This window comes from Castor canadensis, chromosome 5, assembly GCF_047511655.1.
Source record: "Castor canadensis chromosome 5, mCasCan1.hap1v2, whole genome shotgun sequence".
In the NCBI taxonomy this organism is placed as follows: domain Eukaryota; kingdom Metazoa; phylum Chordata; class Mammalia; order Rodentia; family Castoridae; genus Castor; species Castor canadensis.
The window spans coordinates 176,130,510-176,201,258 of NC_133390.1; the positions used below are offsets into that span (position 1 = coordinate 176,130,510).

The 70,749-nt window shown below is 46.3% G+C and overlaps 3 protein-coding genes across 3 annotated transcripts; 2 read left to right on the forward strand and 1 right to left on the reverse strand.

Moving 5' to 3' along the window:
• The first annotated feature begins 4,699 nt into the window (after positions 1-4,699).
• On the forward strand, positions 4,700-44,373 carry Rtf2 (replication termination factor 2). The gene is made up of 9 exons (XM_020170139.2): positions 4,700-4,845; positions 8,254-8,348; positions 9,342-9,435; positions 12,094-12,233; positions 15,319-15,397; positions 39,743-39,856; positions 42,715-42,784; positions 42,872-42,967; positions 43,687-44,373. Exons 1-9 carry the CDS (start codon positions 4,777-4,779, stop codon positions 43,863-43,865), a joined length of 936 nt encoding a protein of 311 aa, XP_020025728.1. The 5' UTR covers positions 4,700-4,776; the 3' UTR covers positions 43,866-44,373.
• Positions 23,709-30,294, reverse strand: LOC109690676 (beta-1,3-galactosyl-O-glycosyl-glycoprotein beta-1,6-N-acetylglucosaminyltransferase 7). The gene is given in 4 exon segments (XM_020170138.2): positions 23,709-23,935; positions 27,997-28,092; positions 29,215-29,614; positions 29,616-30,294. Coding segments are annotated over 4 exon segments (1,374 nt in total). The 5' UTR covers positions 30,267-30,294.
• A 131-nt stretch (positions 44,374-44,504) lies between the features above and the next one.
• LOC109690663 (protein FAM209-like) lies at positions 44,505-50,327 on the forward strand. The gene is made up of 2 exons (XM_020170127.2): positions 44,505-46,942; positions 48,581-50,327. The coding sequence occupies exons 1-2, from the start codon at positions 46,694-46,696 to the stop codon at positions 48,842-48,844; spliced, it is 513 nt and encodes a 170-aa protein (XP_020025716.1). The 5' UTR covers positions 44,505-46,693; the 3' UTR covers positions 48,845-50,327.
• The last annotated feature ends 20,422 nt before the right edge of the window (positions 50,328-70,749 follow it).

The following is a 70,749-nucleotide window of genomic DNA, read 5'->3' on the forward strand; positions in this document are numbered from 1 at the left end:
ACAGCCTCTGATCCACTGTTGCGATCATGGAAGCATCCCCTGCCTGGCACATACCAGATTCCCAGACTTCCAGAAGGAGAGCTGTGTTCAATGACAATCCTACTGTTTGACCAGTTTAGGAGCAAAAGCCATTCTTATCCACTCTGGGATGGTGAAAGTCCTCCCAAATTCCAAGTTCCCATGCACCAAGCAAAGGCCAGGCCTGCAGGCTGGCACAGAATTTAATTGGCATGGAGATGAGGGCCTCTCGGTGTGGCAAGCAGCGTACACCTCACCTTCACATCATTTGCCCACGCCCCTCATATCCCACAGGGCCGCAGAGGTGGGCTCAGGTGGAAGCTGTGCACACATGGCTCCTGTCAAAGGAGTCGTGCCATCTCCTCAGCATGGGATCCCCATCCTTTTGTACTGGGTTCTGAACAGAGCTGAGCCAGTCTCACTTCCAAGAGAGCCATCATTATTGCTTCTTGGACTTTTGGCCAAGATCAAGTGCAGAGGGAGTCATCTTTATTACATTGTCAGCAAACCAAGCCTGCCCCCTTCCTTGGGAGAGCACTGTCTCTGTCTTCTGAGACTGTTTGCTACCACCTCCTTGGAAAGACGGTCCAGAGCAAAATGTCACGTGCTCTACTCAGAGATGTGCGAAAGTGAGACTCATGCAGAACTGTCTTCCAGCAGGGTTCTCTAACAAAAGGAGAGGGTTGTTGGAAGAAGGAGGATTGTTCAGGGAGGCAAGTAAAATGTTGTTGTTGCCGTGGCAAAAGTACTTTCCCCTTGATTATAACTGCAGCATGTATTTATTGAATGATTATTACCGAAGCTTTTAAAGCACCATTCTGATGCCTGTAAGCTCTAACTCAATCCTGCCTAAGCGACAGACTCTTGAGTGGACAGTGAACTTGCCCTTGCTTTTTTTTTTGAGATGAGTTCAAACCAAGGAACCAAGCACAAAACCTTTGGGTACAAAATGATAACAAATGCTGTTCTTAGCAAAAAGGAAGCTTCCTCCCTTTTTCTGAAAGAGCATGGTTATGGGGTGAACTTCCACTGATTCGTTTAATAGATGATAATTTCTGGAAATTTTTCCAATAAAATTCAACACTTTTTTTTTTTTAGCTTTTAGCAACTTTTTGCTAAATATTTGCATCTGATGCCCAGAGTGTGTACCATTTCCTCCCAAGGAAGGAAGAGGAAATGGTAGGTGGGGGGGCGGTGGTAGCAACCTGACCTCAATTAAGTTAAATTCATCAAGAGGATGGAAGTGGTAAGGAGTCACTTAGATATTTCAGTGTGACAAGCACAGGGAGTCGTGCTTCTGGTTTGGTGACATTTTTCTTTTTTTTGGTGCTGGTGATTGAACTCTAGGCCTCGTGCATGGTAGGCAAATGTTCTACCCCTTGCCATATGTATATGTGTGTGTGTATATATATATATATATATATATATATACATATATATATATATATATATATGTATATCTTTTAGACAGGGTGTTGCTAGGAAGCCCAGGCTGGCCTCAGACTTGAGATCCTTCAGCCCTGAGTGCTGGGATTATAGGCACGTGCTATCATGCCCAGAGTGAGTAATTTTTTATAAAATATCTCCCCCTCTTACCCCCAGTACTGGGGATTGAACCCAAGACCTTATGCATTGTAAGCAAGCACTCTACCACTTGAGTCATAACTCCAGCTCTTTTTTTTTTTTTGTATTGTTTTTGAGATAGAATCTCTCTAACTTTGCCCAGGCTGGCCTTGAACTTGAGGTCCTCCTGCCTCTGCTTCCCAAGTATCTGGTATTACAGGAGTGAAACACCACAACTGACTTTATAAAACATCTCTTAAAATTTTTTTTGTGGTACTGGGGTTTGAACTCAGGACCTTGAGCCACTCCACCAGTCCTTTTTTGTGATGGATTTTTTTTGAGATAGGATCTCGTGAATTATTTGCCTGGACTGGCTTCAAACCTTGATCCTCCTGATCGCTGCCTCCTGAATAGCAAAGATTATAGGTGTGGGCCACTGGTGCCCAGCTCTTAAAAATTTTTATATTTTCTCCAACTGTGTACCCCAGGTTTCTGGAAGTGCCCATTTGTATATGCACGGAAGCTATTTGCTAATGCTGTTTTCTTCTCATTCATTTGTCATTTAAGCATGTATTGAGCACCTCTTATTCACCCAGACTCTGCTGATCACTAGAGATACTGAGGGGAACAAAACAAAGGCTGGGCAACACGGCACTTTTACTCCAACTGGGGAATGGGTACCAGGGCCTAGGCACTCTCCTGGAACACAGTATGTAATACTCAGCGATCAAAATACATAGCATGGGCACGATTTTTTTTCAGTGTCGGGGATGAACCCACCACAGCCTTGCACATATTAGGTGAGTGCTCTACCACTAAACTACACCCCAGCCCTAATATAATATTTTGTAAAAAACCAAAATCAATGTAAAACATCCATGGGAGTAAGATATCAAATTTTAAATGGATAGCCAGGCATGATGGAACTCACCTGTAATCCCAGCATTTGGGAGGTTGAGCCAGAAACGAGTTTGAGGCTAAGCTGGGCTATGTAGTGAGACCCTGTCTAAAAAACAGGGGACCCTGGAGCAGGATGCTGAATCCCTTGAGGGAGTTGGGCAAACACCTTGGGAAGGAGGGGATCCCCAAGAATAACCACAAGTCCTGAATGCTCAGGGGTGGGAGATGGGGGACCCACCTAGCTGGGGCCCAGTAAATGAAAGAAAAGCAGCCAACATGAACTTGACATACAAATCTGGAATACTTTAAATATTTCCCTAAAGCTGAAATTTTAAAGGAATTTTTGTCTTGAGTTACCTCAGTAATCACCCAATTTTCCACTTTTGAAACTTCATTAGGACTCTCTCCCAAGCATGACCTTAAATAATGGTTGTAAAATTCTTTAAAAATCCTGAATACACCTCAAGTTCAAACTCTGGTACTGCCAAAAAAATTCTAATATATATAAATGCTCAGTCTTGAAATGAGATCTTGCAGGTCATATTTTTCCAGACAGAATGTTAAAGCAGTGCACATAAGCAGAACTGTCAGGAAATCAAATCTTTTATGGTTTAGAAGGACTTAAATATTTGGGAACTATTGCAACTGTCTTTAAAGGACTGGTTCCAGCTGGGCATGGTGGAGCACACAAGTGAACACGGGCCCACCTGGCATGGCAGCCAGCCCTTGACCAAAAAAGTTGCTCCTGACGATAATGAACCACATGCAAGTTTTCAACTGGGTGTAGTCTGAGGCGCAAAGTAGCTCGGAGAACCATATTGTAAAAGAAGAACCAAGGAGGAAGAGAGAACTCCAGCTGCCAAAGCTTTACCCCAGCACAGCTGACAGGGCACTGCTGAGTTTTCTCCAAGCAGTCACGTAATGCAGGCTGGGGTCTTGCGAGGGACACAGCTTCAGTGGCTAGAAGCCATGCTAGAGTCTGGTCAAGTCTCTTAGTGCAATAGATTGGAGAGTGTTGTCATGTGCCAAGCTTTTTGCAGTTCTCACACTTTCAGGGTCTGCCAAATCTTGGCTGCTCACCTCTCTCTGAATGAGTCTGTGCGTTTAGTTTATTCGGTATGCCAAAGAATCTTCTAGGCACTGAGATATGGGGGGAGTGACACGAAGATCCTATCTTCATGGGGATTACAGTTCTTGTCATTACCACTAAAATAAATCACAAACCAGTAAGAGATCAACTGATGATTTATTTCCCTTTAATTCCTATTAATTACAATAACAGACACCTTGAGCCTATAGACTTTGAAGTTTTTAGAAATCCACATATTTTCTACATGGCAACTTGTTCCCAAGTTGGGACTATTTTAAACTTTTTTTATATTTCACTTAGGCCAATGTGGTAAACTTGCATTGTGAAGGTCGGCCTCATTAGCAATTTACAGCCTGACCCTAATATTTGAACAGAGGTGATCAAGAGCCTGCCTCCTGGGAAGGGCACGTAGGCATCAGTGTATCTTTTATGAGAACAAATACATAATTTGTTAATTGAACCTGCTTCTCAATAAATAAAAAAAAAACCTGAGCATGGGCTTTAGGAGGCTGTGAGTGAAAGGTATGCACTTACCAAGTGCATGCAAAATGTCATACAGATGCAGAACATACGGCAACATTAGAAGGTCCCTGGCCTCAGAAAGGGGCTCTGATGCCCCCAGAATCTGCGGCAACACCGCAGGGTTTCTCAGGGCGTTTAGGTCAGATCTGGAGCACAACAATTCATGTGTTCTTTTAAACACATAAATGCTAGCTGAAATGACAGGTTCCGTCCATCTGCATCCTTAGTTGCAGTAGCCAGGCGCGACCCGGCTCCGCAGGGCGCTCACTGCCGCAAACACACGAGGCTGGGGACCGGCCAAGAGCGGTGGGTGCTCCAGAGTCACCCTCGCCGTCGTCACCCTCCTGGGGCGGGGACGAGCGACTCAAGCAGAAGTCCGGGGACGCTCTAGAAAGAGGAAGACGCGCCTGGTTGGGAGAGGAGCGAGCGCTCGGGAATACCAGCCAGCGCTCCGGCTGCCCACGCCCCCGGGCCACGCCCAACTCCCCGGAAACGCTCTCCATGGCAACGGGCCCTTGGCAACAGCCTCGCCCCGCCTAGAGCAACGGCCACTCACCGCCGCGTTGAGACGCGATTGACGTTCTGCGTCATCACGGCGCGCCGGAAGTTACTTAATCTTTTGCTTGAGATTCCCGGAAGTAGCTGGTTGGGTTTTTGCTCCTGTCTCTGACTCCGGCCTTACGATGGGTTGCGACGGAGGAACAATCCCCAAGAGACACGAATTGGTGAAGGGGCCGAAGAAGGTTGAGAAGGTCAGCAGTGTGGGCCCCGGGGGTGGGAAGACCGACGTCCTCAGGGAGCAACGGGAGGTAGAAAGTGGGAGCCGGTAGGTTCCAGACCTGCCTAACCGCGCTCTTTATTCCATTCGGAGGACTGGAAATTAACAATATTGATGGACCGATGGCTCAAACGGTAGAGCCTAGCAAGAGGAAGGCCCTGAGTTCAAGCTTCCGTACCGCAAAACAAAACAAAATCAAGATAATATATAGTGGGTCTTTATGCAGTGCTTACTGTTTGCATTCATCGGACAGTACCCTTAACATGGGATATCTCGTGTGATCCTCCTAACAGCCGTATCGATACGTACTGTCATCTGCATTTTCACACATGGAAACTGAGGCTCAAGAGGAGAAAGTTGCAGAATTAGAAGTGTCAGGACCAGAATTTGAACCTTATCTGCAGTTAGTAACGGCGATATAAATAGGTAGCGTTTATTGAGCTTTGTGCATATTAACTTCATTTCCTCAGTGAAGTTCCTCCAAACCGTTCCCTTATGCCACGAAATCAGGGCCCTAAAATCTATTTTACTACCCCACACACCGCGTTCGTGGCTGATTTGTCAGTGTCCCCCACCAGACGGTAATTTTTTTTTTTTTTGGTGGGACTGAGGTTTGAACTCAGGGCTTCGCGCTTGCAAAGCAGCCCCCCGTCCATTTTGAGCTACTCCTCCAGTCCATTTTGCTCTGGTTATTTTGGAGATGGGGTCTTGTGAACTGTTTGCCTAGGTTGGCCTCAAACCAACCTAGTAGCTAGGATTATGGGCATGAGCTCCTAGTGTTTGACCAGACAGTAAGCTTTTGATGACCCATACTGCATGCACCCTTTTCTTTCACAATTCTCACACTTTCTGGCACAGTGAATTTTTTTTTTTTAACTGAGGGTTGAACTCAGGGCCTTCACCTGGAGTCACTCCACTGGCCATTTTTTTGTGATAGGGTTTTTCGAGATAGGGTCTCTTGAACTGTTTGCCCATGCTGGCTTCTGATCCTTCTGATCTCTGCCTCCTGAGTAGCTAGGATTACAGGCATGAGCCACCAGGGCCTGGCTCACAGTGAATATTTTGAATGAGTGAGTGAATAATCTCTAATCCTTAAAGGTCACCGAGCAGGAGAAAATTATGTATAATAATTTCCATGCTAATGGCAGGGAAGTTAATTAATGTGACTGAAGTCACAGAGCTGGTAGGTAGTGAAGCCAAGGTTCCTGTGCAGTTATCTGGGATTTCAAAATTAGCACTAACAATGATTTTTTATTTGCAACTAGTACAGTTCCTGGCACATGTGGGTACTTCATATATTTAGATCCAGCGGTCAGCGAAATCTTTGTTAAAAGTAAATGTCATCTGTCATTGTTGCGTTTGGAACACTCCAGTGACTTCCCATCACACTCAGAATAAAATGGTACAGGCCTGTGTGAACAGACCCCTGCCTGTATTTTGCTCTCATCTTCTGCCCCTGTCCACCTCTTTTTTTCTATTCTAGCTACACAGGCTTTGTTCCTCAGCCTGGAGTGCCCATCACCTGAATGTTCTTCACTGAGATGGGGACATTGTCAGCTTGTCATTCAGTTCTTTACTCAGCAGTCTTCTCCGTTTACTATAGCTGAAATACTCTTCACTTCCAGTCTCTACCCTCTGCTAACTTACTGTTCTTTACAGTGCCTGTCACTGTAGTTATTTGTTTGCTGTCTGTCTCTCTCCTATGTGGGTAGGGTCCTTGCATGTCATGTCTTGTAACCTCTGTGATATGCCTGTACATAATATATGCCAATAATTATGTGTTCGCTTTTTTTATTTGTTTATTTACTTATTGGCCGTACTGGGTTTTGAACTCAGCTTCGAGCTTGCTGGGCAGGTGCTCTACCATTTGAGCCACTCTTGTAGCCCTTTTTGCTTTGGTTATTTTTGCAATAGGATCTTGCATTTATGCCAGGTTTGGCCTGAATTATGATCCTCCTAGCTTCCCTTGTAACTGCGATGACAGGGGTATACCACCATGCCCCGCTTTTATTGGTTGAGATGGGGGTCTCACAAACTTTTTGCCTGGGCTGGTCTCAAACTGCTATTCTCCTGATCACTGCCTCCCAGGTAGCTAGGACTTAAGTCACTGTGCTTGGCTAAATATGAGAATAAATGAATACCCAAGAGGATAAAGAGTGTCCTGGCCATACTCACATACTCCCAGGCTAATGCCCGATAGTTAGCACTTGTGGGAGTTTTTGCAAAAAGATAAGTATTTAACTCATTTCTGTTATCTTGTGCACAGGGCTGAAAAGAAGTAGTTTAATGAAAGGTTTGATGCCAGAAAGCAGTAGGAGAGAGGGTGATCTGGAATGTTTAGAGGAAAGTTTTTATTAACCCCATTCACACAATAATTATTTATTAAGTGCTTGCTGTGTACACTTGTTCTAGGCCCTGGAGATATAGTAAAGAGCAAGACACTCCTTGTAGAGCTTATAGTTCAAATCCATATTGTGAAATAACAAGAAATACAGAAATACATGTTTGCATGTGTGTGTAGATAGATAGGTTGGATGGATAAATGGATGGATGGATAAATAGATAGATAACTATCCCTGGTGTCTGACACAGAACTCCTGAATCCCTTGGAATTTTCTGGGTGAAAGGAGTGTCATTTATTCTAATAAGGTGATTTTTTGGTGGACTCCTGGTTGGAGGCTAGTCACCAGAAAGACCACCTCATGATTAGAAGCTTGGAACTGTCAGCATGCCCTCCAGTATATGACCTCCCTAATTTATTGTTAAAATACAAGCATTAATATATGTATGTAGCTTGCATAGCTTAATGATACAATGTAAACTATTTCTTTGTATGTGTAACATATAGATTTATATTGTATTAAGACTTTTTTTCTTTTATTTTTTGGATCCAACCCAGGATGCATGCTAGGCAAGCCCTCTACCACTGAGCTGCATTCTGTCCCAGTATACCAACCTCAGGTGTCAATATCCTTTTTTTCCCCTTGCCTTATTTTGGTGGTACTGGAGATGGAATCCAGGGCCTTGTGCATGCTGGGCAAGTGGTCTGCCACAGAGCTCTATCCTCTACATCCTCGGCTCTTTTTTCTTTCTTTCTTTTTATTGTTTTGTCTTTTTTCTTTTTCTTTTTTATTTTTTTTAATAATGAGATAGGGTCTTGCTAAGTAGCCCAGGCTGACCTCAAACTTGGGATCCTCCTATTTCGTTCTTCAAGTGCTGGGATTATAGGTATACACCAGCACACTGGCTTGTGTCACTATGTTTGATTTAAAAAGTGAAAACATCACAGTGTGGTATTAAACTTTTATATGCAGAATCGTGCGCCATGTGTTTTTCAATGATGAGATTAATTGAAAGGAGTTTTTTTGTCTTCTTTTATTAGGTTGACAAAGATGCTGAACTAGTGGCCCAATGGAACTATTGTACTCTAAGTCAGGAAATATTAAGACGACCAATAGTTGCTTGTGAACTTGGCAGGTATGGTTCTTTTATTTAATCAAGATGAGTTCATTCATTGATTTTGAAGAGAAATTTTTCTTTTCTTTCTTTTATCATTTTTACATTTACTTGCATGTGTATTGAAGAGAATTTTCATGTGAAAACAGTTCTTGGCATCCTGAGTGAATGTGTTTCTTTCCCATCTCTGAGCCTAATTCTTCACTCTTATGGTCAGTCTGACTATTTAACCCATGGTTTGAGAACTCAAAAACCAAGCTAGAGCTCTGCTAAGTTACAAAGATAAAGCATGAAGGAACCATGTGAGGTAGGGTAGAGAATGGTGGGGAGTGTGGAAAGCCCTGTGCTGTTTAAAGGGGGAGCTGTTACTCATTCTAGCCAGTTCTCACAGTTCCAGAATGTGGATCTACACTTCTAAATCTGATTTTTATCTTTGAAGAAGGATAAAAAATATGTATGCTTACATTAAAAATTTCAAGTTTGGGAGTTTTTGGGGTTTTTTTATTGTTGTTTGAACTCAGGGCTTTGCACTAGTCAGGCAGGCACTCTATCATTTGAGCCTTGCCCCTAGTCCTTTTTGCTTTTATGTCGGGGCTGGCCTGGACCTTGAGATGGCAGACATGTGTCACCATACTCAGCTTTTATTGAGTTGAGATGGGATTTCTCAGACTTTTTGCTGGGGCTAGCCTGAATCACAATCCTTCTGATTTTTACCTCCCAAGTAGCTAGGATTACAGACATGAGCCACTATGCCAAGCAAAGTTTCCCAAGTTTTAAATCCTTGTTCAGGTTATATTAAGCCCTTAGACTGCTGGTTTACCACCCTTGATTTAAATTCTTTCTTTGTATGCTCTGGTAATAGTTGAAATAGGGTTATATATACTATTTAGAAAGGCAGAGCATTTATTTTTATCAAATGTAAATGACTTTGGGATCATGTTCAATTTCTTTTTCCCTTGGTTATTTGAAAGTTGATCGTTGCCATCATGTTTTGACTAATCCTTACTCTTGCAGGCTTTACAACAAAGACGCTGTCATTGAGTTTTTATTGGACAAATCTGCCGAGAAGGCTCTTGGGAAGGCAGCGTCTCACATTAAGAGCATTAAGGTAAGATGTGGGATGTCAGTGCCCCAAGAGCGTTGAGGTTGTTTTACAGAGGTCATGTATATTAAAGACTGAGTTCAGAAGTTTGAGAGTCCGGTCCCATCCGGCTACCTGATATAGCTGTGATGCCCACAGGTGTGCCTTCTGCATCAAGTCTGTTTTGATTTCAGAGTGTGAGCGTGCTTTGAATTTTCCTCAGGTGCTGTATAAGCTTCCCAGGTTCTGACCTGAGGGCTGGAGACAGCGCTCAGCATTAGAGTGTCTGCCTGTCATGCACTGGGTTCAACCCATGATGCACTGGGTTGAATCCCTAGCACCAAAAACAAAAAGACTCAGCTACTTGAATTTTTAATTAAATTTGGAAGGTGCTTACATGGAATTAGAGAATTTTGTAGGTGAATCAATATAAATCATTGCAGTTACCTCCTTGTTATTAGAAGTTCTGTTTGGTGGTTTAAATTCTTTCATAAAAATAGAAAAAGACAAGGTTTTTTTTAAAGACTCTTTTTCATCTCTAGTTAGTGTGGGGGTCCCCAAAAAGGTATTGAAGAATTTTAGAATCATCGGGCTGATCGAACCTTTCGTCTCATGTAAGTGGCTCGAGGAGGCCACGTGGCTGGTTAGTGAAGTCTTTAAACCAGAACCAAATCCCTGGACTCTAGAAATTGAGGGTTTTTTTTCCTTTTTTTTTTTTAAGTAGGCTTTTTGCTTGAATTCTGAGATGATTACCTATAATCATCTCATTTCAGGCAAAGCAGTGATTCTGAAATGTAATTTGTGGTGCTATGGCAGTCATCATGCTGATTTTCTTAAATTTGCTTTGGTAAGAAAAATCTGTGCTAGTATGAGTTGTTTTGCCTCAAAAATTCAATTATCTCCCCAGTGCTCAAAAAAAAAAAAAATTCGGTTTTCACTGAGCTGGCAGAGTGGCTTAAATGGGAGAATACCTGCAAGCATGAGTCCCTGAGTTCAATCCCCAGTACTGCCTCCCTACCAAAAAAATTCAGTTATCCTTGTAATTAATTCATATAATTCTATGCTTAAAGAACACACACAACATTTAGTTTTATATAGTTGAATCTCTAATGCAAACACAGGCCAGGAGCAGGGGCTCACGTCTGTAATCCCAGCAGTCTGGAGGCAGAGGTCAGGAGAATCATTGTTCAAGGCCAGTCCAGGGGAAAAAGAAAGTTAGCGAGACCCTGTCTCAACAAAGAAGTCAGATGTGGTGGTGCACGCCATCTTGGCTATACAGGAGGTTGTAGGTAGGAGGATCCTGATCTGAGGCTGGCCCCAGGCAAAAATCCAAGACTCTATCTGAAAAATAGCTAAAGCAAAAAGGCTGTGGCTAACATGGCAGAGCACCTGCCTAGCAAGCACAAGCCCCTGAGTTCAAATCCCGGTACCACCTGAAAATAAGTAAAAACGCACACACCCCTCCAAGAAATTGGAACAATAAAGAAAAAGAATTCAAGAGAAATTATGCAGAATGTGGAGTGATCTGGCTGTGATGCCACCCCATTGATCACTGGAGTTGATTGGTCTGATGTGTCTGACTGGTGTCTTCTTCCTCCTGAATTTGTGTGCTCAGTTGAAAAGGATAGCCTTCCCTGATAACACAGGACTATGCTTTGGTCAAGATTGTGTGAGTAGCTGCACTCCCCTGCTAGAACCTTCAAACAGGCTCTCAAACAACATAACGCCAACACACATCTTATCATTACAGTCCATGAATACTCTTAGCAGAGAGCTTGGTGAGACGCTTGTTGCCTTTCATCTGAATCGTGCCCAGGAGGTTGGCCATAGAGATAGTGGCTTTCCTTTTAAGGCACTCAGTTGTGCTTCAGAGTGTTGAAATTGAAATAAAATAATCTAGTTAATAGGAAGAAAGGGCTCAAATGCTTAACTAGACTGCTGAATCAGATGTCTTATAAAATTGAGTTACTGGAAACCTAAACACCTGTGTCTTGATATACGACAGTATTTTCCTGACTAAAATTCTGCCTGAGGCAGTGACCAATAGATTTTCCTGTCTAATCAGTTATTTTTAAGTCTCTTTTTTCTTGGGGGAGGGGTGTGCACTGAGGTTTGAATTCAGTGCTTAAGCTTGCTAGGCAGGCACTCTTACTACTTGAGGAACTCCGCCAGCCCCTGATCAGTTATTACATAAACACAGGTGGTTAGTAACACGAGCAACCTCGGTGAGGACCCATCTTCAGGAAAAGAGTGGTCCTTCCTGATGGGACAAAGCATAATACTTTTTGATGTGAAAAGTTACTTACTTTTCCTTAAATAACGAAGTATTCGTAAACTAGAGATTATCTAATTTATATAGATGGTCTCTGACTTATGATGGCTCAACTTACAAGGTTTTTTTGTTTGTTTGTTTGGTTTTTGACTTTATGGTGGTAATAAGTGATACATATTTAGTAGAAATGGTACTTGGAATTTGAGTGTAGACATTTTCCCAGGCTGGGGTGAGGCAGTGCCCTCTTGTGGCGTTAGGCTGTGGCTTTGGGCTGCAGCTCCAGCCAGCTCTGAGATCTTGATGGTGCGCATCCATGCTCTCCAAGGCGCCATGTTGCTAAGCTGCGGTGCTCTGTGGGTTAGGGGTGCAGTCCCACATATGCTATCTTCAACCTTATTAATGGCTTTTCGCAGAACGTGACAGAACTAAAGCTTTCTGATAATCCTGCCTGGGAAGGAGATAAAGGAAACACGAAAGGCGACAAGCATGACGACCTCCAGCGGGCACGTTTCATCTGCCCTGTCGTGGGCTTGGAGATGAATGGCCGGCACAGGTCAGTGGGCATGGGGCAGATGACGTGGGACCTGGTGAAATAATACTGGTTTTGTTAGGGCTTCCTTATGGTGTCCCGAGGCTTGGTTAGTGAGTTCCTTGGAGTAAATGGCACTCAGGCAACAGTGGACCCCTTCCCCAGCAGCCGTCTGTATTCTGACTGCCAACTGCTCAACTTTCTTGTCTGTAGTCCTCTGTTCTTGAGAGCAGGAAAATCTAGTGTGAAATGGAGCTGTAAAAAATGCTCATGTGACACTTAGGAGACTAGAGTTGGTTATTTCACTCTCTTTTCCTAGGGTACAGAAAGCAAAGGGCAAATATTTCCTATGTAACAATCCCATTTGTTCAGTGGTAAACAGTGTGACTAATGTGTAGCAGTTACAGATGTGTGACCTGATCAGCCAGCTAAAGTCCCAGCTGTTCATGAAAACGTGGTTTGACAAGAGCTTCTGAAATCTTAGTGTTGAAATTTCTCTAGCAAATGTAAGTCACCTGTATATTTTCCTCTTTAGGAAGTAGAAATGGTGAATGGGCAAGACGTCCTTTCATAAGGATGTCTCACTAAGCAAAGCCTTTAAGCCCTTTCCCATCATTTAGAAGTACCTTTAATAAGGGGTCCTCTAGACTACCCTCTGGAACCTTCCATCTGACCTCTGACATATTGAAAAACATTTTTACTATTTTCATTCAGGAAAGGGAAAGCATTTCAGGTAAGTAAAAACTTTAATTGAGCTATCAGCAACCATATTTTACCTCTAGCATTCTGGCACATTTGTGACAGACATTCATGTGCCATTCGTGTGACAGACATACACAGCCAGTTTCTCATGTGCCTGGCACTATTGAATGTAGCAGACTGTGCCAGAGAGACTTGGGGACAGAAATGTCCCCAAGCTGAAATGGGATATCTGCAGCTCCATGGATTTGGAGGGAAGTAAAACTTAAGCCTGTGGTCCTTGTGCTTTTAAAAATCATCCTTCAAACCACTTGGGCTCTCTTGGTCCTCACTAGCTGGGTCAAGCAGGAGTCTGGAAATCCAGACTCAATCATCTAACCTTGTCCCACTTTTTATTTGATTAATAAATGTGCATGAATAATGAAGTGAGTGTCATGTAATTCAAAATTGGCCACTTTAAAGCACACACTTATGGCATTTAATATAGTCACCATTATTCCCAAAACACTGTTATCATCCCCAAAGAAACCCCCATTCCCACTTAGCACATTCCCCTCCCCACCAACCCTTGGCATCACCACTCTGCTTTCTGTCTCAGTGGATGTTTCATATGCATAGAGTCATACGATATGTGACCTTTTGAGTTGGGTTTCCTACTTCTCTTTAATAAAACCATGGTTCACCCCACAAGAGGAACTCAGCAGGAAACGAACTTAGCTGGGGGTCGTCAGTGGGAGCTACTGGTAGCCTGTTGACCTGATTGTGGTGTCCCCTGGCTCCTTCCCTTTCTTTTGCTGGTTAATCTCTTTTTTTTCTCTTCCCACTTATTTGGGCTCTGCCTGTTTACTAGAATCTTCTGATTGCTAGTGCCCTGCATTAGAAAATTGAGTTTTTCATTAGTTTGTATATTTAGTAAAGCTTGTATAATAAGGATTTAAATCTACAGAAAAATAGAAATTGCTATGTAATAAAAACATTAGGAAATATAACTTTCTAATTTAGTAATAATTAGTAAACATCACAAAATAGGACTTTTTTTTTTGATCCTTAACATCAGATGAATTTATTGCTGTGTGCTGTGTTACTAATTAGATTTTGTTGGGACAATCTATACCCACTGTAGTCTCTAGACAATTAGAGACAATTTCTATTGTGGCATTTTTTTAAGGGAATATATAAAGTGGAATCTGAAAGTGCTTTCTGCTGTCTGTCTTCCTGTTGTAGCAGTACGAGTTGTTTGGTGTTTAAGGTCCCCTCCCCCGCGTCTACATTTCTCCACACCTCTGCAAACAGACTTGTGAAGGACATGTATCTCCCCAAATAGCCCCGGGTCGTATCATTCATATTTTATAATCTCTTCTACTATTTCCCAGTCCAATTTACACGTTTTCATAACCTTGAGTACCAATTTGCCTTATTCCTCTTGTCCAGGCTCATGAATCCTTCTATTTTAGTCTTCCTGCCATGGCTGGGAGTCAGACACACGCCACCATATCCAGCTTTTTTTCATTGAGTTGGGAGGTCTCACAAACTTTTTTGCCTGGACTGGCCTGGAATCACAATCCTCCCAATCTCAGCTTCTCGAGTAGCTTGGGACGACAGGCACATGCCATCATGCCCAGCTGAAGTTAGCAATCTTTTTATGTTTTTAGCCTCTAGGTTTCTTTTATGAATTGCATTTTAATGCCTTTTACCCATTTTTTCTATTATATGATTTATAATTCTTTTTAAAGTCCCTTCGACTATTCATAAAATAAACCTAACCCTCATACATATTTTAAAGAATCTGCTTGAGTTCTTATTCTGCCTTTTGACTTTTTATGTCTGTGGTCTTAGTTTCAATGCATACTTTTTAAAATTTTTGGGCATGCTGATTTTTTTTTTCTGTGGTGCTGGCATTACAACTGTGGGCCTCCCACACACTAGCAAGTGCTCTATCACTAAGCTGTACCCAAGCCCCCCTTTTTTTTTAAAATTTTTATTTTATTCATATGTGCATACAATGTTTGGGTCATTTCTCCCCCTTTACCCCTGCCCCCTCCCTTACCCCTCGCTACCTGGTAGAAACTATTTTGCTCTTATCTCTAATTTTGTTGAAGAGAGAGTATAAGCAATAATAGGAAGGAACAAGGGTTTTTGCTAGTTGAGATAAGGATAGCTATACAGGGAGTTGACTCGCATTGCTTTCCTGTACATGGGTGTTACCTTCTAAGTTAATTCTTCTCGAACTAACCTTTTCTCTAGTTCCTGGTCCCCTTCTCCTATTGGCCTCAAATAGGATGAAATGTAACCGTCTTTATCTTCATAGCACCTGTTTTTGTGTAAGTGGATCAACTGTCACTTGATAGTGTAGGTACTCACTTGTACTTCTTGCTTAAGCTCTTCTCCTCACTGGACTGTCTCCATGCAGGTTCTGCTTCCTGCGGTGCTGTGGTTGTGTGTTTTCTGAACGCGCCTTGAAAGAGATAAAAGCGGAAGTTTGCCACACGGTGAGTTTCTGGCATGTTCCATTTATTCCCTCTTGGTAGCTGAGTCTACAGTTCCTCCCTCTGTTGAATCCTGAAGTCCTTTCTGAAACATACAACTAGTATGTTGCTTCTCTGCTATAAACCCTTCCATGGGTCTTCATTGTGGAAGTACGGACTCAGCCTTTCATGGCCTGAACACTGCCATCCTGCCCAGGCCAGACTACATGTGGGCTGTTGCCTGGGCTGCTGCTCTCTCCCGGGCTGCATGCCCTCTCCTCTGACCTGCCAGCCTGGGAGCCCTTGCTCCCCGAGAGCCTCAGTCACTGAGTCCTTACTTGCCCAGTGAGTCCTCCTTCTATGTTCGCTAAGTGCCCTGTTACCTCTCGTCTGTCACCATAGTACACCTGTGTATGAGTGTGACTTCCTGCAGACAGTAGGTGTCCGTGGAGCAGACAGGGCATGCTCACCTCTTCATCTGCAGGCCTTGTCCTCTCCTGGACACGCCCTCAGCATGTGGTCGTGTGACAAGCATGTGCTTTGGTGTGGCATCGCCTTCTCAGCCCGCACAAAGGGAGTCCTGATGACTTGGCTTGCACAATAGTGCTGCCAAAGCCCGGCACCTTCACAGCATTGCTGTCCTGCTGGCCTCTGTAAGGCCTGCATCCAGCATAATGCCGTGGATGCTTGCAGTAGCTCCTGACTGTTCACCTGTATTAACTCAGCCAGAGTTTGTTAGGCGTTGTATTGCTTCTTCCTTTTGTTGCTGTTTCAGTCAACAGCTTTCACTGAGCAGCTGTTATGGGCCAGCCCCTGTCCTAGGACGTAATTGGTGGGATATCTGGGAGGAAAAGATCCATGAAGGTCCTGCCCTCAGATATCCCATGGCAGCAAGAGAGGCACTCAAATAAATGTGTAAGCATATATCGCCATGTGACAGATGCTCAGAAGGAAGCAGACAAGGCAGTGTAGCAGGGAGAGATCACCTCAGGGGTTGGTGAAGGCATCTCTGAATGGTGAGCTGAGCCCAGAGGGCACAAAGGAGCCAGCCATGCAGTGCAGGGTAGCAGTATCTGAGGGGGCAGAAGCAGCTGCACAGCAGCCCAGAAGTGACAGGACCCTACTAATTCAAAGAACAGCAAGTGTGGCCCAGGTGGAGCGCAGGAGATAAGAAATAAGTGAGGTTAAAGTTAGTCTGGGGTCTCGTCTTGCAGGACCAGGGTGGTCATGTTGGTGTTTGTGGATTTTATTCTAAGATCAGTGGAAAGCTAGAGGGCAGTTTTAAGGTGGACCAGATGTACTATAGATTTAAAATGAGCCCTCTATAAAAGAAGCTGAATGAGTAGAACAGCCTGGATAATTCCATTTATATAGGGTTCAGAGACAGGTGAAAGGTAATTGGTGGTGAAGAAGTCAGTTGGGGAGGGGGCATGAGAACTAAATAAAACCTTTAGGAATTTGGAAGCTTTCTTTTAAAGAAAAGGATGATACACTTGGGACTTAGTGATATGATTTAGTTGGCGACATTTGTGTTGTCTTGATGAAGGTAATGTCACAGATGTTCTGAGGGAAAGTAAGATCCCTGTGCTTGAGAAGACTGCAGTCTTGTATCAGTTATGGCCCATCCAGTTCCCTCCAAGTAGAGGTAAAGATGCAATTGACATTCAAATGCCAGAGCACATTCTTTAGTCTGTGCTGCTAAGAAATGGTCTTATGAAGGGGAGGCATTTGTTCTGGGCCTGGAAGGAACCACATGATTCTCAGGAGTGAGACTGTCCCAGGGATAGGCATGACTGTGTGAGGTGGGGTGCTGCTTCAGAGCAGTCCCCAGGATATTAAATATCTGAGACATCACTAAGTAAGGTGGTGACTCTCATCGGGCTCTCCTGCACATCTTCTGCATACTTGTGGAGAAAGTTTCTGGTCATAGGATGTTTTTGTCACCTTTCTTAACACTTGCTAGTGATCTCAGAGAGAGCAGACTAAACTCAGAGCACTTAAGGGGCTTCTGCCCACTAAAAAGGAGCTTTGCATATGCCCTGAGCTCAGATGTGTGCACATTCTTACAAACAGTGTGTAAGATGTTAGCAGTTAGACACAGTTGCACGTGCATTCAGGAAACTAATATGAAAAAGGTAGGAAATGAAGCTGAAATTTAGTCCAGAAACCAGATGACATAACTTAGCACGTCCCCAACCAGCTATATGTGAATTGCCTCAGGAGCTTGTTCAGTGCCCATTCTCTGGTTCAGACCCACTCAGTGCAGCTCTTCAGGGTTGCTGCCAGAGTCCCGTGACTTTCTAGTTTTTCCGTTTCCAGAATAACTATAAAAGACACCAAGGCTTGGGGCACTCACTGATCTAAAGCAGTCATACTGCTGTCCTTACCCCTCAGTGAGGCCCATAGACTGCAGTGCAGCTGTCCTTGCAACAGACGCTAACTTAAAGCCTCGCTTACAGAGCAGCTGACACAGGTGCAGCTGGCAGTACTGTCTGCACAGAGTTGCAGGGACCAAGTGCCAAGCCAGGCAGCTGCTGAGACCTCCTGCAGTTAGGCAGGACTGGCTGTAACTTAGGAATACCTCATAGAGAATACTTTCTTGAGAATAAATCTGTTGCAAAAGACAAAATAAAGAGCTCTTTTCACTTCTGTAATCTCATAAACATTGCCTTTGCACAGCTAGATTGGATACTCTGTTAGTTTGCTAGAGCCGCTGTAAGAAAGTACCATACACTGCTCAACTTAACAGAAAATGATTGTCTCCCCGTCCTGGAGTCTGGAAGTCCATAATCAGGGTGTTAGCAGGGCTGTGAAGTAAGGAGCCATTCTAGGCCTCTGCTTGGCTTGTGGCTGGCCTTCCCTATGTTGTATGTGTCTCTGTGTACAGATCACCCTTGTGAGCACACCAGTCACATTGGCTTAGGGCCTGCCTAATGACCTCATGTTGACTAATTACACCTATAGCCGCCTGTTTCTAGATAGCACTGAGGTACCGGGGGCTAGGGCTTTTAACATACGAATGTGGAGGCAAAGTTCAGCCTGTAATACTACACAGATTAGAGAATCATAGAGCATGGGGCAGACAGTGGTACACAGGAGTGGGATTCACTCATTCATTTCTGCAGTCCATCTCACAGTCTGTCTGTGTTATTACAACAGACTACCTGAGCCTGGGTAGTGTATGAAGAACAGAAATTTACTTCCTGGCAACTGGAGGCTGGGAGGTGCCAGCATGCTAGAGAACGTCATGCCGTGTGTTAATGTGGTGGAAGACATCACGTGCAAGCGCGAGTGATCTCGTGGGAGAGGGAGGGAGAGAGGTGGGTCTCAAGCCTGAGCAGGCATGGGTCGAGCAAGCATCCTTTTATGAGGAGCCCACTCCCATGCTAATGGTGTTAACTAATTCATGAGGCTGGTGTCGCCTGACCCATGAGGCTGGTGTCCCCCTGACCCACACACCTGCCCTCAGTTCCCACCTCCCAACACTAACGCATTGGGAATTAAGTTTCCAACACATGACCTTGAGGGACACATTCACACTATAAAGCACTGAGAACCTGAGATATATCAGTTTTGGTTCACCTCTCTGGACCCCAGATTCTCATATGTAAATAAAGACATTACAGTAATTCACAGATGCTTTCCTTCTAGATTGACAGTTTTTAAGTCACATTTTAAAGTGAGGAAATAAGTGATAGATTCAGATACTGTTATCAGGAGTTAAACATCAGTTTCTAATCTAAAGTTCCTAAAGTTTAGTAGTACCAAGTATATTGATCAGGTTGGCTAACTGCTGTAACTAAGGACCCCCAACTTCCAGTGGTAACTCAAAGTTCCAGACTTTTGCTGTGTAGTAGCTCTGACCTCCTGTGGTTTGGGAGTACTTTCCTTGACTTAATGGAAAGGAGAGAGAGCATCTATCTTAGGAGATTTTTATGGGCTAGACCTGAAATGGCATATCACACGTCTGCTCACATTCCATTGGTTGGAACTCAATCACATGGCATGAGTCCCTGACTTCCAGGGAGCCTGGGAAATGTAGTCTAGCTGGATACCTAGGTGAGTACTGGCCACTTCTCCCAAAAGGAAAGATGGCAGTGCATCATGAAAGTATGAGTGGAGAGAGATGAAGCCACAGTGTGAAGACTAAAATACTTTGATTTTTTTAGGCAATGTCTGAGATTTAGAGAAGTCACTGATAGAAGGACAATGTCAGGAGCCTCAGTGGTATTTGAGGCACGCATTTTCTCTACTTTTCAGCTTGTAGTTTCTATGAGGCTTGGCTTTTTAAAAATACTCTTTTTTTTAAATCACCCCCTACCCAGCCTTGAGGGATGAATTCAGGGCCCGGCAGGTGCTAAGCCCACGTTCTACCACTTGAGCCATGCCACCATCAAGATTTGGCTTTTCAGTTCACAGGAAGAGACGCAAAGGTTTGAAATAGCTTTGGTTCCACATTGTATAACACATGGTGTGCACACTTAGTTTCAGTAAACAGAATCAAAACAGATGCAGTTGCTAGGTTTTTTGTTTTCACTATAAACAAATCACTAGCCAAAAATTTAATTGGATTCCCTACTGTGTTCTTCACTTCTTGTAATATGAAGAAACACAGGAATGATTACAGGTTGCAGGATAAATGATGTGCTGTAGTCAAAGCGGCACCTGCCATATTGTTATGGGAGACTTGAGAACAGGGAAATGGGACACCGAGGCTTTTTCAGGAAGCAGGGTTTATTAGCGTGCCAGCAGTGACTCAATGAACTTGTGTCCAAAGGCTGAGCCCCGAGAATAAAAGGGTCTTCTTACCTTATATATTCTTGTAAGCAGGTTACAGAAGCAAGAAGCAACACCTATTCCATATGTGGTTACACACTATTTCATCGGCTAGCTTTTTCTCAACGCTAAGTGACCTTTTTCACGTTTAGATTCTTTAAGTTTTATCCCCCTGCTATGCCATCCCCTCCCCCCTGCTACATTATCAGAACATAGACTTGCTTGCTTTTGTTCTGGCCCTCCTCCCTGCTACAATATTGGCATGATCTGGGAGGTGTTTTATTTGTTTGCTTTTTAAGAAGTACAAAATCTCAGGCCCTACCCCAACCAGACCTGCAGAAATGGAGTCCGTTTTACCAAGATTCCCCCAGGTGATTTGTATTCACAGTAGTGGGGTGTGAGAAGATCTGATGTAGGTTGTGAGAAGTAGGGTGCACTTAGGCTCTGTAAGTAGGTGAACAGAGTGTGGGGGTGCTTTAAAGTCAGAAGTAAAGGCAATTGTCAACTCTTGCTGGTTTTGTTTTTGTTTTACATTGTTTGTTTTCATGGAGGGATTGAAATGGAAAGAAAAGATTAAGTTGGGGAAGGGAGTATTCTTTGAAAGTAGTCAGCTAATTCTGATTTTTAGGCTTTGTCCTCCTTCAGGTTGTTTTAGCTTTCTGCAGTCTCTGTGGTCTTTGTGAATGTTAAGACTCAGGGAATTGCAACTTTACACATGAGAATGATGTAACAAAAATTAAGCAGTAAACTTCATGTATTAAAAAGAAGAAATTAGAGACGTTATCTGAGGATCCCTACATCACCTTGGCATCATATTTCAGCCATGTTTATATGTGATTTAATTTTGTTCTTTTACTCTATAAATGAACAAACTGAAAGAAGTCTGATTCAGAATAGTGAGCATCAGTTTCTTGTTGGTTCTGAAGCTAACAAAGAGGCCACTGCTTGCCTTGGCTTCCTGCCTGCTATGGTCATGGCAACCTGTCCTCCCTTAGCCTCCCCAGTACTCCACTGGAGCCTAAATCTCATGCTGCTTTTATTCCACTCTGCCTTTATGTGCATTTCTTACATTTATTTCATCATGCTATTTCTGAAGTGATATGTTCAGGTAGCTGCTTCTGTTAACAGTGTTTGATCTGGGAGCAGATTGTGCCTCCTCATAGGAGGTCAGGTGGTGTCATAATGGAGTGAACTCTACAGCCAGACAGCCTGCCTGCTCCAAATCCTAGCGCTACTTTCCCCACCCTGTGCTCCCGGGAAGGTTCCCTCATTTCCCTGGGAAATTTCCGCCTATGGGAAAAGTGTCAGACTCTGTTTTGAGTGCTTCATCCACAGTAACACACTTGGTCCTCACAGTTGTCTTGCTGTATAGTTACTCTTAGTAGGCGCCGCTTCACAGTATATACTGTGGTTTGACATTGAGTGAAATGAAAGCAAGCCTGTGTTGGAAGTAACTTAAAGATTTGAGGTTTTGGCTGGTGGAGTGGCTGAAGTGGTTGAGCGCCTGCTTAGCCAAACATGAGGCCCTGAGTTCAAACCCTAGTTCTCAGGGAAAAAAAAAAGATTTGAGATTTATTTCATATGTGGTCTGCAGTTAGTTTCTAGTGAGTTTTTATAAAATACAAGGGACACAATTGCGGTAAATCCAAGCTTTCTGAAAAACTAGCAAGAATGTTGACAGCACTGCCTGTAGAAATGTGCAGGAGCCCGCTGTGTGCTGTCACAAGGCTGTCAGTCAGCTTTTCTCCTTGACAGTCTTAACATTTTCATTGTGTGTTAAGAGGAAGAAATGTTTGTTTAAACAAAGATTTTAATACTCTGTGGTCTGCTTAAGTTTGTTTTGTGGTATCAGCATTCAATTCTCTTTTCCTTCTATTTAGCATCATGCTTTTCCAGGACTATTTTATTGCCTCAGTGGATTTTATTTCACTTCTATCTATAGGAAACGTCAGTTTACAGAGGGGTTTATATTTTGCCTTCAAAATACATGTTTGTTTAGTTTCCACCCTGTGGTTCCTGCATATTTATAGTTACTTTATGTTATCCTATTTAATAGCTGTATATTTAATCTTGTATGATTCCAAGAACACTTTTAGAGAATGAGAGCACAGATAACGTATTCAGTGACGGAAGCAAAAACAAAAAAGTAGGGACTTTCAAAGAAGGAGACCTGGATCTATGACTAGAAGTGATCAAGACCATTTGTGCCTTAGACCTGGGCTGTCCAACACACCTAGTATTTAAAGTCGAATTACTTTAAAAAACTAAATAAAAAATCCGGGTTCATGTTGCGAGTGCCTATTGGTTCACTCGAGCACAGAGAGAGAGTACTCAGGAGACTCTTATTTCAGAGAGCAGAATTTTATTCAAACTCATTCACATGGCACTTTCCTATGGATCCTAATGCCTGTCTCTGCTACCCTAGCCAGCCAGTTTACTCAGACCTTCCCCCAAGCCTTCTTTGTCTTCTCAGCCAATGATGGGGGCGTAGCTATGCCCCAGGGGATCCTCACAGCTGCCTTCAGTGCAGGTCCAGTTCACGGTTCACCGGCGACACCCAGTGGTCGTCGGGAGAAGGGGCACGCTCACAAGCTGCGATTGCCTCCACGTCAGGGCCTGGGGGGGACTCCTGACAGCGTGGTCTCCGATGTCAAGGAGACGAGCAAGGCTTTAGGTTCTGACCTGAGTTTATATACCCTGTGGTGACCTCACCACTTCTGTTATCCACACTGTCACCTTCGGGTTGGCTTATTAGCATAGCAGCTTGTCACACTCCGGCTGTCTTCTAAGTCCTAACACACACTAGCTAATACTTCTTATTTCACCAATTTTTCATGCTTTAACACAACACAACCCATCAATACAACAACAGTCTTACATGTGTTCACTCACCACAGTTCACTTCCAGAGTCTCACTCAGCATATCTCCAATGTCCTATAGACCCTGAGGGTGTGGGAAGCTGGGCAGCTCAGCTGGGATTCATCGGACATTGCCAGACATACCAGTGGACAACACATCAAGACTTACAGACTGTAGGCAGCCTTTTTAAGAAGCTGCGTTTTCCACTCTGGAGTGAATTCATCTTACTCAGAGAAACAGACTTTTGGGTATTTTTCTAGGATTCACCAGAATAGAGTTACACTGTTCTCAGCTAAAAGGACAGTGTTAGCAAGGCACACTTTCGTCCTGGGCAGGAATTTGTTCTTTTGTTAGTATCTTAGACACAAGACTGTCCAGGCTGTCCAAAAACTCCAGTTTGAACCTAGATCTGAGCATGTAGAGAATTTTGCTTTTCAGCAGCTGTTTTCTGAAGCATTCAGATTTCCAGGTGCTCCTCCATGTGGCCCCAGTGGTTACTTGAATCATTTCGTTCTGGTGTGATTTCTTTCTCAAAGCTATAGAGAGACCTGTACTTGAGAGTAAAGTTTTCTCAATAGCATGTTTCTGAACTCATTCTAGGACTAATTTTTATCCAAGAATTATTGTCCCCTTCTGTGGTTCTGTGTTTGCTTGTTTCAAGTCAGGAAACAATGATATCAACAAGGAAAAAAACGCTCTTTAGTGTTTCAGTTTCATGTTAAAATAACTCTCCTGTTGAAAATGCCAGTGTGGTTCTACAGGGACTTCTGCCTCCCTTAGGACTTTAAGTCTGTGCTGCCTCTCTAAGCATGTGACCACAAGGGGGTCTGTTGAGGGCTCGAATTTGTTGACAAACAAAGAAGGCGATCGAATTATCCATGGCAAGTCTCCTAGTCCATATACACAGGCATCTTGGACATAATGGCCTGCAAAAAGAAACAGGAAATCTTAGCTGCCTTTGTTTCCCCACCAATCCATAGTCTTGTAAAAAAAAAAGCAGTGCACACATCTCGAACACCACTGCAGGGCCTCTATGCTTCAGAAGAGTTAAGTAGCATTTCCATGTCTGCTGTGACAGGCTCTCATGTCAGCACTTGAGTTTATGATTTCTGAAACATTTATGACTACTTTAGGTGAATACTGTGGAAGTTTAGCTAGCTGTGGGCACAAGGTGGTATAAATCATAAGGTGTATAAATCATAAACATTTAGGCGGATAAACTTTCAGTAAGTGAACACAGCAGAAGGCTGTTTGTTTGTTTTGAGAGGGTCTCACTATGTAGGCCAGGCTGGCCTCAGCTTCCTGAATGCTGGGATTACAAGCATGTACCACCACTCATGGCTAAAGTTTTAAATTTAAACAAAAAACAAGCATCTGGCTTTTTCTCCCTGCTCCTAGTAACACAGAGCCTTGCTCCAAAGCATGCTACTACTTGCCAGCTGCCTGGCTTATTTTTACAGTTTTCCTGATATATAGCCATATCCATTCACTGGGCTTACAGGTGTATGGTGAAGGGCAAGTAGTGAAGGGTGAGTAGTTAAAACTCCACACCACCAGAATCAGAAAGCCATACCATGTAGCCTCCTGCAGACAAGCTTTGCTGCTCCTTCTCTAGAGCAACAGGCTGTATTTGTTATACTTACATGCTCTCTAAAAGAAATAAGGAAAAAATATTACAGGTTTACTTGTTGCAAAGGTGTATTTTCTTTTTTGCAGTACTGCGGTTTGAATTAAGGCCTACACCTTGAGCCACTCCACCTGCTCTTTTTTGTGGTGGGTTTTTATCAAGATAGGGTCTCGTGAACTACTTGCCTAGGCTGGCTTCGAACTGCCATCCTCCTGATCTGCCTCCTGAGTAGCTACGATTACAGGTGTGAGCCACCGGCACCTGGCTCAAAAGTTTATTTTCCAACCTACTAAAAATTGTGTTTTGATTAGTTTTTCAGCAGAATCTTGGAGCTACATACTTAATTTAGCTCATTCAACTTAATGTGAAACTCAACTGGCACCCAGCCACAGAGTGACTTTCTGGAGAAGGCTGACTACTTTGGTTTCAGATTCACATAGATGTCTTAGTGCACATTCTGCAGCGAGCCCTCGCTGTGCCATCCAGTGCTACAGGGCTCAGGGGGGCACAGAAATCTCCCTGGCGGCTGTTCTTATGCAGTGCTTGGTGGGGAGGATGGCCTTTCTGCTTTGTCCTCTTGATATCATCCCTGAGGAACTATGGATTCTCCCTGTCCTCTGTCTGGTGTCTCTGAGGTTTTAGTCATGGGAGAGTTGTGGGGTGCATCACCAAAGCAGAGTTTGTGATACAGTGCCCTTGTTTGTGAAAGATTTGAGAGGCTCTCAGCACACCAGTTGTGAGAGAAATGCCTGAGTGAGGAGCTACAGAGCTCTTCATGACTACTCTGCAGGGTGGAGAGGGAAGGTCCAACTCTCTCCATTCACCCCAAACCCTAGTCTGGAGACGGCTGCTTGAGAGGCTCAGATAACATTGGGGAGAACAAGGTGGATGACAAATGGCTCACAGCACAATGCTAACCAGTCCAGCAGAGATGTGCCAATGCTGTGGAGAGCCCATGGAAAGGAAATGTGAGAGGGACTGCCTGATCCCTACATGGAGCTGCATGTGACAATGACAGAGAATGCAGAAAAATGCACTAGCTGAAGGTGGCTGTGACATAGCACCCCCTCCTCAAGGTCGTTTGGGCTCTGTCATTCATCTGCAAGCAGTTTCCTAACACCAGCAGGACCACAGAGACACAAAGACCCATTTTCACAGTGCACTTAGGCATGGCCCCAGGTTTGCACATAGCAGACCAGACATGCAAAATAAACTAGGGTCCCATTTCTAGCCATTTAAAAGATCAGCCTAAAATAAACAGGTCATAGACCAATAAAAATATGCCAACTCCAGTGCCAAAGTAGGTTAAAGACGAATGATTCCTGCTGCCTGTGCACTGCCTTCCTCTTGACAGGTGCCAGGCCAGAGGGCTGGGATAAGTTTTGTAAAGTGTTTTTAGAAGACAGCCATGGTTAGATCAGGGAGCTGTTCAGAGTGACAGTTGAAAGTAGGCAGCAAACATTCTTTCTTTCCTTTTTTTTTTTTTTTTGTGCTGAGGGATAGTACCCAGGGCCTCAAGCATGCTAGGCAAGCACCCTACCAGTGAGCTACATCCCTAGCCCTATTTTCTTTTGCTGACCTCAAACTTGCAATCCTCCCGTCTCCTCCAATGAGCTGGGATTACAGGTACAGATTACCACACCTGCCCTTGACCTTCCTTTAGAAAGCAGGCTCTCATTGTCATTACTCACTGGGGTTGTTAGGACCAGCAAGTAAATGCTCAGATAAGCAGGAGGCTCATATTCTTCCAGAAAACATGATTCCCCTGGAATGCAGGTGTTAATGAAATGTCAACAAAGGTCATTGCATTAATAATGACTCAGGATTCATACAGTGACAACCTGAATGTTTCACTAATGTGTAAATCAAAACTAGTAACTGTAAATGGTAACAAAGTCATACTCCCTAAAAGGGGATACTCAAAGGCTTTTGTCAGCACCAGCTTCAAGGTGCAAGTTGTTGTCACAGGAGAGCAGGAACACAGCCGTCTATAGCAGCATTGAGCGTCAGCACCCACATGGACCAAGGCTGGCATAGAGATGGTGGCAAAGCTTAGGAGCTCTGGCGCTGGGCCTGCACTCAGTCCTCACGAGGATCCTTAGATGGAAACTATTATCACTTATCCTTTCAGATAAGGAACCCCACAATCAGTGACAGTCACTTTCAGAATGGGTCTCAAACCAACTGCAGCTGCCACACATGGGGCGAGCTCGCAGTCTAACTGCATGCAGAGGAACAGCTATTCCATTATGATCAGTGACAAAGAGTTCTTTGCTTTTAACCACCCAGGCAGTAGTCACACAACTTTGAAAATGTGCCATTTTTTTGTGTTCGGTTCCAATTCAAATCTCTCTATATGTATACCTAAATCACACTTATAGCCAAGGTATAGCTGATTCATTTTTCACTTATGCCCTGAGTTTTTCACACTGTTTAGCTTCCTATTTATAATTTTGTAATTTTAGCTGGTTAAATGTACCTCTCTGCAAATCCCATCACTTTGTACTAAGAATTTCTGTCAGTTAGACCTCCTGTAGTAACAGCTGCCACCCACCCATGCTGACCACATGTCAGCTCTGGGCCCTTTACAGAGAGGAGCAAAATTCTTTCTGGTTTGTTTCAGTCTTACAAACACTGGACTTTCTGCATGCAGTAACCCCCTGCACAATAGTATTTTTAAGAGTTTCTTAGAAAGAGCATTGCTGGACTACTATGGGATCAGCACAGGAAGGATAAGCAGAGAGAGGGAGGGTCTCTGTAAATGGAAGAGATGCTGGAGAGCACCTCAAGGTGTGGGACAAGAGAGAGTAAAACGTGACAAACAGTTTGAGGCACTGAAAAGTGCTTCTGAGTTGGTCAAAGGAATCTACTCTGCACTAGATTCTAACTAATTCCCACTTAATGGCTTATTCTTGCATCAAACATTTGCTCTGAAAAACCAGTAACAGGCTGATGAGCTGCTGGACCAAGGAGAAGACTGAAAAGTTCATGGAGTGAGAATAATAAGACTTTGATTTGAAAATGTGCGGATTCGTTGGTTAATTGATTGATTGATTTCCAGCAGCACTGGGTTTGAACTCATATCCTCATGCTTGCTAGGCAAGCACTCTTAACGCTTGAGCTACTCCACCAGCTCTGTGCAGATCTTACATTAAATGAAAAGCTTTGTAAAATTGATATCCCTGCTAATTGAATCATCACTAATTCCAGATTAAAATGGTCATAGTTCTAGCAAATGAGAAGCTCTGAGTTCAAACCTCAGTACTGCCCCCCCCCAAAAAAAAAGGGCAAAGAAAAGATGGTCGTAGCTTTCTCCCACATAACGTTTAGAAAACTGTAAGGTTGCTTGTTTTTGTTTACCTTTACATTCATCGTGAATGCTTCCTTCCTCCGTTCTCCATTTCATGGCTCGGATGTTTCCTTCCCAGCCAGCATCTAGTGTAGCACCTGGAGCATCTGGGGAGAAACAAAACCAGCATGACTGTGGACTCCAGCATCCTGGCCTTTTTAGTACAGGTTCTGCATTGTCGCTGCCCTTCCCTGAGATAATAAGGCCATCCATGACATAGACAGGAGTACTACAGTGACAATGGAATAAGGGCTGACAAAGGTCTTGATCTCTATCTAGGTACCTGGGTTTCATTTTTCACCCCTTCTCCATCCCTGTAGCTCACTTGAAGTTTTTAAAGTGCCCTCAGGATCATGTTGGGTGGTTTAGATTGTGTTTTCTCTGTAGCAGCCCTCCAAGATGATTTGGAACTAGGGCTTACACTGGGTTGGAGAGGTCATGAAAAGGTTCCAAGCCAGTTTCTGCTGGATCCTTGTTTGCACTATCGTCTGGGCTGGAAGCTCAGTGATTCAAGCTTGAATCCCTCCCTAAAGGAGCCAGGAAGCCTTTCCCAAACAGAAGATATGCAAGTCACTTAAAGCAGGGCATTGAGTATCAGGTTCGCCCAAACACATTACTAGTTTTGCTGTTTTTCTTTTTGTTTTCTTTTTTGTTGTGTGTGTGTGATTGGAGTTTGAACTCAGGGCTATACACTTGCAAAGCAGTCACTCTACTGCTTCATCCATATCTCCAGTCCTTTTTGCTCTGATTATTTGGGAGATGAGGTCTCACAAACTGCCTGGGCTGGCCTCAGCAGCAATTCTCCTGATCTCAGTTTCCCAAGTGACTAAGATTACAGGCGTGAGCCCTCCACCTCTGGCTGGTATTTTCCATCCTTAAAGAGCCCTATCCCAATGCTGGGCAGTAGGATCTGTCCATTGGTATTTATCAAGTGAATGAAGAAGTGAAGAAATGTCTAAAGGTTTATTATGCTCAGCATTTTGAAAACACTCTATCTGAGAAGCAACGTGCCAGTGCTTCTTTCTGGAGAGAAACTAAAGCAGCCATGTTGGTCTGGGAATATGGCTGTCTTGGCTAACTTCAGATCCCTAAAACCTAAGACCCTCCTGCACTTGGAAAGTGAAGTTCTTGTAAAATGGAGAACATTTACAAAGCCATAGAAAAATAGCTGAATCCCATGCTGTAGCTTCTGATGTGAACAGACCTCCATATTGGTGGGTTGTTCTTACCTTTTAGTCGGTTCAGGGTTACCCAGTAGTGCTGTTCTGGGCAGTGGATGTCTTTGGACCACTGAAGCATGTCTTTTGCATGAATGTCAGTCAGTACGAACTCTACAAACTTCCTCGTAAGTACATAGTAGGCACTTCCAAAGTAAATTGTTAAGTTGTGAGGTGGCTCTCATTTGAATCGTTCATTTGGAGATACATAGCTACTTCCTTCAGGACTGGACTTGGGATGACCTTGAGCAGTTTTGGGCTTAGTGTTTGCAGGTTGGATTAGTCCAGGAGTGATATTTTTTCCATTCCATTTGCTTCTGATGTAGTGTATGATTTCCTTGTTGGTTTTGATTGGAAAATCCTGTCCACAGAGGTTAATGACATAGTTCCACTGGAACTCGGAATGAGCGAGAGCTTTTCATGCAGTTAATATCTGCCTGTAGCCTTGTAAAACCAGCATATGCCACCTCCTGTCGCCTTGATGAGATGAAGATGTTTTCAAAACAGTTGGCCAGGGTCTGGACAGCCACCTTGTTCCTCCTTGGGGCCTTGTTGTCAAAGTGAATACAGTAAACATTCTGAGGGGCATATATCGCTCTGAGGAGCTGCACAAACATGACCAGCTCCTCATGGACAGTTATAATGTATGCCAGAGAGAAATTTCCCTCCTCTGCAGACAGGGCTGTGGTTATGAAACGCAACCTCCGGGAAATCCTGGAGCACTTTCCTGGTGCACGTAAGTAAGCCAGCATTTCAGAAGCTCGAGGGGTTTTACAGAGGCTTGCAATTTGGGGTGCTGCCTCTTTCCCTTCAAATAAAGCTGAACACAGTTCATCTGGGTAAAAGCCACATTCTACCACTGCTGTATAAGTGGGCTCCACCTCGGCTTCCTCAGGAGGTGTGTTTCTTAAATAAAGAAAGACAAAGACGCAGATCACTGCACTCACGAGAAGTCCGGACTTGGTGGCTCGAAGCTGGCTCATGTTTTGAGCTCCAAATGCATTCTTATTACTATTGCTTGAATTTTTTTCCTTTAAGCTTCCTAAAAGAACAACAGATAGCATTTAGAGTACTGTAACTTCACCCACTACCCCTGGTTTTATTGGAGCATACCAAGCTACATGTATTCACAGTGGATAATTTGACCAGATTTGTTGTGTTTTTGTTTTGTTTTGAGACAGTTGAGACATGGAGTCTTGCTGTTGAGAATGAGGTCTTGTTGTGTTGCTCATGTTGACTTCAAACTCCTGGACTCCAGCCATCCTCCTATTTCAGCCTCCCCAGTAGCTGAAACTATAGGTACACACCTCCATACCCAGCTATAATTTGACCTCTGTGTGTGTGTGTGTGTGTGTGTGTGTGTGTGTGTGTGTGTGTGTAGTGTACCCATGAAACTATCACCACAGTTAGTAACAGACATTTTCTCATCCCTCTTACCATTTCCACCTCCACATCACTAATGTGCTCTCTGTTGCTCTGGATTAGTGTATGTATTCTATAATTTTATATAAACGAGATCATACACTATACTTTTTTCCCTGGCTTTTTCAGTTACAGTAATGATTGTGAGATTCATCCTTGTTTATCACCAGTTTTTTTGGTTTGTTTTTTCAGTGCTGGGTGGAGCCTAGGCCTTACACATGCTAGGCAAGCACTGTATGTATCTCTGCACGACATTCCCTGCCCCCAGTTCTTTTTTGTGTGAGTAGTACTCCATCTCACAGCTGTGGACAGTTTACTTATTTGCTCAGCTATTGGTGAACATTTCAGTGGTTTCTAGTGTTTGAATACTACAAGGATGCCAGAAGCACTGGGCGTAAGTCTGTGTGGGAAGCCATTTTTGTTCCTCCTGGGTAGGCATCAGGTAGTGATGTGCTGGCTCACGTGTTGGTGTTCGGTTCTGCAGGAAAGTGGCTGGGGCAGCAGGTACAAGGGTCTTGACGGCACTTGATATGCTTGCTGTTTGGTGGTAACCATCTAGTGGGGTATCACGGTGGCTCCCTGTGACGCGTCGCTCCTTGTTCCCCAGTGGCTGGTGGTGTTGAGTGTATCTCACATGCTCTTCCCACTTACTTATGCCGTCATTCACTGTCATGTTGTGTTTTTCTTTCCAATAAAGGAAATGGCAAATTCAGAGAAATTTTGTGATGAGTTCATGGCTGCTTGTTAGGGATGGCTTCGGGGACTGAGAACAGCTTCTATCCAGTAAAGTCATGGGTGATGGGGCTGCCAGTCGGGCTATAGTAGGCACATGAGGAGGCATGCAGTAGTGACAAAGCAGCCAAAGGGTTTTAATGAGTTAATTGTACAAGGATCATCCTTTGGATAGTGACACGCTTGTCCTGTTAGATTTGTTTCCCTTTGTGAGTCCAGACTCGGTTTCCATTGGAAAGCACATCATCCTCCCAGTTCCTAGTTCTCAAAGTCTGTACTTTTGACTGTTGTTTAATTTTAGACTTGACATTGGTGCCTTCCCACATCTCTATTATAAATGGTATTTGGATAAAGTACTGACCAGGCAGCATTTTGAGTTAGTTACCCTTCCACTCTTAAATTTTGAGGCAATAAAAACTACTTTCAAATGCTTATTTTCATTGTTCTCTTTCTTCCACCCAACAGCTTGAAAAATAAAAAGCAGCTGCTACCCAGTTATCTCAGGTTTTATGTGGGATCAGTAAGTGTTTGTTGATTGCCCCAAACATCAACCCTTGTAGCCTACTTTCAAAGACATGGTACAGAATAGCTAATGCTTATCTTTATAAACATAATGCTCATTGTAATTTACACACTTCATATCTGGTTTCTAAAATAAACACAACCTCCACAATAAAAATAGAAATTGGGTGGGAGGAGACACTTATTAAAGTGAAATGAAAGTAAAGCTTTTTACAACATTAAGGACTGCTGTATGTGGCACATTTCCCTGTGTAAGAAGGGCCCTCTCTGCGCTGGTGAGCTTGGGGTACCGGGTATTTTCAGCAGTTTGTGTGATTAAATGAAGACAAGTCTTGGAGTGGCCCTGTGTCCTTCAGGGTGGTACCTGGGCTGAGAGGTTTCCCCTCTCTTCTGTAGGTGTCACCTGTCACCTGTCCACCTCAGCTATCAGCACCACTCTGACAGTCACCACTTAGCTTCGACTCAGGCTGGCTTTGAAGCTGGAATGATGTCTGCTGAACCCCATGGCTCGGGCCTCCAGCAGTTCATCTTTCACCGTCATCTTAGGCAAGCTCTGTGCAGCCAGCAGGCGGGCGTTGTGAAACGGCTGCTGTGGGTAGAAGTAGTGCTCACTCGCCCTGTAAGGAGACACCCAGTGGGGAGGCAAGTCCTCAAGCCAGGCAAGCTTCCTTTACAGTGCACAGTGCTGCGAGCTCCGGGTTCAGGTTCACACACATTTCCCTGTGCTCTTGGTTGACTTGCTCTTTCTAGACCATCAAGTCCACGTTTAGCCATAGTGAAAGTGTGCTGATTAAATGTAACTCTAATTAAGTTCCAAGAACTGAAGGTGGTTTTGTCCAACTGTGGGAAGTGTGCACTCCAAAAAGAACACAGTCTTGAAGCCAAGTATGGTGGTATACACTTGTAATACCAGCACCGGGGAGGTTGAGGCAAGAGGGCTGCCTAGCATGACCCGTCTCAAAACAAAAAAGTGTAATCTTAGTGATTTGTTGTTGTTGTTGCTGGTGGTGGTGCTGGGGTTTGAACTCTAGGCCTCACACTTGCTAGGCAAGTGCCGTACCACTTGAGCCATGCTCCCAGCCACTCATGCTTTTGTTATTTTTTGGATAGAGTCTTTTTGCCCAGGCCAACCTGGACTGTGGTCCATAGCTGGGATGGCAGGCATGCACCACCACACCCAGCTAACCCAGATGGGGTCTCTAACTTTTTGCTTGGGTTAACTTCAAACCTTAGTCCTCCCGAGTAGCTGGGATTATAGGTGTAAGCCACTGCACCTGGCTTTACTGATTTTTTCCAACTGTTGTTTTCCTCCACTGAAGGTTCTGTTTAAGTGTTTATTTACTTAAAGGCTTTAGAAAGAGTAGCCATTATCCTTGTATGAATGGAGCAGATGCCAAGTTTCTTGGCCAGCCAGGTTTCATTCCTGTGCCATGTGTCCTTGGATATTACTGAGTCACAAATGATTTCTAGAGCTCGAGAGCATTTTAAGGCTCTTCATGCACTGTCATTTCTTAGATTATCTTTCCTAGGACATGTGTACTTGTTTTCTTTTTAAGGGATTTCTGTACTTTTTCTTTTCTTTTTTTCTTACTAAGGATTGGACCCAGGATCTCATGCATGCTGGGCAGGTGCTCTACCACTGAGATGCATCCCCGCCTGGTGTACTTCAATCTTTTGGTCCTCTAGATCTGCAGCCTTTGAAAAGTAGTATTGTTTAAAAACAGTATGTATGCAGTAGAATTAAATAGCTTCCAAATGTGAGTAACATAAAGACTAGACATTTAACTGACTGAAGTCATGTGACATTTAAGAAATTAGAGAGCATCTTTCGGTGGGAACAATTCAGAGGAAAAAGTGTAACTTTCTCCCTTACAGTTCTCAGAGTGAAATTGTTTTATGTTCTTTGTCCAACATAAAATACTCTAAGGAGTTTATCCAAATTAGAGCCTGCGGCATCATCCCTGTGCAGTCCCCTCCACCCCCCAGCAGGCCTGGACAACAAAAGCATTACAGGTTTGCTGTCACGGTCACCCCAGGACAGTTTGCTTTGGAGCAGTTGTGTGGAATAGGTTCTGATGGGATTTCACATGTTAAAAGGACTTTGTGGGGAAGTTGGCACAGTTCCACTGACATTAACTCTTTTACTGAATTTTCCATGCTTTGTTTTGCTTTAGTTTGCTTCTTTTAAAGATAATTCAGGTGAGTAAAGAAAGCTGAATTGAATACGTTTGTCACATAGTTTGACATTAATCAGCAGTAATAATTTACTAAATACCCAGATCAAGTTTTTCAGAGCTTTACTTAAAAAAAAAGCCAGCAGGGCTACTCATGTTGCATTTACCTTGTTGGGAGTATAGCACTTAGCTTGGAGGTTGAGGGAGTGGGCTTTGCCTCGGGGCCTGTGCAGACTCACAACTGTGAGTGGACTGGGTCAGTGCACTCAGTTCCTGAGTCTCCACATTCTCCCCTGCAGATGGGTGCAGATGATGCCTTCTCCTAGTGACACTGGGGAGGTGAGGGCAGCCTGGCCCTCAGGAAGTGCCCAGAGCTTGCCAGCCCTACCGTTGAGCAGCTCTCAGTCCCTGCAGTAGGGTAGCCCAGACCAGGAATGTCGGAGCTCCTGCCACCTACTCCAAGTGAATCTGAAATCACTGCAGGTGCGCAGAATCAGTGGCCTGGCTGTTCTTTTTGTCATTGCTGACTCAGAATGATCAAAGCACCTTGAACATTGGCTGTTCTCTTGAACTGTTCAGCTTGGCATGGTAGCTGGGCTAATTGTGAATTTTCAGGCTCCAACTACCCAGTAAAGGGGATGTCCTAGTCACAGTGTGCTTATCCTACCACAGGTATAAATGGTTTTTAGCCATTTTGATGTAGAGAACAAAACTTCACTTTAGGCTATCCACTCAAAACAGTCACAGCTAGCGCATGTTTTCTTTTCATCAAGGCACCCAGCTGAAAGAGGCTTGGGTGTGCCCTTGAGGCTGACTTACTTGCTGCTTCCCGTGTGAGGAATTAACACGAGGGTTTTGTAAATTTAAAACTCTTACTGATATGACATTGTGAAAACATTCTACTTTTCTTTGATTTAACCAAAAAGTAGAGACTGTTTTGAAAGAAAAAGATTCCTGCAAATCTGCACTTCATTCTTTTCTGATATTTGAGTATTGCATTCTGGCCATAGAGAAGGTAAAGAAAAACACATTTTACTTCAACCCTGTTAGAATAGCCATCATCAGCAACACCACCAACAACAGGTGTTGGCGAGGATGCGGGGAAAAAGGAACCCTCTTACACTGTTGGTGGGAATGTAGACTAGTACAACCACTCTGGAAAAAAATTTGGAGGCTACTTAAAAAGCTGGACATCGATCTACCATTTGATCCAGCAATACCACTCTTGGGGATATACCCAAAAGACTGTTACTCCAGAGGCACCTGCACATCCATGTTTATTGCGGCACTATTCACAATAGCCAAGTTATGGAAACAGCCAAGATGCCCCAGCACAGACGAATGGATTAAGAAAATGTGGTATCTATACACAATGGAATTTTATGCAGACATGAAGAAGAATGAAATGTTATCATTCGCTGGTAAATGGATGGAATTGGAGAACATCATTCTGAGTGAGGTTAGCCTGGCTCAAAAGACCAAAAATCTTATGTTCTCCCTCATATGTGGACATTAGATCAAGGGCAAACACAACAAGGGGATTGGACAATGAGCACATGATAAAAGCGAGAGCACACAAGGGAGGGGTGAGGATAGGTAAGACACCTAAAAAACTAGCTAGCATTTGTTGCCCTTAATGCAGAGAAACTAAAGCAGATACCTTAAAGCAACTGAGGCCAATAGGAAAAGGGGACCAGGAACTAGAGAAAAGGTTAGATTAAAAAGAATTAACCTAGAAGGTAACACACACGCACAGGAAATCAATGTGAGTCAATGCCCTGTATAGCTATCCTTACCTCAACCAGCAAAACCCCTTGTTCCTTCCTATTATTGCTTATACTCTCTCTACAACAAAATTAGAGATAAGGGCAAAATAGTTTCTGCTGGGTATTGAGGGGGGGAGCGGGAGGGGGCGGAGTGGGTGGTAAGGGAGGGTGTGGGGGCAGGGGGGAGAAATAAACCAAGCCTTGTATGCACATATGAATAATAAAAGAAAAATGAAAAAAAAAATAAAAAATAAAAAATAATGCCACCAGCCAGGTGTGCTGACACAGCCTGTGATCCCAGCACCCCAGAGGCTGAGGCAGGAGAGTCATGAGTTTGAGGCCAGCCTTGGGCTATATAGCAAGACCCTGTCTCAAGAATCAATAATAATATAATAACACGGCCTAAGCCGTGTAGTGTGGTGATGCTGTGTAGGATGGAGCACTTACAGAAGCTGCTGCTTGCGCTGCGGGAGTGAAGACAGCGGCCAGGGCTGGCCCGCTCTCCTCTTTTTTCTGCTCCATGCCTTGGCTCTTGCTGCACATAGCTGCCTGGCAGGCTGTGCAGCCATGCCTCCCTGGAGAGTATTGCCGTTGCTTCTGACGCTTACATGGAAAAGTCGTTGCTGTTTTTGCCTCTCTGAGTATTTCTTGGGGACTGGATCACTGCTGAAAAACACAAATGGGACCACACCAGAAAATGCCAGCCCAGGTGAAGGCAGTTACTGCTTGGGCCACATCCCCAGCCTTTTTGCTTTGATTATTTTGGAGATAGGATCTCTCTCTCTATTTTTTGGCCAGGGTTGTCTTGGACCATAATCCTCATATTTGTGCCTCCATGTAGCTGGGATGACAGGCGCGTGCCACCACACTCCACTTTTAATTGGTTGAGATGGGAGTCTTGCAGACTTTTTGCCCATGCTAACCTTGAACCCCCAATCTCCACCTACGAAGTAGCTGGGGTTCCAGATGGGAGCCACCGATGCCCAGCTCATGGGTCACATTCTTGAAATACTTTAAAAAATTGGTGTGTCAAAAATTCAGTATCTGATCCTCCCCATTAAAGGGATAAGTATGAGTCGTCTTAAAATTACATTTCTCCCAGAATAGTGTAGGGGAAATGTGGTCGTTTCAGTGTGACTAGCTGGAATGCCAGTATCAGGGACACAGATGACCTGGCGCTGCTCTGTCTCCTCTAGCTCCACCATAGTGGACCATAGTGTATTTGGAGCATAGTGTGCAGTGGAGGCGGGTCCTCCCCCTGCTGTGGGCCTCCCTCTGCCCCTCTCTGCCTGGGGTGCTTGTCTTCTTAACAAGTACTTAGCAAGTTGGCTTCCCTTCTCAGGTCCTGTGAGAAGTGTTGAGAGGTCCTGTGCAGTGTGGGCACTCCCTCGGCTCACCATAGACAGAGCTGTAAGAATGGTGAACCAAGGGACATAAGTCACGCCAGCAGGACAAGAGGCGGACCTCAGTAGGAAAGTGCTTGCCCAATGTGTGCCAGGCTCTGGATTCAAACCTCAGCACCACAGCAAAAAAGACACAGCTCTCACAGCACAGAGGTGTGTCATTCCCTCCATATGTAGCCCACACTGGATGTCTAGTCAGATGGGTACAGATTGTCTTCACCTAATGGTGGAGTGATTTTTGGAGGATGGATAGTACAGTCACCATAGAAAGATGTCTTCTCTGAGCAGATTTATCAAATCTGCATAGTCTGCGTGATCTTAAGGCCTTTCAGGAGTGACAGCCAGTGTAACTGATGATCGATCCTGTGGAGACATTTGAGCTCTGTAGTTTGAGGTTCTAAATTTTGTTAGTGGTGGTGAGACTGGAGGTTGAACGTAGGGCTTCAAGCTTGCAAAGCAGATGCTCTTCCACTTGAACCATACCTCAAGTTCATTTTTTTTTTTTTTTGCTCTGGTTATTTTGGAGACAGGGTCTGGTGAACTGTTTGCCTAGGCTGGCCTTGAACTGTAATCCTCCTGATCTCAGCCTCCCAAGTAGCTAGGATTACAGGTATGAGCCACCAGCACCTGGCCAGTTGAGGTTCTAATTTTATCTAGCAAGAATCATACAAGATGAAGAGTCCTTTTATGTATGGAAAAGCCATACTGCCAGCTTGTGAAGTCTTGCTGCAACTGTGTCCCCTGTACCCTGAGTGTGTGTTAAAAAAAAAAAAAACATGCTACTGAACTGGACCAAGGAGCTCTGTACTTACCAGCCCATTTCTAAGAGGGGGAATATTGGGACCTGTTACCTTACCTCCCATACCTGGAAGAAAGGAAACTTTCTAAGTGAAATAACAGTGGAAGAACCAGCTAAGGAATTGCAATTGCTGTTCTTCTATAGTGCTGAGGAAAGTGCCAGCACCAAACTCAAGACATCCTGGAGAAACTTGCAATAAATGGACAAAGGGTAAATAGGTTTCATGTATAATTTTAAATGGATTAATTAAAATGAAATGAAAGCCCTGATAGATGAAATGGACAGATGGCCTATTTCTAATTTACAAAAGGCAGTATGAATGCAGTGGGATTTTTAAATACTTCTTTTCCTTTTTTTTTTTTGGTGGTTCTGGGGTTTGAATTCAGGGCCTTGTACTTGATAGGCAAGACCTCATATTCAAGTGTTCTGCCATCGGGTGTGATATTGTGTCCCCTGGGGAGCAGAGCCACCGTGGGTGAGGAGCTCCCAGGACAGTTAGCTGAGGAACCAGACTGAGGTGGAGTGGGTGAACGGATCAGAGCAGAATCCTCAATTCCAAGTACAGGAAGGGAACCCTGCCTCTCTCTCTCTATCTTATCTGTCCCAGCCCTCGTGTAAGGGTCCCTGCCACACACCAGGCACTGGGCATGATGCCATAGCCATGGCAGTGGGAACAGGACAGACAGCATGAAGACTGGTTTCAGATCTGATCTGTCGGGCCTGTGTTGTGGTCAGAAGCGGAGTGCTGGGATCTCGTGGGGGATGTCGAGTATTCATTGTGTGAATACTCTACCGAGTGGCCTCTGAGGTGGCTTACGCATGACAGATCTGTGAGCGTGGACATATCTGTGTCAGAAACAGCCTGATATCTGTTCTTGCTGCTGGGACACTGTGGGGTGCTCACAGTCTTGTTCTGCCAAGGTGTGTTTGGGGTCCCTAAGAACACCTTTTTTACTTGGAATTTTCTAAAAGGACTGGTAGGAGTTGGCAGATACTTGAGCTCTCAACTAAGACCCATTGCAGTGATGTGACAAGGGCTTATGGGGAAGGTATGGCTCAGTAGAGCCCCTTCCTAAGCAAGTGCAAAGCCCTGAGTTCAAACCCTAGTACCGCCACCACCAAAAAAAATGAAATGACCAAACAATGTACACACATGTGAATAAATGAATAATTTAAAAAGTGAAAAAGAAAAGGATACATAGTGGGATGGTAAGGGATCAAACACAGGTGGTCGTCTGAGAGAATCCAAGTGAGGCTACTTATGCTGCTCCCCTCTGCAAGGGCTCTTGCAGAGCCCCTGCTACCACCATATCCAGGCCACATTTGTGTCCAGAGAAGTCCACTAGAGATTGCCCTGGGTCTTTGCTAGGGGCTGGTTGTGCACCCTCTGCCTAGCACATTCCAAACTTTCCAGACTCCCAGAAAGAAGGAAGGTGCTCATAATGAACCTCAGTGTTTGCAGAAAGCCTAGGCATTGGGTGCTATGCTTGTCAGTTGAGAAATGGGGGACCATCCCAGAGTCTCAGTTCACAGATGGCAGGTCCTTCCAAAGCAGAGCTGTCAGGTGGCTGGGCACAGGGACCTCCAGGGCCGGGGCCTGGATCTGATAACTGGCAAAGCCAGGATGCAAGCACTTAGCATGGGCTGGAGGCTGGGGCTGAGTGGGGGAGCTTCAGGCCTTCCCTGTCTTTGTGACAGACCATGTCTTTTTTGGCCCTCCAGTGTGGGACTGCCTTCCAGGAGGATGATGTCATTGTGCTCAATGGTACTAAGGAGGATGTGGAGATACTGAAGAACAAGATGGAGGACAGACGGCTGCGAGCGAAGCTGGAGAAGGTAATGAGCGGGAGGCTTTGCTTCTGCCCTCCCCTTCAGAGTCTTGGGCAGAGGTTGGCCTGCAGACCCTGCCAACCTCCTCCTCTGCTTCAGGGTCCATCACAAGCCACTGAGCTGCGCTGGCAGCCCTGCTGTGGGTGCACAGTGATTGTGGTGATTCTCAGGACCCTGGGAGGCCTGGGCTTTGGAACCAATTTCAGGTGTGGTTCCTCCACAGCCTGCCTGCGTCAGGCATGGCTCTGCTTGTCTATGCTCAGCTTCCTATGTGGACAGCACCCACACAGGACATGGGGGCTGCAGGAGGATGTCAGAGATCATGCTGGTAAAGCTCTTGAATAAACTGCGGCCATCGTGAGCCCTCAGGGGAAAGGTGACTGCCATTGCTGTCACTGTTGCTGACCTTAAAAGAACACATACTCAGTTTTCATGACTTGTAAGACAAAGGAAGAGCAAAAGGCTGCCATCACCCCAGCCAATTGGAGGGCTCCACGCTGCCCAGGTCTGAATGTGCACAGTTACCTGCAGCCTGACTCCACCAGGCCTGTGGGTCCCTGGAGCCTGCTTCTGTCTTGCTTCCGGGGTGGGAGTTGTGGCTGTTGAGGACTGCATCACCTCGACTTCCCAAGCCTTGCCTGGGAGTCTGCTATGGTTAATGCAGCTCCAGCTCCAGAAGGGGTCCAGCCTCACACAGCCTTTATCCCACCAATCTGAGGACATGTGATGGTAAGGCCTTGTCTCTTGGTCCTGGGGTGGGAACCATACTGCAGAGGACTTAATGAGTAGGTTCAACAGTCAGTTAAGAAACCATTCACTGGGCCACGGATTCTGAGTCCAGCAGCACATTTTATGATTAAATGGGTGTACATATTAGCTGTTATTGCAGCTCTTTTTGTGAGTGGTTAATTTTTGTTCTTTGTAAAAAGATTGGGTTGGGAGAAAATGTTGTGTGATCAAAACTAATCCCAGCAATTGGGAGACAGAATCAGGAAGACTACAAGTTTGAGGCCAGCCTGGGCTACATAGAGAGTTGGAGGCCATCTTGAGCTACAAATAAAATAAAATAGGCATACACAAGGTCCTGGGTTCAATAATCAAGTCACCTCAAAAAAGAAAACAATATCCTAAGCAGTGCCCTCCAAGGAGGGGGTGGTGCCATGGATGTACTGTTTTTCAGAGCTTTCTTTTTTCCTTTTTAGTCATAGAAGAAAGGGCAGGACCGTGTCACCCTGGAGTAATACATAATTCATGGTTGTGAGGCTTTAAAAAGCTGATGATGGAGCATATGGGAGCAGTGTTAGTACCACCCATGGGCCTAGAATTGTCAGACAGCCAGGTCCATTGGCGTTTACACATGGAGAAATAATGCATATACATGGTTCTGTGGTACAAGGAATGGTGCCAGACCTTGGAGTCAAATGCCAGTGCAAATGCTCTGTGAAGCACCTTTATAAGATGCTGATCGGCTTTCTTGAGAAATACCTAAAGAGCCACTGTCCATTTAGGGGCTGTGTTAAGGTTAAAAATCAAATACATGTGTGTTGCTTTTCTAAGTCATTCTGATTTCATCATCCTAAGAGTGAAAAAGAGAAAAACCTCCAAGTGTCTTTGACAAAAGACATTTGCCAAAGGGATCTATCTGCTTTTTCTTCATTGCTACCCAAAACCACGAAAGGGAAAGGGAAAGGGAAAGTCAGAAGCTTCAGAGGAAGCTTCTGGAGATTCTCCCATCGATTAGACCATTTTTCTATAGCACATTTTGTGTCACAGGCTTCCTGCGAAGTTGTTCATTGCCCAGTGGAGCTAACGTGCCCCTCTGCAAAATAACTCACTGGGGCCTGCATGAATCCTCTTGGATACTGCTACCAAGATACAAAATATCTCCCAAATGTGCTCGCAGCTGGAAGCGGACATAACACTTCCTCTTTTGCCTCCCTATTGTCCTCTCGATGCTGCGGATACAGGGCTTAGCAATGAGCAGTTGTCTGGGTTTTTTGAAGGACCAGAGTATCAACCCTCACAGATTTGCATGCTTGTGTTGCAGGTGTGAAATGAACAGGTTTTTTTGCTTTGTCAAGCATTATAAGTCACATTGTGTGTATAGCACAAGTTGAAGGCACAAGTTGCCTGAGAAAGGGCTGTTTCTTCAGTGTTAGAGATGGGGGACTTCTGAAATAATTAGGCTGTGTCTTTAGCACAACCTCTTGGGTATTTAAGAGAATACATTTTAAAGTAAATTGAACAGTCCTATTTGTTGTGTCTGCAATTGAATCTGTGCAAATACAGTGGTGTAATTTTAATTCTTGCTGACCAATTAGCTATTATAACAAAATTCTAGTGCCTAAAAAGCTAATAAGTAATCCAGAGTTTAGAATTAGCTAAAATGTTCTTAAATCTTTAAGCCTTACAGGTAAATAAACACATATTAAGGCAGCTTGACAACTTCGAAAACGAATTCCTTGTTTAGGCTGGCTAGACTTCACATGGCCCTGTATACACACGGCCATATATATACAGCCATATATAGAAAAACTATATATATATATGTAGTTTATGCCATTCATTTTTGACGTTTTTCACGTTCAGTAGTCAGTGTTGATATAACTGATCACTGAAATATGTTGTCTTCATTTAAGACATTTGAGAATATGAATTCAGAATATAAATAGAAAACTAAGTAGTATATGGTCACATCCCTGTTAGTCACAGTGTGTAATGGCTGACACTTGTGGAGGATTTGGGTTCAGAGTTCAAGGGCAGTCCCTCGACTTTGGAGTGAGCATGCCTTACTCAAGTGCATCACTCTTGTCAAAAAGGCTGAGTCTGAGCGCAGCCTCCAATGGCGTTTTTTTCTCTTCCAGAAAACAAAGAAGCCGAAGGCATCAGAATCTGCTTCAAAACCAGGAGTCACTGAAGGGAGAACTCTAAAAGGTTGGTATTTAGGACACTGCAAGGCTGCTCCTAAATGAGCTTTTACTTTGGTTTAATTGGTTTTTGTTTTGCTGCTTTCTCTTACAGAATCCCCAGGGCCATCAGAAGTGAAGGCAAGCAGGCCTGAGGAGAGCGGCACTGACTCCAGAGAGAAGAAGACAGCCTTGGCTCCCAGAAGTGCAGGTGGGCTCCAGAGATGTTGGGAAGCTGGAAGCCCTGAGGTCACATCAGGGTTTTATGGAGCGAATGAGGAAGCTCAGACTAGTTCCATGTCGTGTTGGTAGAGAAGTCAGCTTACTGCTGACCAGGAGCCCTGGTGGGACTGCCGTGTGGACACAGCTCAGAACATTGTCAGGAGCGTTCCTGATTTCCCAACAGCTGGCTCCATGTGCGCCACTCAGGCCTTTCTCTCCACCTGCCTCTTGACCAGGTGTCAGAGCTTCTGAAGCTATCTCACTATCTTTGCCTCAAAGAAAAGGGCATTTAGTTCATAAAAACAACAGGTCCAGCAGGTGAACAAAGTTAGAATTGTGTTTTATGCAGAGCACACACAGTGGCTAGCAGGTGTCATCCTGGCTCAGCTTAGGATAGTAGCCTGGCCGGGTGGCCACACAGGCTTCCAAGGCCTCTATGTTCTTCTGCGCATGTCTGCCTTGGAGGGCCAGGCAATCAACCTGAGCATTCATAGGACAAGAGTCAGGCTTAGGCCCAGCGAGTAGTGGCCACAGGACATTACATGGTGGGAGCTCTGTCTGGTTTTGGGAGATGCCAGCTACAAGTGTGGACTTCACCACTCCTCCCAGAAAGGAGGGTGGAAGGTGGGCTGGCATGTTCTTTAGGAATTTGGTATTTGGGACAGTCTTTAGTCACAGCCTAAATGTTTTGGCTCTTTGTTTTTCTAGCAACTAACGGGAGCTCTGCTGGGAAGGCTGGGAAGCCTGTATGCGGAGCTGTGAAGCGGTCCATCGCTGACAGCGAGGAATCTGAAACCTACAAGTCCCTTTTCACAACTCACAGCTCCGCCAAACGCTCCAAGGAGGAGTCAGCCCACTGGGTCACTCACACATCCTATTGCTTCTGAGGTGCAGCCTGCATCTCCCCAGCCTCCTTGCTGTGGTCCTGGGTGCCATGTAGTCTGTGGGAGTCCATCTCACAAGGTTATAAAGCTGTTCTCACTACCCTCGAGCCAGCGCAGTCCCTTGTTGTGAGGCATGTGGGTTGGGGAGGATGGAGGTGGTACACAGTGTGACCGTCAGCCTGTTGCACGGCTGCGTCCACACACACTTCCACCCCCAGTGTGCTTGACGGTGCTCCTTATGCTTCAGTAGTGAGACTCAGTTCCTCATGGTATATTCAGCTCACTTCAGTGAGGTCAAGCCAGTGACACCAAGCTCAGAGAGGACCGAGCTCACACAGGTCACCTGCTGAGGTCTCTGAGGGTGGCAGCCCTCTCACCAGCCCTGGAAGGGCTGGGGCCTGTTGTCTGGCACTGAGCAGAGGCTTCCCACCTTAGTGTTCTGAAGAGCGCTCAGGTGAGCTGGGCACCTCATGGTCCACTACAGAATAAAGCACATCTGCATATTCTCGCATCTGCCTGTACTTCTGTCCTTGCTTTCCTGTCCCCTTGTGTTTTGACCATTGTGTGGATGGTGATTGGAGCCACTCCCTGAACAAGTGGGAGTGCTACCTTCCCTCCCTCAACAGGGCGTAAAGGGAGCTCACGATCTGTAGCCTGGGGCTTCCCACGAGACTGCTGGTGAAGAACGCGTGTGTCCTGGGTTCAGCACTGCATCATAGGGTCTTGATGCCAAGAAAAGGCACTGAGGGGGAGGCGAGCAGGTGAGCATCAGTGGGCCCCAGGGAGAGCACAGGAAGCTCAGCATTGTAGACATGTCCACCTGGTGACTACAGAAGTTGTTTATTTCTTTTGAGACAGGGTCTTACTATGTTGCCCAGGCTGGCCTCCAGCCTCTGCTGGGACTACAGGTGTGTCCCACCATACCTGGCTCCAATTTCAGTTTTCTTGATTTTAGCCTAATTTTATTTTGCATTGACAGTTTAGACTGTGCTCACTTTTTCCAGTGACCCAATCAGTGTGTGCCAAAGGCAGACCAGGGCAGCTGCTACCCCACATGAGAGGAGAACCATGCATCTGCTGTCTGTGCCTCCTCAGGGCACCCAGCACCACACCTTGATCCACCAGGGGAGGGGAGAAAGGTCATAGCTCAGAAGGCTAATGGCTCACCTGTTCTCAGGCCACCTAAAGAATCAGCCACTCAGTCGGCCCACCTTATGGGTCTCACTACCAGCCCAGGGAGGTGGGACAATGGCCATCACCCTTTATGGGGAGATACAACGGCTTCCCACAGAAGCTTTGAGACCCATCAGCAGAGAGCAGGGGCCAGGGACGGCATTCTGCCATAGACAAGTCTCCAAATAGAATCCATGGTGTTCCCTGGCCCAGGGCCATGGATACCCACCGGGCCAACTGCTTCTCAAATGGCACTCAGAAGTAGCGGCTGTCAGGGGGGACCGGTTCATGTGACATTAGGTCCAGTTTCTAATTAATCCTTAGGGACTTCCATCTCTCTGGGTCCTGCTCAGATGTCTCTAGCAGGAGGCCCACCTCAATGCTGATGGCTGTGCACGTGGGAGAGCCATGAATGCTTTTCAATGCTGTCCCTTGGGATCACAAAGGAGTATAGGATCTCTGTGTTACGCCAGAGCATAGCACAGGCAGAGGCACTGTGAGGTGCCCAGTGTACACTGGTCAGCACAAAGTCATGCCTGGGGTTGGTCTGAACAAGGTCCCTCTAAGAAGACTGCAGATTTGACCTAGGGGAACCGGTAGGAGCCTTGTGTCCCACTGACCATGTCTTGTTTCATGTCATTTCTACAAACTGCTGGTTTCAGATACACTGGTCAGCGAGTTCTTGGATTGTTTGTGGCTTTGGCTTGGCTGCCATCAGGCTGTGTCCTCATCTTGGGGTCTTCATGCACCCAGCCACCTCCTGTCTCTCAAGCTGTATCCACGTCTTCCAAAAAGTCCTCTTACAGAACCTAATTAGTGTAGTCCCCTTCTACTCTTGTCACCATTTTAATATTTTTGAAATTTTGGCTTGCCTTGTGAAGCCTCAGGTTCCAGAGTGCTGGGATTATAGGCATGTACCACCACACCTGACAGTGATACTTTTTTCTTTTTTTGGTTGTGGTGGGGAGAAAACCCAAGGCCTCTTGCATGCTATTCAAGCACTCTACCACTGAGCTACATCCCAGCTCAGTAAGAGAAACTCAGCCCTCCCAGGGATGGTGCACTCTTGTGAGGCAGTGCTGTGTGTGTCTGAGGGTGTGGTGGGGACTGAATTCAAAATGTGACCACCAAAGGGGTGCCACCTGCTCTGCAGTGCTCCCTAAGCTTTTGTGTTTTCAAAGCCAGCCAGAAATCTACAGTTGCTATGTGAAGTGTACCCCTCCCTGGACTGTTTTTAGAATAATAGAGGTGGAACCAAACCCATCAGTGGCCCTTAATTGTACCCTGTTGTCGCTATCCCTCTTTCCCTGGGGCTCAGCTCCAGAGGGCGCATTGTGTCTGCTGTTCACCACAATGTCTGCATCAAATAAATGTAAGCAAATAGGTGATGGCCTCTCCCAAAAGAGCGCTGGCTCAGGAATGTGCAGCCAGCATGGAGCAGGCTTCTCCTTACTCCCTTCCTCTTTTTTTACTGCCTTATGAAGTTTCTCCCTTGAAGTCCTGCTTCCAGGCTACCTCTGTGAGCCTCGGTCTCCTCCAGCATGAAGGCATCACAATGGCAGGGGCTGGCGGCCCAGAGTCCTCTGTGACATCACCAGCACCCAGCAGCAGGCAGACAGACCCACCATGAGCAGCTTCCTGTCCTACCTCTGCTCACCATGTGGGTGCTGAGATGGTTCCTGTTCTTGCCTCTGTGCCTCTCTTGTGGCTATGCTTTCATGTTTTCTTCACTGAGGGAGAAAGCCAAAGAACCCCAGGGGAAGGTGCCTTGCGGAGGGCACTTCCGGATTAGACAGAATCTTCCAGAGCATGCCCAAGGTTGGCTCGGGAGCAAATGGCTCTGGCTTTTGTTCGTTATTGTGCTGTATATGATGCTGAAGTTTCGGGGGGATAGCGAGAGGAATAAGGTAAGGAGGCTCCATTTTTACACCATGGTGATTCCATCTCAAATCTCAGAGAAACATGTTCTGGTCCACCCAACAGCAGGACTGTTGAGTGTCATGAATTTGAACTTGGAGCTGAAAGTACCTGCCAAGAGGTTGGGACAGTTGCAGATGACCTGTTATGTGGCTCACAGTTTTTCCTGTGAAGTAAATTTATTTTTTAATCCGAGAATAGATTTCAAGAACTTACAGAATGTTTCAGGCCAAAATTATTCATAAGGCCAGACTCACTGTCCCTTCATTTTTAGACAAGATCAGGCACGTTCAGGGTACTATGGTCATAGACTGTCCCTTGATTTTTAAATTTCACTGCATTTGACTTTTTGTAGGTCTCTGAACTCAATGGAAATGTTACCATTATCCCCAGTAAAGGAAATCTGAGGCCCGTGCTAAAGAGATAGAGGTGTAAAGTAATAACTGGTGTTCCCAGCATGAGATGACTCAGAGGGAGAGGAGAAAAAGGTCTCTCCTGGACAGGCCCCACACTTCAGGATTCTGTGTCCACCCTAACTAAAGTGGGTTGGCAAACTTCCCACAAAGGGCCAGGTAGTAAATATTTTCAGATGCGGGCACCTACTCAGTTCTGCAGTTACAGTCTGAAAGCTAATATGCAAATGAAAGCTTGGCCATGTTCCATAAAACTTCAATTACAAAAAGCATGTAGGAGGCCAGGTTTGCCCATTTTCCCAGTGCCTGGTCTAAAGCAATGCTAGAACTGTTCTCGTAGATGAACACATCACTTGGAACTGTGTCAAAACCAGTGAAGTCATTGGGTGCCAGTGGCTCGTGCCTATAATCCTAGCTATTCAGAAGGCAGAGATCAGGAGGTTCACAGTTCGAGGCCAGCCTGGGCAAATAGTTTGTGAAACCCTGTCTTGAAGATACGTAACACATAAAAGGGCTGGTGGAATGCCTCAAATGGTAGAGCACCTGCCTGGCAAGGGAAAGGCCTGAGTACCATCAGGAAAAAAAAAAAAAAAAAAAAAAAAACGCTGAAGTTGACAGTTACCCTGAGTATCTTTCTTTTTTTTTTTTTTTTTTCATTTTTCTTTTATTATTCATATGTGCATGTGCATACAAGGCTTGGTTTATTTCTCCCCCCTGCCCCCACCCCCTCCCTTACCACCCACTCCACCCCCTCCCGCTCCCCCCCTCAATACCCAGCAGAAACTATTTTGCCCTTATCTCTAATTTTGTTGTAGAGAGAGTATAAGCAATAATAGGAAGGAACAAGGGGTTTTGCTGGTTGAGATAAGGATAGCTATACAGGGCATTGACTCACATTGATTTCCTGTGCGTGGGTGTTACCTTCTAGGTTAATTCTTTTTAATCTAACCTTTTCTCTAGTTCCTGGTCCCCTTTTCCTATTGGCCTCAGTTGCTTTAAGGTATCTGCTTTAGTTTCTCTGCATTAAGGGCAACAAATGCTAGCTAGTTTTTTAGGTGTCTTACCTATCCTCACCCCTCCCTTGTGTGTTCTCGCTTTTATCATGTGCTCATAGTCCAATCCCCTTGTTGTGTTTGCCCTTGATCTAATGTCCACATATGAGGGAGAACATACGATTTTTGGTCTTTTGAGCCAGCTGAGTATCTTTCTTGACAGGAGCAGAGTGCTACCAGCCTTCGAGGCTGTCAGTTTCGCTCTCCACTAAAGAAAAACCAAAATGCTTCCCCCAACAAAGAGTATGCATTCAATACCCTAACCCAGCTCGAGATGGACCTGGTGAAATTTTTGTCCAGGGTTCGGAATCTTAAAGACACCATGGCAACTGGCAGCACCCTCAAGCTGCAAAGCGCAGAGATGCCTGCAGACCCACACAATAACATCACCATCTACGAGATCTGGGGAGAAGAGGAGTCTGAGTGAGTGGATTTGTGCGTCAAAGTAATAGAGAGAAAGTCGGGTGCTGACAAACAGTATCCAAACTAATAAAGCTATTCTGAGGACAAACCCCACACGTGAGGTCTCTCTTTTCCCTTAACTAGAAGAAGAAATGAAGGTGAGACCCAGTAGCCACAGCACTTTCCCACTTCCCCATGCTGTGGGTGATGAGAGGGGACTGAAGGCTCCCTAATGGTGCATGATGACATGGGCGATAGGGCTAGATGTAGACATGTAGACACTGACCTCATTTTCGTTGATATTCTTGGTTTCTTCTCTCTCTCTCTCTTTTTTTTTTCGTTGTACAGGGACTTGAACTCAGAACTTTACACTTGCTAGGCAGGCACTCCACCAGTTGAGCCATACGTCCTGCCCTTTTGTCTCTGGTTATTTTGGAAATAGGATCTTGCTTTTTGCCCAGGCCGGCCTGGACTGTGATTCACTTATATTAGGCTTCCTACAGTAGCTGAGATGACAGGCATGTACCCCTACACCCAGTTTTTTCCTTTGAGATGGGAGGCTCAAACTTTTTTGCCTGGGCTGGACTGGAACTGTGATCCTCCCGATTTCAGACTCCCAAGTAGCTACAATTACTGCAGTGAGATACCAGTGCCCTGCTTGGTTTCTTCTTTACAGATTTGCAAAATAGGAAAGTGGTTCTTAATGACTGATTACATTACAAAGGACAACTTTAGTGGTGGGGTTAAAAATAAGATGATTCAGTCAGGAAGGTGTATTCTAGAATTATTTGCTTATCTTACCACTGGAGCAGTCCTTTTACTCATTCCAACCCACAAATTCCAGGTATTGGCTTTTTCTCCACCAAAATATCAGTTACATATGTCTATAACTGGATTAAGAAAACAAGGAAACAGCTGGCGTGTGCACACTTGGAATCCCAGCACTCAGGAAACTGAGTCAGGCCAGCCTGGGCTACATAACAACACCCTGTCTGGAAAAAGAAGCCACTCACGCTTTCCACATTTGGGATACAGATGAGCTAACCAGGGTTTCCAGATTGGTTGATATGTTCTTTATAATACTATGAATATAGCTATTCTGCCACATTGGTGTGGCTGATCCTATACTTACCTGAGTCCTTTAAACTCAGTTACTGCTCCTGGGCCTACCTTCCGTCACCTAGGTCAACCTGAGAGTTTAATTAGACACGCCTGAGCAGGCCTAGGGAGGGGGCAGCTGTGGGTGTCACAGAAATCCTCTTTTCTCCACCTGAGTCCACACTGCTGTGCCCTGGCTGAGGAGTCCTGGGTCTCCACCATCTCCTTCCCAGCCACAAAGTTCACTGCCAATGTCCAAACAACACGTTGGGATCTGTTCTGCATGGATTTTCCCTGTCCGTGGGAGTCAGACTTGCTGGGGTGGAAGCTGCTATCTTTTCCTTTCGTCACGGTTACTCTGTTGTTTAACAGTGTCCTTAAACACTGGTTTTTGTCTTAACTCTCGGCTTTCAGGCTGGGAAAATGGAACTGAGATTACCCTTTTGTCTTCTGAATTCTGAGTATTCTCCAGCAAACAAGAGTGTGTGAGTTGTGTTCAAGCACACACTGAAGAAATCCAAGTAGGAAAAAACCTTGGGTGGGTGTTACTGGGTGACATCAGTGTGGTGGGGGTTAGATGGTCCCCACTTAATCAGTGGACTTAGACCAGTGGCTGGCAAGCTACAGCTCACAGGCTAGATCCAGCCTAATGACCGTGTATGTGTATGTGTGTGTGTGTTTTGAAAAAAACCAAATCTGAGTAATATTTCATGACATGAAATTCCAATTTCAGTGTCCATACATTTTTACTGGAGCCCAGCCATCCCAGTTAATTTCCAGCTCATTGCTAGCCATATTGGTTCACCAATGTGGACTGAATTATTATGACAGAACCAGTTTGCCCACAGAGCTAAAAAGGGCTAGCTGGCCCTTTCAGGCAAAGTTGGCCAACCCCTCACTCATGCTAAGGTGAGCCCCAGTGACATGCCCTATATAATCTTTCTTGAGTGTGGTGAGCTGGAGGCATGATGGCATAGTCACTTTTGTGATGGTGCTGTGTCATGTATGATGCCCCTACTGGCCCTGAGGAAGGAAGCTCTACTGTCGTGAGACAACAGGTTCCAAGGACAGACTCTAGGATCCAAGTGGTCCCCAGTCTACAGCTAGAAAGAAAACAGGGCTCTTGTCTGTCACACCACCAATGGCCAGGGTCTGGGAAGAGGACCTGAGCCTTCAATGAGCTGAGCTGTGGCCAGTGCCTGGCTTCAGCCTTGTGAGACCCTGAGCAGAGAAGCCCTGGCTGTACCGAGGCCTCAGGCCATGGACACAGAATCAGAGTGCTCTGTGTCTATGGAAATCTGACCTAGCAGTAGAAGACAAATGGAAGACACACCAAACACTGTTTCCACCTGCTGTTTCTGATAGGAAGAATATCACAAACCAGGTGGTATACTCACCTTGTCCCTGACCTGTCACTGGCCCTTGAACCAGGGAAATGAAACCAGAAGGTCAAGAATGAGAAGCCCAGTGCCTTGAAGCAGGGGGTCACCAACTATTGGCTAGGACACCAAGCCATCCCTTAGCTCTGCCATGCTGGTTGGGCCCATGGCAGTTTTTTCTGAACTTTTGCTTTGGAAACTTAAGATTCATAGGAAGAAGCCAAGGCAGGTCAAAGAGGCCCATGCACCCCCCAGCCATTCCCCTGAGGTTACAACTTACCAGACTAAAGTAAAATATCAAAACCAGTAAATGACATAGGAGTGATGTGGGAGTCCTTGCCCTTTCAAGGACTGTGTGAGCACAGTGACAAGACAAGCTAACTCCCACAGACGTCACAGGCACACTGAGCCACTGTCTCTAACGCCGGCTGCCATCTGTTCTCCACTCTGGAATTCTAACATTTGGAGGTTGTGTACATGGAATCCTATGGTATATGACCATGGAGGTTGACCTGCTTCACCCAGGATAAATGCCTTCAGGACCTGCTGTGGTTTGGCTGTCCCCTCTCAAACGTAAGGCTGTGTGACCATCTTAAGAAGTGGGACCTAGAAGTGGTGATTAGGTCATGGTGAGTGGATTAAGGCTGTGGCAGGAGGGGTTAGTATAAAAGGGGTGAGGTGGGTCCCCCTTTCCCCTCTCTGTGCTTTTTGGTCCTTCCTCCTTACATCATGGAATGGCCTCACCATATGTCCACACCGTGGCTGGCACCTCCCAGCCTCCAGGACCATGAGTCAAGTCAACCTGAGTTGTCCGAGGTTACTGGCTGTAGTGTTTCTGTTAGAGCTGCAGAAAACAGACCAAGGCCAAGGCTGTCGTTGCCAGGAGCTTGTATCGTCTCCTACTGAGTGCAGTATCCCAGCTTGTCCAGATGGGCACCTGTGGAGGACACTGTCACTTCCAGGTTCTGGCTCTCAGAAAGCAGCCATGGAGACTCAGGTACGGTTTTGTGTGGACAAAGGTTCTCGGTTTGTGGGATAAATATCCCAAGTGCACTTGCTGGGGCTCGTGGTAGTGTTTTAGCTCACAGTCATTTTTTTAAACCTCTGCACTAGTGGTCAATGTTTCACAATGTTCTAGTGAAGACAGTAAACCAGTAAGTACCTGTAATATGCAAATAATTAGGGCACATGATACTTTACAGCTGCATTTAAGCCCTCTTGTGGTTTCCTGCTGTGCTCAGAGCAGTGTTCAAACCCACTTTCCTGGCCTGGGGCGCTGTGGGCTCAGTCCCCACTCTGGGCTCTTTGAACAAACAGCTACACCAGGCCAAACTCTTCTGCCTCTGGGCCTTTGCACTGCCTCTCCCACTGGGGTTGGCTTTTCCTTCCAGATGTCACTTTGCTGGCTCCTGTGCTGCCATTCTGGTCTCCACTAGACAGCCAGCCTCAAGGAGCCCCTCTGCCTCACACCACAACAGCTGCTTCACTTACCCTCTCAGCTGGTCACTGAGCCACGTTAGGCTTTTCATTAACCTGCTTCTTGTTTGTCCCTTCCATAGGTAGGGGCTGGGACACTGTGATTTATAACAAAAATGCACCTCCAATTAGCACATGGGAGCCCTCAAAGTGACACGACCTCAGTTGGGCCTGTTGCCCAGGGAGCCAACCATGAGACAGGCTGTGAGTTTCAGATGTCCCCTGACCTCCATCAATGTCCACGGTATGATAACCAGCATGCTCGTGTAACGAAGCCTCCACAGAAACCCAAAGGTGAGCGGAGCTGGTGGCTCACGCCTGTAATCCTAGCCACTTCGGAGGCTGAGGGTCACCGTTGGAAGCCAGCATGGCAAATAGATCATGAGATCCCCGTCTCCAAAATAATCAGAAAAATATGGGCCGGAGGTGTGATTGAGGTGGTAGAGAGCCTGCTTTACAAGCATGAAACCATGAGTTCAAACCCCAGTCCCACTGAAAACAAAAGTGGGCTTATGGCCCCTTTGCAGGGTCCATCTTGGAGCGCATTTTGTGTGTGGCTTGCAGTTGCTGAAGATCACCACTAAGGGGAGGCAAAGCCCACCACCAAAAACAGCAAGCGCAGTTTTCCTAAGATTTTGCTTGGGGCGGGGACGGCGGGTGTGGGGGGGGGGTTCTTACAATAATTGTGTGAATTGGAGTAATAATAGTCCCTGCTTTACTGTTAACAAGGTGGCAGCATTTGCAATACTAGTAATAATAGTTACACTGTTTGCATTAACGGCTAATATTCATTTGATCACTCACTCAACAAGTGTTTGTTCTGGGACAAGGAATGAGATTTAAAAAAAAAAGAACAGACAAACATCCTACCTGTGTAAAGCTGTGCTGTAAGGGAAGAGAGACAATAAACAAGAACTGGGGACATGGCTCAGTGACAGAGACGTGCCTGGCACCTTCGAGGCCCTGGGTTGGATTCCCAGCACTGGGGAGAAAAGAGGAAGAGAAAGAAACAGGTCAGGACTGGGTGGTAGAGAACTTGCCTTGCAGGCCTCAGGCTCTGGGTTCAGGTTCCAGCAGCACACACACGCACGCACGCACGCACACGCAAGGGCTGTGGGTGTGGCTCGAATGAGTGAGGCCCTGGTTCAAATGTATAGTGTGTCAGGCGGGCATATGTGCTTCCCAAAGCAATGAAGGAGAGTAGGGCAAGTGAGTGTGTGTGTGTGTTGAGTGGGAGTGGGAGTGGGAGAGTGGGCAGAGGTGTGTGTGGTGAGGGTCGTGGTTACTTTACAATCTTAACCAGTGTGAAGGGGAAGAAGCCTCGCTGAGAAGTTACAGGGACATCACGGGGTCATCTACTGGGAGAAAAGTATGGAGGGCAGCAAAAACAGGAAGTGCAAAGGCCCTGAGGCAGGAACGGCTTGGCAGGAGGGAGGGGCCACTAGGATGAGGAGATAACAAAGGTTGAGCTGGGGCAGATCACCTAGGTCATGCAGGCTTTTCCTCAGACAGATGACAGCAGCTTCCTCCAGAGCCCAGACGTGGGCCCCCCCTCCACTCCCCCATGCCTGCCATTCACCCACACACCTCTGGGTCTCTGTTCCCAGAGGCTGTCATACTGGGGGGAGGAGACGGCAGAAGGACAGCAGGCCAGATAAAGTGGACAGCTCTGAAATGGACCAGAAGGGCTACAGGACCAACTGTGGGAAGGCAGACATCATGGCAGTGCCATGCCTTTGTCTTCTCTGAGCTACTCTGTCCTGCAAATTGTAGGACAGTGAAGCACAGCTGCCTGTGAGCAGGTGTGAGGCCTCCCCATCCTGCTTTGCCCCAGTTGCAAGGAATTATGACTCCCTTAAACAGTGAACTAGAAAAAGCCAGGGCACGTGAGCCCCTTATTGCCATGGGGGGTGGGGTGAATGGAAAGAAAGACCCAAGCAGAACTTGGGTGACCTTCCCTAGGGGTGTGACAGGGAGCGTGGAGAAGCGGATGAGTTGGAGAAAGGCCTGGGAGGCCATGATGCTGGGTTTCACCAGACTGCGTCCTCATGGTGCTTAGCCCAAGTATGGAGTTGGGGCTGAGGGCTGGCTGCCCAAGAGACATTCCTCTAATCCCAGTTTCTTCCCCCGTGCCAGCCATCCCCTCCTAGAGCCTCTCCCCTTCACCCTTCCTTTCCTCAGCCCCCACGTGGACCCTACTCACCCTCCAGGACTGAGGTCTCTGGTGAGGGGGACTCCCCACGCTCTGAGCAAGCAGAGCCTTTGCTGGGCACCCAGGAATGGGGTGGGGAGCCCTTGCAGATGAGGTCTGCAAGAGCCTGGAACCCTGGGAGCCGGGAGGTTGCTCAGGGCCTTCCCAGTGTGTGTCACCATCCAGCACCCCTTTGGGACTGGGGCCTCTTGCTTGGACCAGTGCAGTCTATGGCCACCTCACCTGGCTCCATTATTCCTGAGACGCCCTCTCCAGTGGATCATTTTTCATTCAGACAGTTCTTTACCTGTTCCTTGTTCAAGGCATATTCAAAGCCAGGCATAGTGGTACAGTCCTGGGAGACTGAGGCAGGAGGATGCAAAGTTCCAGGCCGGCCTGAGAGGGAGGGAAAGGAGAGGGAGGAAGGGAGGAGAAAAGAAGGATCCAAGGCCAGTGAGGAACCCTACATGTGACCCTAGTTCTAAGTGCTGCGCAGGCCACAAAGGGCAGAAGCAGGCGTGCAGTGCCCACCATGGGCACCACCTCCCACCCATAGGGACGCAGCTACACAGACAAGTGTCGGGGGAGGCAGAGAAACAAGCCCTGTGTCTCTGGTTGGTAGGACTGTGAAATGCAGCCACTATGGAAAACAGGGTAGAGGGTCCAGAAAATACTCAAAATGGAATTGCCCTAGGATCCAGGACCCCCATGGCTGGGCCTATACCCAAAAGAACTGAAAGCAGAGACGCAGAGCTGCCGTCCCTGCTCTGCCTCGTGTTCACTGAAGCATTAGGCACAGAAGCAAGAGGGAGCGACCCCACAGTCCATCCTTAGACGGATGGGCACACACATTCGGTGAGTGTGCAGTGGAAAGTTATCTAGCCTTGAAAAGGAAGGCAATCTTGTCACAGGAGGAAACATGGATGAACACGGAGGACAAGAAGCTAAGTGCACTAAGCCAGTCACCAAAGGCAAATGCTTCTGATTCCACAGGAGGAAGAGTCACTGTACCCGAGGAGGGACAGGAAGTGACTGGTGGATCTCCAGGCTGGGAAGGTGGGGACCTGAGTGGCTGGTTCATGGGTACAGCTGAGTTTTTCATTTTGCAAAACGAAGGAAGTTCTGGAGATCTTTCGCAGCAGTGCTGACCAGTGTGATCAAAACTGTTTAAGATGCTAAGTTCTGATGGCCTAGTGGCTCAGGTGGTAGAGCTCCTGCCTAGTAAGGGTGAAGCTCTGAGTTCAAATTCCAGTACTGCCAAAAAAAAAAGCTAAGTTTCATGTTACAGTTTTATTACTACAGAAAAAAAAGCAATCTGGGGTTGTAGCTCAATGGTAGAATGTTATCCTAGCATTTGTGAGGTCCTGGGTTTCATCCCCAGCCCTGAAAAAGGAAGAGGGGGTCAGTGGGTGGGAGGGAGGGAGGGAGGTTTGTGGAGCCATGAGAAATTCAAAGCCATCTCTAGCAGGCAGAGGCCAAGGGCAGCTTCCCAAGAAGAGGCAGCGGGAGGTCCTGAGCTGCAGCCCTGCTTAGGAGTGTGAGGAATGTTGCATCTTTAATGAGGACTCTGGAATTTCTGATCCCAGAAGATAACACTGAGTGGATTACAGGTCGGTGTCACCACTTACTGGAGACCCTCTTCTGGCTGGGCCACCATTCCAAAGCTGCAATGTCACTGTCACCCACTCTGCTGCATTCCGAACAACCGCACCCTTTGCAAGACACCTGGACAACCCACAGCTCAGACCCACAACTCTGCAAATGTCCCTGGCTCCACCCTCCCGAGCACTAGGATGGGCAAGGTGGCTCCTCACTGGCCAGATGGTGTCCTGGTGGTCTATTGTGAAAGAAAGTCACCACCGTGTCCCTTATATGACCATCTTCCTAGGACTTTTTCTTAAATCAACTTACCTTCATTTTAAAAAAAAAGTCAGCAAAACTAGAAGAAAATTTGCGGTTACTACCATATTTAGACCGTCAGAGCCAATGGAAATTAATAGCAAAGGTAAATCTGTGACCACCGGACTCCAAAAGTCTGTGTCCCACTAGTGCGTGAATTAGAAGAATGTGTGGCAGAGGGAGGAAGGGAAGCAAGCCCCTCAGGAGGTGCTTCTCACCCACATCCCTGGGCCACTCAACTCCTCAGCCTTCAGCTCTTGCGTGGGTTGTCACCTTCACCTTAGAAAGTTCCCGAGACACCCATCGGCTCCCGACATACATCCGAGTGGGTATGAGAGCCAGTCTGCCATTGCCAGTAGGCTTTGGGCCACCAGTGTCAGAAAATCCAAATGGATCTGTATATTTATAACAAGTGGGGCGAGGGGCCTTGTCTCCTGGGCCAGGAAGCTCAGTGACAGACTCCAGATCTTTCACATCTCTGTGCCCACCATCCCCAGTGTGGCAGCACTTTGCCTATAGGTCTAGGGTCGGCCGATGAGACCTCCCCTCTGGAACCACTAGGCCTGGGAACTTTGGTGGGGGGTTCTCTTTGATCAGTGTCTATTTTGCTTAAGATAATTTGCCTATCTCTCTTCCGGTCAGTTTGAGTAACTTTTGCTCTCATGTAGGCTTTCAAATGTCTGTGCAGTCCTCCACGCTCAACACAGCATTGTCAGCGACGGCAACCTGTGTGTCCATCAATAGGGGAGTGGTTAAATACATTCTAAACCAGGTGGCCACACAGAATTTGCCAGAGCTATTTAAAGACAAAGAGGTAAAAGGAGACAAAAGAAAAAAGAACGAAGAGGTCTTTGAGTTTTAATTAGGGACAGTTCCCAAGATAGATTATGCTTGTGTGTGGTATGCTGGTACACGCGTGGAAGGAGAGCACTGAGCACATAGCTCAGCGGTAGGAGAGAAGAGATGAATGAGGGCACACGCCTTGCAAATGTGTGGAAGAGGACAGCAAAAATTGGGAACACTGGTGGATTTTAAGAGGGAACTTGGTAATGGGGGTGGGAGGGAGACTTGACTTTCATACTGGGATTCGAACTCAAGGCTTCACACATGCTAGGTAAGTGCTTTATCACTGAGCTACCCCTGCCCCCAGCCTGAGTCTAGACTTTTGAAGCACAAAACTGTTATCTGTCACACTATGGACTTACATGTTTGGAGGTGTGGCTCAAGTGGTAGAGACGCTGCTTTGCAAGTGCAAAGCCCTGAGTTCAAACCCAGTCCCACCAAAAGAAAAAAAATGTTAAAGTGTTAACTTGCAGAATTCTGTCTTGGAAAATATATACATACAAATAACTGCAAACAAACCAGGCTTTCATTGCAGTGTCAGGGATATCTTCTGAGAAGTGCACCAGTAGGTGGTTTCCTTGTTGAGTGAAGGTCAAGTAGACTTAGACCGGCTAAGACAGCTACAGTGTTACTAAGTGATAGAACCCTATAGGACTGCATCATAGATGCCATCCTTATCAACCGAAATGTCCTCAGTGCATTACTGTACAAAAAAGGCATTTGAGTTTTTTGGATGGAAAATGATAAGTCCTAAAGCCCTTTCCTTGAAACTGGTGATATGGTGTGCTCTAATCTCACGGGTAGGCCTGGATGGGTTAGCACCCCAATTTCTGTCCAGGGACTCCCTCCCTCCCCCAAACTGGTGGGGGGCAGCCTGCCAGGACACATGTTGACCCAACATGAAAGGAAACTCAGCTTGGTTAGCGAACAAGCTGGGAAAAGAAAACACTGGGGCATGGGCAGGGCCAACGCACTGCCCCACCTGCTGGTGAGTCCCTAGGCTCCCCAGATGGTCCTCAGATAACAGTAGCACAAGATGATGGGTCACACACTTACAAGAGCAGGACTCTAGGTTGATGGGTTTGCCCCATTTTTTGCCCATAACAGGTCTGGCAGAAATGACCTCAGTGAGATTTGGCTGAGTGAATGGACAGAGTTCTCTCCCCTCCTGTGCGATGCCTGTGTGCTTAGACCCTGAACCTTCTAGATGTTCCCAAGGACCAGATTGGCTTCAAGAGACTGCAGCCTGATCATGCCTGTACCCATAGCTACTTGGGAGGCTGAGATTGGGAAGATGGCAGTTCGAGCCTGGGCAAATAGATCACAAACCCCCATCTCCAAAATAACCAGAGCAAAACAGACTAGAGGATTGACTCAAGCTGTAGAGCACTTGCAAAGCAAGCCCTGAGTTCAAACTCCAGAACCATCAAAAGAAAAAATAAAAAAGTCTCTTCTAATCTCAGCAGTTGGGAGACTGAGGCAGAAGATCACAGGTTTCAGGCCAGCCTGGGCCACATAACAAGACCCTATCTCAAAATAAAGGGAAAAAAAACCCTGTTCCTTTAGTGTTTTTGGTATCAGCTTACCCGTTCACTGATCACAATAATGAGTTGAATAAAATCTGACATTTTTATGTTATGTTTGTGTGCAACTCATGTTTATTAACTTTTTAAAAATTATTCTTTGGTTGATCCCTAGAGCCACACACAAACCTTGGAAAATGAAAAGGCTCATTTGCTGCTCTTACCATGAGCAAGTGCTCAGGACATTAGCTAGAGGGGAAGCTGTGACCTTGAAGGTAGGCACAGGTTCACATCCCCACCACCCCACCAGCCTGGCCTCAGCCCCTCTACCTTGCCAGACACCCACTTGTGCCCGTGGGCACCAGGAGCTCAGAGATGATTGGATCCCAATAGCTGTCTCCTTGTGGACTGTCAGATTGGGGGACAGACACTGGCAACAAACACTTAAATAAGCCACGGCACATAAGCAGGGGCATACACTGTGAAGAAGTACCCAGAGCAGGCCTCCTGAGCTCCGTGGCCAGGAAAGACCTGAGAAAATTCTTCGGGACAGAGATCTGCACGAGGTGAGGACCAGGCTGTAGGAAAAATAGTCTAGTCTGTTGCAAAACCAGGAGCCCAGCCCTGAGGCTCCTCTGAAAACTGGCTCTTTGCTTCCTGGAGCCTCAAACCTGATCCACATGGTCCACACTGCAGGTGGTTCCCTGTCTGACTCCTCTTATTGGAGGGGAAGCCCTGGGAGGGTAGAGCCCACCCCAGAGGGTCTCCAAGGTCAAGCTCAGGCGGACCAAAGTAAACGTTTAATAAACAAACTCATCACAGTTATTCTATATTAATAACTTGGCCAGGTGACTTCTCAAAATCAATATTTTAAAGTTTTAATTGATGAATCAAAATTGTACAGATTTCCTGGGTACCTATATATATTGTAGTATATGTATATGTACAAATTTGTATATATATATTCATAATGTTCAAATCACGGTATGCATGTCTATCTCAACATTTATCTTAGCCAGTGCTCACGCCTGTAATCCTGTCTACTCAGGAGTCAGAGATCAAGAGGATCGAGGTTCAAAGCCAGCCCAGGCAAATAGTTTGCAAGACCTTATCTCAAAAATACCCATCACAAAAAACAGCTGGTGGAGCAGCACAAGATGTAGACCCTGAGTTCAAGCCCCAGTACTGCAAAAGAAACAAACCACAATTATCTTCCTAGTGATCATCCTTTCCTTTAGCTTTTTTGAAATATACAGGACATTACAACAATTTCTTTAGTCACCCTACTGTGCAACAGGACACCACGAGTTATTTCTCCTGCCTGCCTATCACTTAGTACCTGCTGGCCAACCATTCCCCATCCCTGCCTACCCCACCCCACCTCGCTCTCCCCGGCCCCCGGGAACCCCCATTCTACTGTGAACTTCTGTGAGAAGCAATCTTAGATTGCTTTCCACCTGAGTGAGATCTCTCGGTCCTTGACTTCCTGTGCCTGGCTTCTTTTACTGAACCTCCATGTGACTGTAAATGTCAGGATTCCATCCTTTCTGAGGTCTGAGTTCAAATACCCAAGCCCTGTACCCCTCATTTTCCACTGGCTTCCCCTGTTCATTTCCTAGTCACTTCCCCACAATTTTTGGTGCCTTGATGCCCAACTCTACTTTCCTTATGAAAATGTACGTAAGCCCTCACATCCAACCACTCGTCGGGATTTCACTGTGAACACCCATGCATGGAAAGAACAGTGAATTAAAAATGTGTGCCTTTTCTCTTGTCAATCTGTCTTCTGTTAGTTTAATTTGCAGGTCGTCATGCGTTAAACATACGAGGATAGAGAACAATGTTTTCCTCAACATTTTCAATCCATGTGGTTACTGATATTCCAGTTTGGCTGTACCACACTTCAGTCCACTGCCTGTGGTGGCTGCCTGGTCCTCCCTGGTGTGTTACCATGAGCACCTGTGGTACACTTTTCCCTCCCTAGATGGGGAAGATTTGCTGGGCTGCACTGCAACGCACAACGCCATGTGCCAGGGTTGGGTTTGCCCTAGAGCTAGCCAACCCTGCTGCACAGCAGGCAGACAGAACAAAGCAGAGGGTTCCTCAGAACAACCTCGGAACATCTGAGCACATTTCCGGGGTGATGCATCCTCTTAAACAAATGCAGAGCTGTGTGTGAGGTCATATGGCCATCAAAATATCACAGACGCTGGGCACTGGCTCACGCCTGTAATCCTAGCTACTTGGGAAGCTGAGATCGGAAGGATCAGGGTTCAAGGCCAGCTGGGCAAATAGTTTGAAAGACTCCCATCTCCAAAATAAGCAGAGCAAAAGGAATTGGAGGTGCAGTTCAACTGGTAGAGTTTGCAAGTGCAAAACCCTGAGTTCAAACTCGAGTACCACAAAAACCAAAAACACTACAAATACTCTTTGTTTTGATCCTCAAGGCACCATGGGCTCACAGTGAGTTGGGGGCAGGGAATGGTGGGTTCCTACATCACTGTCACCGCGTGTTGATCCTCAACCTAGCCCTGAATGGGGGCAATTGGAAGGTGGCTCTCCACCAGAAGTAAACATGTCAGGGCAGGGAGGGTGTGCACAGAAGCTCTGATCCCAAGTCCCCAGCCAGCTTCGGTGGGAGGAAGGGAAGAGCTCATCTTGTCGGGGCACCTCATTCCCCCGCATCGTCCATCTCTGTTCTGTCTCCTGCTTCCTGGCGGACAGACAGAGAAGCAGGCAAAAGACTCACGCTCCTGTCTGGAATGCCAGGCACTGTTTGTTGAGGGTGATTGCTTGATTTCCCTGTAGCGGCCCTGGGTTTCCAGAAGGAAAACACAGCCTGGGATTTTGAGCACGAGTTGAACACCACATATGAGATTCCCACGGCCACCATGGCAAATCACCACAGAGCTGGTGGCTTAAAACAATACAAGTTTATTCTCTCATAGCTCCCAAGGCTTCCCAACCCAGGAGTCACAGGGCCCAGTGAGCGCCCCAGGGCAGGCTCCTTCCTGCCTTCCACGTCCCAGTGGCTCCAGGCGCTCCTGGCTGTGGTGTCTCGCTGATGACTGCCTCATCTTCACATGGCCTGCTCCTCCCTCTATGCCTTCCCTTCTGTTTCTCCCAACAAGGATACATGTCACCAGATTTAAGGAAAACACGCATCACGAGATGCTCCTTAAGCGTGTCACGAGTTAGGTGATGTTAGCAAGTTCCAGGAGCTGGGTGTACACAGAACTTTTGGAGGCGGCATCAATTTGCAAGGGCCACAATAACAAAGAGCCACAGACCAGGTCCTAAACAACAGAAATGGATTCACAGCTGATGCGGAGCTCCTGGGCCACAGAGAGGCTTCTTGCCAGATGTCTCTCCTTCTCCCTGGGTCTCCACTGGATTTTCCTACATCTGTCCTGATCTCTTCTTCTAAGACACATGTCCTAGGGGATTATGGCACTCTAATGACTTCATTTTAATTTTCATCTCTTTAAAGACCCTGTCTCTAAATATAGTGACATTCGGAGCGACCTGGGTTAGGATTTCACTATAGGCATTTGGTTGTCACAGTGCAGCCCATAACAAGGGTCAACACCAACCTGTGGCAGTGTGACAGTGACGTTCCGTAGGGATTGGGGATTCGTTTCGTTCTGAGAGGTGCAGTGGAGGTGTGAGTGGGCACCTCTTCTCCTGCCTTTGCACACAGCCAGGCGCTGACACTCTCAGAAATATGGCCCAATGGCCACCATCAGCAAAGCTCCTGGGCCAACTCAGGATCCTCTCCCTGCAAGCACCCAGGGGCCGTGGAGCCCATCGTGTCTTTCCTTTTGAGCTGGGAAAGGCCATGGGGAAAGGAAGGCTCCTGCACGCTCATGTGGTCCACCAAAGCCCTTCAACCAAAGCCATGCTCGTTGACCTGTCACAGGTGCTTCTTCCTCCACTCTGATAAATCCACTGTCGTCATACCTGGTAAAAGTCACCATTTACTGGAACCCCACACAAGCCAGGCCTCACTGGGTCTTCACACCGTTGTCTGGTCAGTGTAACCAACACAGCTGATCCGGGAAAGAGCTCTGGGCAGTGAAGTCAGGCAGATCTCCTGGGCTCTTCTATTGCTTCCTACAGCAGCAACGTGGGCAGGTGACCTGGCTTCTGGAAGGTCAGTTTCCACAAGGCAGGGGGGCCAGGTCATTTGCTGAGGGCCACAGACTTCCTTAAGGCTCAGAGGGGACTGGCTTTGCAAGTGCTCTTGGCTAGGGGAGGCTGGCTAGTCAAGGAGGCATTTGCTATACAGATCCTCAAAAGGAGGTCTCAGAGGCAGTGATCAATGCTGCTGACCTAGGAGGGGCCATTGTAGGTGGTGGGAAGGCTGCTGCTCTCGGGTCCCAGCTCCTTTGCAGCTTCAATGACAATTTTTTGTTGTTGTTGTTGTTTTTTAAATGAAGGGGTGCCAGGAGCCAGTGGCTCCTGCCTGTAATCCCAGCTAAGGAGGCAGAGATCAAGAGGATCATGGTTCAAAGCCAATCTTGTCAAGTAGTTCATGAGACCCTACCTTGAAAAACCCATCACAAAAAAAAAAAGGCTGGAGGAGTGGCTCAAGGTGCAGGCCCTGAGTTCAAGCCCCAGTACCGTAAAATAAATAAATAAAATGAAGAGGCAAATGTCACTCAGTGGTAGACCACTTACTCAGCATTTTCGAGGCCCTAAGTTTGATCCCTAGCACCACAGAAAAAAAGAGAAGAAAAAGGAAAGAAAACGAGAAAGAAAAAGAACTGGAGCCTCACTTCTCCCAGCAGGAATAGCTATGTGAGTTACAGGGCTCTGTACAAAGTGAAAATATGAGGCCCCTTATTGAGAAATCTAAGAACTGTCTATATTTCTAGACAGGTGTAGTCACCTCTATAGCCAACTTTATTTTTATTTTTTTATTGTTGGAGGTACTGGGGCTTGAACTCAGAGCCTACACCTTGAGCCACTCTACCAGCTCTTTTCTGTGATGGGTTTTTTTTCAAGATAGGGGCTCACAAACTATTTGCACAGGATCAAACTGTGATCCTCCTGATCTCTACCTCCTGAGCAGCTGCGATTACAGGCGTGAGTCACTGGAGCCAGGCTCCACAGTCAATTTTAAAACATTCCCATAACTTCCAAAAACAGGTGCTAGGCTCTGGTTCAATGGTAGAGTGAGAGTTTAGCATACGGAAGACTCTGGGTTCTAGCCACTGTCCCCAGCCCGCCCCCCTCCAAAAAAAAAACCAAAAAGGAAGAGGAGGAGAAGAAAGAAAGGGAGGAAGGAAAGGAGGGAGGGAGGGGAGAAGAGTGCCACACCCACTGGCAGTCACTTCCACTGCCCTCCTCTCAGCCCCTGGCAGCCCGTAATCTACTTCCTGTCTGTGTGCTCACCTCCTCTGGAAGTTTCACATACAGGGAGCAGACAACATGTGGCTGTTTGTGTCTACAGAATATGCCAGGCCTCATTTGCTTTCACTGCTGGATAATATTCTAGTGTACAAATAAGCCACATTTTGTTTGTGTGTTTGTCTGTTGGTGGACGGACATTTGGGCTATTATCCGATTACGTCTTCTTCCTCCTGTTCCTCCTTCTCTCCCTTCCCCCTACCCCCTTCCTCCCCTCCTCCTTTTTCTTTCTCCCTTTCTCTCTCTTCTTCATTTTTTGACTGGGTCTCATTCTGTAGCCAGTCTGGCCTGGAACCCACAACCCTCCTGCCTCTGCCTCCCAAATGCTGTGTTTGCAGCTTGCCCCACCATGCCCAGCTAGCCTTGGTTCTTCCACGCTGATCACATGATCCTGTAAGGGGAGCAAACAGAGGTGACTCCATTTTGGATGAGAGAGGCGCTTTAAAAGCAGACATCTAAAGAGACGTGGGAAACAATGTGCTTCTCAGAGAAATGACAAGCCTCTCACCACAGTAACACGAAACGGCTGCACGATGTGGGGAGTGGGCCCAAGGCCCGGACAAGCTGACCAGACCCTCGTGGAATGTCCAGTTTGATAAGGAGAGGGATGAACAGGTGGTCGGATTTAATGACAAATTGACTAGGTGCCAACCAATCACAAATATAGAAGAGCTGGACCCAAGCCAGTTAATGCTCTGTGTCACCTCCTGGACTTCAGACTTTCTTTGGCTCAGCTCTTTCACGAAGATCCCCCCCGCCCCCCAGGGTGCATTGCTATCCTTTCAATAAACCTCCTGCTTGCTTTTACCCTTAACTCCTGGAGCTCTCCAGTATCAATACTATGAATCTATTTGCTCCCAGTGTCTGTTCCCTGCTCCCTTCCTCACCATGCAGCAGGCTCCATGCTGTCTTCCAAGCTGAGCCACTGGAAAGGCTTCTGCTCCTGAGTCAGGCCCTGGGCGATGAGGGCCTCTGGAGCCCAGGGAGAGGACAGTGCTCACAATTCCCATGTGGCAGGAAGCCTAGTGGGCAGCTCTACCTTTCTTTGAATCTGCATGAGGAGGTGAGGTGTCAGGACAAATGTGCAAAGTGGGCACTGGGGTTATTGGAGTTGGCAGAGGAGCCCCTGTCTTCTGGGGAGCTGATCCCCAAAATGTGCAGAGGACAAGTCTGACTGTAGTTTGAAGTGTTCCCGGAAAGGGTAGCAGCTTTCCTCTCACTCCAGGCTCTCCTTACCCAGGCGAGAGTGCTGCCAGTCCCGTTTGCTCAGCTTTTTGTTTTTCTCTTATTTTTGCAGCTGCGGGAACATTTGCCAAGTTCAGTCCTCTCTCAGTAGTCAAGAAAAATTTGTTTCCAAATGCCTGCATCCCCACCCCAGGGTGCCAGCATTTTCTGATCCTCAGGTCCCATATACAAAACGGTATTGTATTCTGTACTTTAACTATCTCTGGATGACGTCTAAATGGTCGTTGTACTGCACTATGTAGGAAATAATGACAAGAAAAAAAGTCTGGGTGCGCTCAGTAGTTTTTCTGCTTTGTTTTTTTCTTTTGTGGTACTGGGAATTGAATCCAGGGCCTCAAGTGCTCTACCACATAAGCTATGCCCCCAGTAGGTCTGTTCCCAGGCAAACACCTAATAAAGGGCCTTTGAGGGTGGTGATAGAAGGAAGGCCATGACATCTGGGGACTCACTGGCCACAGTGCCCGTTTTATAAGAGAGCCCCAATTTTGCTCTGGAGAACTAACTTAGTGGGACCGCCAGTCAGGATGCTCTGCACAGCCCAGCAAAGCGGCCGGTGACCCGAAAGCCAGTGGACACTCCTTGGCAATTTGACTGCTGAGGTTGAGCTCTCAGACACATTAGCAGCTCATCCAACCCCTGCACCTGGACAAGATGTCATTTGGTCCTGCTCCTTCAAACTGGAGACACCAAGGCTGGAGCGACAGCTTAGTGGATGCCAGCCCTGGGCTCCATCTCTACACCAGGACTAATGTCCTGCTGGAAGTCAGTTAAGGAGGTTTTCTTCCCATTTTTTCAACAGTACTGGGGGTTGAACTCACAGCTTTGCAATTGACAGACAGGAGCTATACCACTTGAGCCACACCTCAGCCCTTTTTGTTTTGGTTATTTTTGAGATAGGGTCTCGCTTTGTGTCGAGGGCCAGCCTGGATGACAATTGGGGTGGGGGTGGGGGTCTAGAAAGCTTCCATCCACGCTGAAGCCAGACAGGCCGGGTGAACCTTGGTGGGAAGTGCATGAGATGTACCAAGAGCTGAAGGCAGAAAGTATCATCAAGACTCAGCAGCCAGGGGTGGTGGTTCATGCCTGTAATCCCAGCACTTGGGAGGGTGAAGCAGGAGGTACAAGAGCTCCAGACCATCCTGGGCTACATGCTGAGTTGGATGACCCTGCCTTAAATTAAAAAAAAAAAAGCCTAAGGGCATGGCTCAAGTGGTAGACTACTTGCAAGACCAAGTTTAGTCTAAAAGACTCTTAGTTGCAACCCCAGACATGTCTAAACAGAAAAAAGATTTAATGAGCTCAAGTAATTAACAAGTTCAAACAGGTGTCCAGGACACAGGTTATCAGGTTGTCTTCAGACTCTGGCTTCTCCCTCCAGCCTGGCTGCAGTTCCATTCTGCAGACTCCACTCTCAGACAGGACTTCTCTGTGCTTGCCAGGTGACTGTCAGGTCCATGAGACCTTTACTCTGGCAGCCCCAAGTGCCCCATGGTTTCTTATTGGGTCTTTCCAGATCATCTGCCCATCCTTGAACCAATCATAGAAGCCTAGGGAAAGCAGAGTGGTGATTGGTTTAGGCATAGGTCAGGGTTGGACCAGTGTAAGTTGGGTTGAGGACACACAGGGACTAGGAGCAGGGAGAAGGTGGTCTTGAACAGGGAAGGATGAGTGCAAAGTGGGAAACCCCAAACCCTTTCTTTATGGGAGTGGAAAGCAAAATCCTGGACCGGCAGGGAGGAGGTAGGGTCTGCTCAAAGAGGCCCCCAACGCCAGACCAAGCCCCTGCAGCCCTGAGGAATAGGGGTTTGCAGTGAGATGCCACAGGTGAACATGAGCCAATGAATGTCTGGATCTAAGCCCTGGAGAGAGCTAGCCACAGACTCAGTCTCCTAATTCCAAATCTAGGCTTTGCCCCCACAAAGGACATTTGCCACAGCTCCTTGGTACAGGTGGAGGCTGGGTGCCAGCCCTGTGGTTCCATCTAGGAAGACAGTCAAATCTCTTATCGTGATGACAATGAAAGACTGGAGGGCTGGCATAGTGGCTTAGGTGGTAGAGCGTCTGCCTAGCAAATGTGAGGCCCTGAGTTTAAACCCCAGTGCCACCAAAAAAAGAAAAAAAAAAATTGTGGAAATATTCCAAGGAAGCTGTTTACCTCCCATGACTGCCCTGCATGGCTGGTAATCTACCCAGGACACTCAGAGGTTCTCACACTTACTCTGTAATTGGCCAGAAATAGCAAATATTTTAGGTTCAGTGGGTCATCTGTGTCTGTCACTACCGCTCTGCTCTATGGCAGCGACAGCAGTACTTCTTTGTATGTTGTCTGGCTGCTCTTGAGACCATCTGGGCCGCAAAGCCCACGTTTGCTATCTGGCTCTTCACAGAAGGCCAAACCTGCCATGCACTAGGAACATTTATTATTATTATTATTATTATTTTCTTTTTCTGCAGTGCTAAGGATGGAGCCCAGGGCCTTGTGCATGGAAGACAAACATTCTTCCTCCCAGTTACCTCTCCAGCCCTATGACCCACTGTCAACTCAGTAAACACCCTTCCTCACCCCAGGGTTTGTGGCTGCGTTTCACTTCCATTCACCATTTGTGCCCGGCAAATGATCTTGAAACTGAGTGTGCCAGGGGAAGACTCCTCTGAATGTGGGCACAAGGGAAAAGTGTCCTCAAAGCCCTGTCTGGCCTCCTGCCCTGGTGTCTCAGCTTTGACAGGCAGAAAACTGGCATTATTCTAAGGCATTCCTCCTGCTCAAGGAGCTAGCAACTTTGCAAGCCTTTTGGTCCAGGACAGTTCCTTCTGTCCCCTGTAACCTGGTCCCATCCACATGGAGCTATTTTTCAGCCTTTTGCTGTAAGCTCCTTGAAATTTTTTTCTCCCTTAATTACAGTTTACAGCGGATTTCTGGGAGTGAAGAATTTCTGGCTTGCCCAGGGGCCATCATAGATCCAGCTGGACTCGGGTGGGGGGTGTCCTGTTGAATTCAGGGAGGAGGATTCAACCCAGAGGCTGAACCCGTTTTTCTAGTTTCCAGGCCTGCTCTGAGTTTACTGTCCTTAGGTAGAAACCTACCTGGATTTGCAAATGACATGGGCTCTTTGTCACCAAAGCTTCCCTGGGGGCCCAGGGTGTCTCATAGTTTGGAAAGTGTTGCTTCTTAGGCTTTTCTTTCCTTCTTTTTTATTTTTAAATAAAGGAGAAATTAGTGCCTTAGCTTCCTATAGCCTAAGACTTCTGCCAAGTTGCTGGAGTGGCCTTGCCATCAGCCTGTCTCCTCCTACCAATGTTTCTGCACTAATAGGAGGGGTTTCAAGTCTGCTTCATTTACCACACCAGAGACTCTAGATGCAAATGTCACCTCCTCACCAGCTTTCAGGCTCATTAATGGAGCCAGAAAGAAATAAGAGCTGTGATCATTATTTTTGAAGTTTCCAAATTTACAATCATCAGTGTGTGATACCGTTGGACTCCATAACCGAACCCCACTTAGAAGTACACCTGTAGCTGGGTAAAGCTGAGCTTTGTTAGCTATTGCAGCAGCTCCCAGAGGGACAACCCAGAGGATCCTCCTGGAAAGTCTGACAGAAGGGACCATGGAGGGAGTTTGGGTTTGTGCCAGGCAATCCAAAGAGTGCTAAAAAGGAAGCAGCTCTGAGGGTGGGGCATGGTGGTTCACACCAGTAATCCCAGCTACTCAACTACCTGGGGGACATTGGTAGGACAACTGAAGTCTGAGACCCAGCCAGCCCTGGGCAAAACCGGTGAAAGCCTACCTGAAGAATAACTAAAGCAAAAAAGTGAGCTGGGTTCCTGGCTCAAGTGGTAGAGCACCTGCCCAGCAAGCACTGGGCCCTGAGTGCAAACCCCAGTACCACACACACACACACACACACACACACACACACACAAAAGAAGTTGGTCAAGCCAGGTGTGGTGGCACCTGTAGTCCCAGCCGTTCGTTCCGCAGAGGTGTGAGGACCACATGCGCCCAGGAGGTGGAGGCCAGCCTGAGCAATTAGGAAGACCTCAGCTCAAAACAAAACAAAGCAAAAGAAATGTGATCAAAGTATTGATATGCAGGCATGAAAATGTAAAAGTGAAAAACCTCTGAAATATTTTAAAAGGGGAGAGGAGAAGAAAGAATAGAGGCTGAACTTGATCAGTCTCCGTGTATGGAAACACAAGGAAATCCTTTTGTACAAATAATACATAATTTAAAAAAATGTGGGCCACTTGACTGAATTTTTTTTGGCAGTACTTGGAATTTGAACTCAGAGCTTACACCCGAGCCACTCCACCAGCCCTTTTTTGTGATGGGTTTTCTCGAAATAGGGCTTCACGAACTATTTGCTCAGGCTGGCCACAAACCACAATCCTCCTGATCTCTGCCTCCTGAGTAGCTAAGATTACAGGCGTGAGCCCCCGGATTGATTGAATCTTAACAGTCAACGTAGAGATGGAAGAAACTGAAGCAGGCTTGACTTGACACTGTGAGCCGGGTTTCTCACTGGCTGTGAATTCTCCGTGTGTGGCTAGTGGTCTGCTGGGAATACAGCAGGGCCCATCCTCCCTTCCCCTGGCTCTGAGCAGGGTCTCTTCACCATCACAACACATGCAGGTACCTGGAATAGAACCGTGGGTCATATCCACGTCATGTGTTCTCCATGTGATGCTCAAAGACACGGAGCCTCCCCGAGGTGAGCAGAAGAAGCACCTGAAGTAGCATTGGCTGCCCCTTGTGTGTGAAAGCGCATACGTCCTTCGTCTCCATGGAAACTTTTTTTTGGATACAGGGTCTTACTCTGTAGCCCAGGCTGGCCTCCAATTTGTAATCTTCATACCTTAGCCTCCT

Excerpts from the sequence above, each read along its gene's own strand:
- Rtf2 (XM_020170139.2), top strand. The coding sequence starts at position 4,777 with ATGGGTTGCGACGGAGGAACAATCCCCAAGAGACACGAATTGGTGAAG. Across the intron at positions 8,349-9,341 it reads GTTGCTTGTGAACTTGGCAG|GCTTTACAACAAAGACGCTG; the intron begins GTATGGTTCTTT and ends TTACTCTTGCAG. Across the intron at positions 42,785-42,871 it reads TGAAGGGAGAACTCTAAAAG|AATCCCCAGGGCCATCAGAA; the intron begins GTTGGTATTTAG and ends TTTCTCTTACAG.
- LOC109690663 (XM_020170127.2), top strand. The coding sequence starts at position 46,694 with ATGTGGGTGCTGAGATGGTTCCTGTTCTTGCCTCTGTGCCTCTCTTGT. Across the intron at positions 46,943-48,580 it reads GGGATAGCGAGAGGAATAAG|GAGCAGAGTGCTACCAGCCT; the intron begins GTAAGGAGGCTC and ends CTTTCTTGACAG.